The sequence below is a fragment of the Eurypyga helias genome, unplaced genomic scaffold, assembly GCF_000690775.1.
Source record: "Eurypyga helias isolate BGI_N326 unplaced genomic scaffold, ASM69077v1 scaffold14008, whole genome shotgun sequence".
Lineage (NCBI taxonomy): Eukaryota > Metazoa > Chordata > Aves > Eurypygiformes > Eurypygidae > Eurypyga > Eurypyga helias.
The window spans coordinates 1-57,607 of NW_010266359.1; the positions used below are offsets into that span (position 1 = coordinate 1).

Consider the following 57,607-nt stretch of genomic DNA (forward strand, 5'->3'; position numbering starts at 1 on the left):
GTTGTGTCACTTGCTACTTGGGAGATGATATCAATATTCATTAATAATGATTCATTAATATGAATCATTAATATGATTCAAGGAGAATCCTTAGCAATCTTTTAATCAAAGTCAGTTTGAAAGATGGATTTGCATCTGCTAACAGAATGAAAATGAACTATCCCCATAGCAGAGAATAATCCCTTCTCTCTGAAGTTGTAACAGGCCTGGATTTGTTTTGATAGCTGAGTCAAAAAGTTTATTCACTACATAAGTTAGATCTAGGAAGAAAGTACTTTTATTTATTAATAAGAATTTCTACTTAATGATATGGACCTTTGTTTTAATTTTGGTATTCATGAAGCTTGCAACAAATGGTGTAGATCTTGATGGGATCAATCCCGGGTTTAACAGCAGTTTTATTTTTAATTCACAGTGATGTACAGTTGTAAGACTGAGGAAGTATCAGCAATGCACACAATAATTCCCGATTCTAAAAGTAATCAGGTTTGGAACATGGAGTCTTTCTTTTTGCTTTGGTTTTAAGAGTTTCCCTTTCTTTAAGGAGCAATGTAGGTGTCTCAGGAAAGTGCAGGAAACTGAGGCAGACTAGCAGGAAGAAGTAACTGCAAAGGGCCTCATTCTTAGATAATCTGCTTCATTAATTAATTAACTAGTCTTACCTCTAGAGCATCTCCTTAAATCTCGCAGCAAGATCCGAGTAAGGGCTGCATGCTTTGAGAAACGGTAAAAGGTAGAATGATACAGTACTGTGGGCTAAGGATGAATGAGGGGGTCTCGCTGCTTCTTGCTGGATGAAGGAGTTTTTCCTTTTTCCTCCCTTTGATACTGCATGGGACTATTTTTTTTCTTTAAGCTAGACCTGTGCTTATCTTTCTAAAGGTTGAATTTTGTGTTTTGTACATTAATACATTTATTAAAATAATCTAATTTACTACAGCTATCAAATTACTGGTGTGTTCAGGTGACCACTTAGTTGCCAAATTAATCCCTGTTGGGTCAAAAGTTACAGCAAACTAATAAAATTCTCAGGGATTGTCACTGTAGGGTCATTTTTTCAGAACAAAACCATGGTTTTGAACATATTACCACTGAGTCTTTGCTCTCAAAGACTTCACTGACTCCTGTATTAGTGTTTACATGATCTGGAGGAAGAAGTTTTATCTTGCAGTTAATCTTGAAGAGACCAATTTCAGTATTTATGAATGCATTTTAGTATATATTAAACTCTACCTGATCATATTTGGATCTGTTTATGTGTAGAGAGTGCAGGTCAAAGTCAGTTGCTGTCTTCTTATAAAAATAATACTGTGAAGCCGACAGCAGTTTCAAAGAGTTTGTAATGAGCTATGGCTTCAATGTCTGCTAATGAAAATGAATGAGAAAATCAGCCTTTGCCTGATCATGACCCTAGTGCAGCTCATGGGTTGCAGGTGAATTGATTTGCTTTCTGTGTAGCACATCTCACCTGTGTAAAAAGGAAGACCAAAAAAATCCCTCATTCACCTATAATGACAGATCAGCTTTCTAGCACTGGTGCTTTAGTCTCTGTTTCAGCTATAATGCAAAACTCCAAGAAAAATAAAGCCATCATGGTACCGTTGGCATGTTGCCGTATGTGCTGTGCTCAGCAGTTCAGCTAGGTGACTACGAATGGGAACCTTCAGCATTTTCTTCAGGAAGGTTAAAAAGGAAGCTGCTGTCTTCATAGACAGTTTTTAGGTAGCATAACACAGTGCTGGAGAAGAGAGGATGTAAATCATAATTTAAAGTGGTCAGTTTGACAAAAATGTGTTTCTTCCCCAAAGATATTTGCACTATAGAGCACGTGCAGTTGGTTATTTAAAGCATCAGCAATTGATAAAGAAACTTGCTATATTTAAAGAAAGTTCAAGGTGAAATTCTCTTTCCAGTCCTCCGTTTTTTCCATTGATTGTACTAAATCCAGACTTTTAGATATTCTGGGTTATCCAATTCTCTTTTGCCTTATGCTGTGAAATAATGAAAGACAGTATGGAATGCCCCTCAATCAAAATCCTGGTGTTTTTTTCAGTGATGGCAGAAAGAGTAACTCAGTGGAAAGTGTCAGGGCAGAGAACTAGATTCTCCCAGCTGCTGAATTTACTTCTTGTCATGTCAACCAGCAGCAGAGCCCCGTTGCTCTGATGTCCAGTGGGAATCGATGTGCGAGTCACTGAGCCACCAGCTGGTTCCCTTTGTTGTCAGCTTGCACTCCTTGTGCAAAGAGGAACCCAAACACAGGCTTACAAGACTTTTCAAGACAGGTAGCGAATAGAAGCATTGATTGAGTGCTGTGAAGTAGCACTGCATTGCAAAATATTTTGCATATGCTGTGCGCTACAGCCCGCAGCACCTGTAGCATGTTCTTTGCTGGAATAAACTGACACAGCTCTTTGCAGGCAGCACTGTGGCACCAGTTTACAGCATCTGGGAATCTAAGATAATTTTGAAAACTTGTTATTGTCCATGAATTTTGAAGAATACAAATGAAAGGTGGAAAAATGTTATGTTTGAGTTGTTTACTCCTTAAAATAAAAAGGATGCTGGACAGTATTGTTAAATAATTTGGACCCATTTAGTGCAGGTAGTTATTCTAGACACTATATTTAGCATTTCCATGGACAAATGAAGATAGAAACATACACTTTATTTATACTGGGATTAAAATAGTATCATCCAATATGATTACCCAAGAGTAAAGAAAAAGGACTAAGTTACATTGAATGCTGTCCTAATGCCAATATGGTGTCGACTGAAGTAGGAAATGCATTACTGTTACTCTAAAGATAGTGTTATTTTAGTACTATTCTGAAGAGTCATAATTATTGAACATTTCAGTTTTAGTCTCTGTCACAATTCTAAGTAAAATTTTGGGATGGATTTTCAAGAGAAATCAGGACTGGCCTAACCAATTAAAAGTTTTCCCTTGGATTTATCATAGAATCACGGAATGGTTTGGGTTGGAAGGGACCTTAAAGATCATCTAGTTCCAACACCCTTGCCATGGGCAGGGACACCTTGCACTAGACTGTGGAATGAGTATTCGTAAGGGAAACATGCAAGGTAGGTGTTTGCAGGAGTACCACCACCTGCTACTCGGGCAAAGCAAGGACGATAGACTTTTTGGAGAGTGCAGGTGGGCCTGGGCTGATTTTTGCACCCTAGCCTTTTTGTGGTGTAACCTAAGCAGATCAGTAAGGTAATGGAAATTGCAAGATTTTCTCTATTTTGCCTGGACAGACGTTATTGGTACAATGATCCTATCCAGAGCCTTATATTGAACATGTAGCCTTTTAAGGTAGATTTGCATGCCTAGGTGCACGCTTTTTCCCAAAGGTCTTGGTTACTGGCTTCATTTTCTCAACCATCAGATCTTCAAGTAGAATCATAGAATCACTTAGGTTGGAGAAGAACCTTAAGGTCAATGAGTCTGCCGTTACCCTAACACTGCCAAGTCCACCTCTAAACCGTATCCCTAAGCGTAGTGTCTTTTAAATCCCTTCAGGGATGGTGACTCAACCACCTCCCTGGGCAGCCTGTTCCAGTACTTGGCACCCCTTTCAGTGAAGAAATTTTTTCCTAATATCCAATCTAAACCTCCCCTGGCGCAACTTGAAACAGTTTCCTGTTGTTGTGTCACTTGCTACTTGGGAGAAGAGTCCAACACCCATGTCTCTGCAACCTCCTTTTGGGTCGTTGTAGAGTACATGAACTCTGCTTCCTCTCGTTGTTTTGATGTCTCTGCCAGTGTAAGGCTACTTCATTGCTTTCTTCATAATCCCTCTTTTTATCTTACTTTTTCCTGCAGTGCCAGAGAGGTGAACTTCACCAGCACCTGGTATGGGGAGGCTGAGCCTGGTTATGTTGATAACTGCTGTGGTGGCTTGTCTTTGCAGTGGAGTTACTCTGGCAGGCCCAGAGACCTCAGCACCCCAGGAGAGTTATGTGTTCAGGGGTTCCCACTACCCTGGTGTGACTGGTTTTGTTTAGTACCAGTTTGCTTGTATGTAGTTCTCACTATTTCAGGCTATGTTCAGTGATTCTTCCTTAATAACCTGTGGTAGAGCGGATTCATTTTGGTATTGCTGGAAGAGGGGAGAATTACTCTAAGATTTTGAAGGGCTGCCAGTACTGAATTACTATTTTGCAAGTGTAGACATGCGCACTTAGACATGAAATTACTTAAGAAGTGGGGAAAAAAATGGATGAAGCCTAGATAAAAGCCAAACTTAGGTAAAGTAAGGGCATACCATTGCTTTCTAGTGCTGTTTAGTTACTTGTCTCAGAGGCTATTCTGCAAAGTAAAATAGTGTGCTGAAGGGGATGCCTGTCATGTTGTCATGACCTTACTCAAGTTTTAACAACCAACTCGGCTAAATGAGTATGGTGTTACAGGTTTTTTTTCTTCAAATGATTAGGGCTGCTGGAAAGTGTTCCTTCATAGTCAAAGTAATGTGCTGCCTTCAGAGGTGCAGCCTAGAAGTGGGGAAAAAAAAAAAAAAAAGAGGCTAAAAAATCACAATGAGTTTCATATTTATTCCTGTATATCAAGATACATCTTACACAGCAGTCAGCCTCCACAAGGAAGTCCCTTCTGGTTTTGTTTGTGTGGGAAAGTGAAGAAGGGAATTCACAGAGCCTTTCACTGGGCTTCAGCGTGTCCAGAAAACAAGAACGTAACGTGAACATTCAGCTTCCTATAGGCTCAGACCTCTTTGCTTTTGCTTCTTGAGGTGACTTTAAAATGGAAATGTAGGCTTGCTCCTATGCAGTGATGCTTCTCTAACCACTGTCCTGCCCATTTTATTTCTATTTTTTTTACTTTTTTTAATAATATATTAAAAATTCTTACACATTTTACTTTCCGTAATTATTTAGCTTACTGATTGTAAAATGCAGTCATTCAAATGCAGAAAAAATTTCCATCTATGTTATGTTAAACACCCATATTAGATTTTCCTTACGCATGCTGAAGTGATTTTGGAGGCATGGGTTGGTATGGAACGGCATAATAAAACAGTCTTTAATGGTGTTTGCTTTGCTGAAATTGGAGACAACCAACAAAATTCTACTTCAGAGTTTATATTGTTATGTCCTCATACCTTGGTAATAGTTGCTCTAATCAGAGGGAAGCAAGACTGGGAATTCAAAATAAAAAGTCTCTCACAGATACCTTAATTTTAATAAGTTCAGTCTGCTCCTGTATGCTTTTCATTAAAAATTGGGCTTTAGTATTTGTCACATTTATTAGTTCATTTTGTCAGACTATGCTTGTACTGATTTCATTATAATACAGCTTCCTTTTGAAAAACAGATTAGGTGTTAAACAAGTGTCCCAGCAAGAGTTATGTAGATAGCAAAGGAAATTAGTAGTTCAATTTGCAAATTAAGGTCTCATTATTTTTTTTAATAAAGAAAATAATGCACATGACCACTTCAGTATCTTGAGTAATTTGTAATTTATTTGTGGAGGATAACTTTACAAAAAGCAATTACTCCAATAAACACTAATGAGTAGTATGTTTATCTTAAAAGTTGTATGAACAGTTCCTGAGGGTACTAGGACCAGATTAAGGTCTAAGGGTTAATTTAAAACACAGTACGTTAAGACCTGGTTGCTGGTGTCAGGAGGGGTTCTTCAGTATTTATTGAACATTCTTTCATGCTTTCCATCCCATTTCATTGGCATTTCATTGCTTGCTGATGCAAACTATCTACAGTTAATAATCAAATGAAAGATTGGGTGAAACATATTGCTTAAAGCCTGAATATCTTTAGGGGTTGTATTTTCTAACACATTTGCCCATATTAGACCCACAGACCAGAAAGCTCCGTTTTCAAGCTCTGTTTAAACATTTTCAGATGATATCATTCAGTTGTAAGGAATTACTGTGTTTTGCTATAAGGACGAAAACAAATAATATATTTAATTTTCAGAAGTAGACTTCTGACCACGCATGCCAGTTTAGCAGTATCCTTCTAAGTAATTTAGCTGTGAGGTTGCTTTCTGCCTGTCACTACAGGAAGGAAAGATTAAAGGTTCGGCAGGTTGCTCCATCTAAATAGTAGTTATTCAGTCACAACCGCTGCTCCTCCCACCTGTGTTTGTATCTCTTTGTAGTGGATAAAGGAGGTGGGGCATAAAGTCCAAAACACCCGGCCCTATGTGTTGTTTGCACTTACAGTATTTGATGGAGATGCAGTGGACTTACCGTGACGCTGAGCTAGCTCTCCTAAACTATTTGGTTGGCCATACTTCATGCTTTGTGCCTTCCCTTTTCATGCGCTTTAATACAATCACTGTCCTTTCAGTATTTTCTCCTTCTTTCCTTTTCTTCCTCTTGAGAATTTCTTGTGATCCAACCCAAACCATTTTATGATTCTGTGATTCTATGTTACTGCATTTTCATGTTTATAAACTTGGTTTTTCTTCTCACTGTTAACACTAAGCAGTATGGTGATGTGTCACGCAGCTGATATTACGAGCATCTTTAGAGGAAGAGGTGAATCTTTTTCTGGTCCTTTGGTTCAGTCTCAAGGTATTTAACTTGTGCTTATCCTGTAAAAGGCCCAGGTCTGAAAATTGTTGACCAAGAGAGTTCATATTAGAGTTTGTCCTTAGATACCCTGATATCTAATTCCTTGAGTAAATTATCCAGGGAGGAGGAAGGTACAGTGCAGGTAGGGCTGTGGTTTTTAACCTCCCTTTCCTTCATGGCATATAATTGCAGTCACCTTTTCATACAAGCCCATACTTGTTCATGAGTAATGTGGAGGCCTTGTGTATTAGTGGATCCTGGGACAGACTTTAAAGTCACTCCATGACAAGTGTCCCTATGTACTCAGCTCAAATGTTCAGTCACCTGTTGTGATCAGGGTAGCCAGGAGTTTGGATGCACAAACATTCCCGTGTGAAATTAGGGAATTACAAGGCATACAGACATTATATGTACAGATTTGAGGGTAGTGTTGGAAAATCTGGCCTCCAGTATCTTTTCGAATCAACCCGTAAAAAGGAGTCTATGATTTTTTTGAGACTTTTCTATGAATCTCCAGTCTAAAGTCTGCTCATATAACTGATATGCCCTTTTTTCTGCCTCAGAATTTCCCTTGCATACGCAGCAGAAAAACAAACAAAAATTCTGTTATTTCCCTGAAAACCAAAGACTTCTTTCCTAGCGAGATTAACTTGTCGACTAATCTTAGAGCAAACACTTTATTTTCATCTATCATTGTTTTCTGACTGCGGGTTTAGTAGGGGTCAGAAAAAGAGATTCATTAAAGTGATTGCTCATTTGTTTTTCCGAAAGCCTGTCAGAAGATTAATTCTTTGCCAAAGAAAATAAAGAAATACAGTATTTCTTTTAATACACTACAGCTAAATAAAGTCTTAAAATTACATGTTTTGGCCCAGATGGGGCATTTGCAGCATAAGGTACAAGTCGTATAATTTCTACTATCTGAGAACCGCTTAAATGAGCTCTGGTTCAGCCAGGCCGTTTATTCTTCACCTGAGGTGAAGTAACTCTGGTCCCTTCTCTGATGTAGAGCCATCCGTGAGCCGACTGCCAGTGTGTTTGTGCAAGTCTGTTTGCTTATATAAAGAACCCATTTAAGCTTCTCCACCCAAGAAATTCATGTTGGTTTTGGATAATCCCTGGGTGATTTTATTCTGTAAAATAAATAAATAAATTGTTCAAACCTGTGACGTGGGCCAGCTCTCACATTTTGGGCTATTGGGAGCGTAGCATTTGCACTGGGGAAATGTGAACTGACATGGGTGATTTTATATTTCCCCACAAGTAAAATAGGATGTGTATTACAATACAGGTTTTACATGACAATGGAGTTTCACCTGACAAGAGTGCAGGGTTGGTCTGTGATGAGCAGTTCTGTGTGTGGATTGCCAGACCCCGCGCTGCATGTTCATCCTCCACCGTGGCTTCTCTAGGAGCAGTGCCAATGTGATTCGGTTTGGCAACAAACCAGTGTTTCAGAAGAAAAGGAAAAGTTGTATTAAACAGCTGAAATAAGTCTCTGGGGTCAGCACTGGCTGTCAGGGCTCTTTCAGTCTGAGAGAAAGGGTGTGTACACGTAACATGGGCCAGTAGATGTGGGAATCTGAGCACCCTTGCTCTGAGCAGTGCGGAGCAGGGCTGCGTGGAGGATGCTTTGTCCCAGTGCATTAGAATGGGTCTCTCTGATCATCATCAATCATAACTAACCCATCTGATTAAAAATGGCTTCTGCAAGCTCTTCTCTCCCCTGCTCCCTTAAGGAAACACTGGTGCACAGGCTTGCGTTGAGAATGCTCAAATCTGGGCATATGTGAGGAGGAAGCAGCCTGTATTTTTGCTCTATTCTTAATTCCCCCCTGTTACAGTGCATATCATTCCTCAGGGTTCTTGCTTTGGCAACAAAACTGGTTCTGAATAGGCACATCTTAGCTGAAATCAGTAATAGCTATGAATATGTTGCTATGAATCACTATGCTGCTACTTATTGGGTAACTAAATATTAAATTAGATATCTAATGTCTTCAGTGACTGAAATACTGGTTAACTGCATTTGTTTAACATAGTTACCTACCTTAACTTGGCAAACGTTGAGACTGGACAAGTCTGTATTTGCTATGTTGTTTAATTGTGGTTCAGCATCTCTTGTAGAAGATACTGAATTCATGTAGCAAAAAGCAGCTGAAAACCTGGGCAAGCCTGATTTTCGGTCATGTAGATTGATAATAGAATCGTAAGATTAGCTTCAAAACCCTGAGATTGTATGGACAATGCAAATAAAATTTTATGTCTTGTTTCCAACTGTGTTTCTGAGGTCTCATGAATCGTGAGAGGTTCTCTAGAAGATTTATGCACCTCCTTTTTCCTTGCTGTAACCTGAAATTAAATTGAAATTCTTGTAAAATCGTTTATTTTTGAGAATTAAAAACTGTGAATGGAATGTCAGACTTCAGAAGGCAGGCTGGTAAATCACTAGCGATTGGCAGTGCCTGAGAAAAACAGTATGAAAATTATAGCAAATGTGTACAAGGGAAAACTGGCCTGCTCAGTCCAACACATGGTAACATACGTGTAGTCGACATAACATACTTTTTCACTTGGTGCTGTATCCAGTGGGCCACCATAGTTTAGTATTCAGTGTTTTATGTGTGTTATACATACCCTTAATTAGACTTGCCATGTAGACAGCCTTCTCCTACATGAGGTTAAGCCTCTGTGTAAATAAATAAAAAGTAGGAAAGACAGCTTTTGCTAAAAATAGAAACTAAGTTTAAAAACAATGTTTTGGCCTTAGGCTTTTATTTAGGCTTTTGGAAAACAGAACAAGCTCTTGTTTTCCATTACTTGTAGAAAGCCTAGTAGGCAAAATATTACTTCTCATCTAATTTTGCATTCCTTGAATATGTTTTAGTAAACCTCTGTTTCATTTAAACTACTGTAACTTAGGATAGGATATGATCGTTAGGAGTTTTAGTAGAAATTAGGAGTTTTGGTAGTAAAGAGCTGATTTGTTGTGATCTCTGTGGTGATAGTTTAACCTCAGAAAAAAAAAAACCTCCAGAATACAACCTTTTGAAGAAAAATAATTGCTACAGCATATGTTTCATACAGATGATCAAAATGGCAATATAGTGCCAGCTGATTTGGGCTACCAGTTAACACTTTCATTGTCAACCCTCCAGTAACTTCATTTCAGTAGCATTGGTACTTTTTAGCATTTGTGGTTACTGACCAATTGCCGTGACATGTTAAAAACCAGTCAGCCTTTATAATTCGATGGACTATCGGAAAGGCTTCTCTATCACTTTCTCCAAGCAGGCACAGAACCAACAACATCTGAAATGGGTCTATGCTGCAAGCCAACTTTTTCTTAGAGTAGTTTTTCAGTGCCTTTTAGAATCTTTATTGTACGTATTTTTACAGTGTCTCTGCCTGATGGATACTTTCTTCTACATCCATTTTTCACATAAGGAACTGATGCAGAAGAGGACATCAAAAGAAACCCAGGGGGAAGTTAAACACCTAATACTTGGTGGGCTGGTTAGGGCTGTGTGTGTGCTACCTGTGTAGCTACTCCTGAATTGTTAGAGGTGGGTGGCTTTTGCCAGGAACTTGCTGCCTGTAGGAGCGTGGCTCAATACTGAGGCAGTCCCCATCGTGTGTCTGAACTGTGCTGCAAGGAGATTTGGCTTAGTCCAGACTAAAGCTGCTTTGCAAATGAACATGTATGGAGTGTAAAAGATCAGGGGTTTAAACTGGAGTATGAAATTGAGCCCTGAGATAATAGCAGGGATTTAAGAGATTAAGTGATATCACTACCAGTAAATCTCTGTCAGATAAGCTATAGGCATGTTTTTTGTATGTCCTGCCTCTTCTTTCATTCTTTCTTCCGGTATTTCTTCTTGCAGTCTTTTCCATTGAGTAGTCCAGCTTAAATTGGAGTGATGTATCCTTAATACAACTTGTCGTTTAGTGAGTAGGGCGCTTTTCTAGCAGATGAAAGAGCTGTGAACCCCCTTAGACTGAGGAGCTTGACAACAATGTCACCCACCTCACAAGCAAGAGTTACTGATGCCCAAATTGCTGCAAATTGTTAGAGGCACCAGATGATCCTTGTCCTGTTGACTGGCCAGGAAGCAGGTAGTGAAGTCCTCATAGTAAGCAATTGCCCAAGCTTCTCTGGGAGGTCCTTGGCAAAACAGGAAGGAAATTGCACAATAACCTAGAACCATGAAGCTCTGACTTGATCTTACTTTTTGTAGCCGGATTGACAGTGGTAAGAACCTGCCTAAACAGGGGTAGTTTGTGTAAGTGCTAGTTGCTAGTGTTTCATGTTGGCACATATCCATTTCATATTTTTTGTCATTCCGTGGGAATTCTTTGTGCATCTTTATTTTATGACAAGAGATTTTGGCTCTCTGAAGGGTCTTAGTGCATAATAACATAGATGATAGTTTGTCTTGAGTGAAGGGATTTATGTTTCTGGGCAGCGTGGCTATCGTAGTTCCTGATCTCTCAATCTGAAGTTGGATTGATTAAACTGATCCAGTGCTTCGAGTTTGGTCTTGTACTGAATGAAGGGAAACAGTGCTAGATGATGTGCTATCAAGTTCCATGTGTTTCTGTAATCTTCCCTGGTTCCCCAGCTACACATAAGGCTTCACATCCTGTACATGTGGTTCATCAGTCTATATTTACCAGTGGTGGAAAATTAAAATTAAGTTTTTAATTTTGGTTGTTGGGTTTTTGGTTTTGTGTTTTGTTTTGTTTTAAATTAAAGAGTTAATTTATTTCAGAGTTATGCAAAGAAGTGGAAAAAATGAGATCATTGGAATTTCTATTATTAAAACAAAGGACTTTTTTTCTTTTATGTTTCAGACACAGATATTAAGGAGCTAGAGGATGTTTTTGGACTTAACGGACAAGTAGAGCATAAGCTGAACTTCCTCAAAAAGAATGTATCAAAAGACATAAAGCTGGTACTGATTGCTCATTCTATTGGTTGCTACATCACACTGGAGATGATGAAGCGAGCATCAGAACTTCAGGTACATGAACCTTATAGAATGGGAGTTACATTATTAGCAGAGCACATGCTTAACCTATGGGTAATGCCATGTCTTTCTGTAAGTTATATTCCACTGTATAAGCTCTAACTTACAGCTAAAGTGAAATAAAAACATTAATGACATGTTAATAATATATGATAAAGTAGTTTGGTGGAAAATAAAGTTCCTCTCTGAATTTGGACCATTAAATGACCTTGTAATACAAATGATTAATAATGGTGATAAATACATTTAGGACTTTCTTCTTGTCTTCTCATGTTTAAATAATTTATAAACAGATCGGTAGATACCTGGCAATTACATTATGTTACTACACCAAAAATTAAGACTGGTTATGATTTTAATAGCAGCTTTTTATCTCAAGGCAAGCAGATTGCTGGCTATACATGGGGAAACGTATGGAAAAGAATAGTAATATAAACTGTGATGAGTACTGCTATGAAGGATGTAGTTTTTAAAATGTAATACATATGCGTATATAATTGCTTCTGCAACTCAGGCTTGGTCTGTGTAACTCAATGAGAATGGGTGGTGTTACCACATGTTCTTGTGTATCTGAACATTTTTCTTTGTCACTGTGAAGCAATAGGAATGCTGAGGTAGGACTGTGTCCTTGCAACTCTGGAAATGGCAAACTGTTAGAGCTGGGTAGTAACTCGCTCTATTAGCAGCTGATGAATGAAGAATACTGTGTTTTTATTCTTAAACATTCACTCTTGCAAAGTCATTGCCTCTTCTTTTACATTATAAAATCCTTGTGAAAGGAAGTGCAGTGGCAGTGTAAAGTCTGTGTTTAATATATGCATAAATAGGTTCCTCCACCTCCACATTTCCACTGCACATCTTTTTTTTTCCCCTTTAATGGAAACAGCAACTAAAACCGTGAAACATGTGGTTAACCTGATACATTTCCACCGGTGTATTTTACTTTGTGATTATAAATAAGGGCATTTTTTGAGGGAACTTTTATTTCTGTTTTATCTTTTCAAGAGGGAGTGTTCTAGAAAATGTCATATGCAGTAATTTGTCCAAAAATACCAACTTTTCTTTGGTCAACATCTGTACAGTCTTTATTACACAAATGATTTTATCTGGTTTCAATTAAGCTATGAATTGTTGAGTAATTTTTTTACACCTGGCTCACTGGACGCTGGCAGCATGCTATTCATCAGTGTTTTGAAATTTAGGTATCTTTGGGACAGCCTTAGACTGCATGGTGCACTGTGTGCATTAAGTTAATATATGACAAGCTACATTTAAGATGCATTTAACAATAGAAAATATTTGTGTAAGCCAGAGTGTTGTGCAACCTTTGTCCCTTTGCCAAAAATAAGTTAACTGTTAGGTTTTATAACATATGAAGTGTGATAATAAGAAACTTGTGTTTCCATCTCTCCCTTTATTTTTACTGGAATATTTGATTCCCACAAGATTTTGAGCACATATGTGTATTTTAGTAGCTAGATCATTTGATTTTATTTTTGTGTGGTTCTTATGTGATATTCTTTTATTACATGAGTTTTGGTTTTGGTCTTAAATTCTCTGTTTTAAGAGCCTTTGATTGGTTACAGTTTATTATTCTGAGCTAGAGATTAATGTGTTGTATTTATTGTTCAAATAATTCAGTAAAGGTTTGTATTTGGAGTGTATGTTTAGCAGATTTGATTTTTGTTACCCAGTTTAAAGCCCTTTCATAATCTAACCAAGTGTAGCCTAGATTATCCCACTCTTGTTGAGCTGGCTTTAGTTAAACCCACGACACTTGTGCAATGATGAGGGAACCTGATAAACTTAAGCTAGCCTGCATGAAAATGAGAAAGTTATCTCTCTCCTTATCTCCTTGGTTTTACTTTAGCTGTAGGCTTTGAATGCTGCTAATTTCTTGGGTCCTTGTGCTCTGCAGGTTAGTGTGGTATTGTGTCTTTTCCTTAAACTTCTGTGAAATAACGCTTTCTTATTTCATTAAAAGAGAAATCAAACAGGAATTGCCCATTTACACCAGGATAAATTCAGTTTTGGACCCCATCCCTATTTTCCTATTGACTCTCAGGGAGGCTCCTGTTAATGGTTTTTTCAGGAGACCCCCGAACACAAACTTCATGTTGCCTTTAACTAAGTCTGATCAGTAGAGAAGGGCCACACACTTATATCCATACTTGTAACTCAGGGCTACTGCATGGATGTGAGTACTCAGCCAACTATGCCGTGACATTTTTGGACTAGTCTTTGAGTCTTTTTGGCCCAAAGCAGCCAGCAACTCCCAGACAACATCCTGGCATGGTTCTGGGCTTGGCAGAGGCCCAGGACCATTCCCAGTAGTTAGTTGGGACGCAGACATCCTGTTTTGAGGCAGGAGGAAGTTCAGCTGTGTGAACACAGACCATGCCATGCCATCCAACACAATGGCAGGACCAGGAATAGTTCCTAGCTGGTCTGTTTGCTGGGATACATGTAACCATGAGCACTTCTGAGTTGTCATGGTGGGAATCAAGTCTTAACATGATTCACCTCTTCATTGGAAGTGGAACATCCAGAGTTTGCCAGTCTGCTAAAAACTTTTGACACTAGGAAGGTAAAATGTTAATCAGCCTTACTCTGTAGAGATGGAAGGATGCAATAATGTACAGCTTACTTGATACTTGGTCTTAACCTCATGATCTTCTTCACTCTTCATTCAGCCAGCAGAGCTGAAAAGTGAAGCTGAGTGACCGAATTATTTTCTCAGTTACTGGAGCTTGAGCCTAACTCACACTACATCTTCATGCATTTTCTTCTGAAATACAAAACCTTACTTGGAGGATTCCTTGTGTTTTGGTGCTGACACTACTGAGTGTTTCTCAAAACATGCTGTTTGATCATTAATTTTATCAAAAGATTGGCACATTTCCTTGCTTAATGAAATTCCATCTGTTACAGCATTAGTCTTTCATTTGCAGTGATGCTTTTGAGATGCCAGCACTTTTGTGGTAATAAACTAAAACTTACTAATGAGTGAAACTATCATATGATGTAAGCATTGCTCTTCCCGTAAAACTCATTGAGGAGGAAAAGTATGAAACCTCTGAGTCTGTATCAGTTTAAGCAAATAACATTTCTGTAATACATAATTCAATACCATCATTGCTACTAGGTCTCAGTGGTGCCAAAGGATAGTGGGTATTGCTGGAACTTGGTTGATTTCATAAATAATAGCTAACAAAACATAAGTTGGAATAGTTGTGTAAAAAACAAGTTCACACCTTAGAAATACTGTCACATCATTTCCGTGCACACATTCGTGTGCATCTGCCTCACTTTTTCTTCACTGTGTTTTCTTCCAAACAGAAATCTTCTGCTCTGTACTTTTTTTTTTTTTTTGGAGAAATCTGATGAGTGTGACAAAATAATATAGTTAGCATTTAAGAATTCCACAAATTCATACCGTAGCATAACCATATTTTCCTGTTTTTTCTTTTGTCTGTATACAAATTGCATTCAGGTCTTTCACTTGAGGAACTACAACTTACTCAGGATCTGGTACTACGTGTAGCTTGGGAGGTTTCTGCAACAGGTCTTATTCTTCATAAATTGGTACTGACTTTCACCCATCAGGAGGCTGTCCACTAAACAAGCTTTCTTGAATTAAGCAAACATTTCTTCATTGCTGGCTATTCTAAATCACTTCAGGATGTAGAAGATGTTGATGCTATTTATTCCTTTTTATAAATGAATTAAACACCCCTAACAGGAAGTACAGGGCATTTTTTGTTAACCTTTTGAGTTTTTGAAATAGGCTACATATCCCTGCTGTTGGTTTTCTTTCTGTTTAGCCAGTTTCTCATGCATATAGAAATGTTCATCTCACCCATTATTAGTATTATTATTGGTCACAGGGATTGAATGACCTCAACAGGAAGCATTTTACTGGGGCTTTTTGAAGATAGTTATATCTATCTATCTCTTGTATCTAGGATATAAGATGCTCCTATGTGTGCGTGGTAGCGCTATTCCTTTCCTCTTTTTTAAATTTTTCAAACTATTTAGTTTAAAAAACAAAAGATCTTTCATCTATAAAACGTTGTTACTTCTGATGTTAGAAGAAGACAGAAATATTCTTTTTCAAATTTAACTGATAATACATTAGTCTTCTGTTGTGTCATTCCAAAGTTTCTGTTACAGCAGTGTTAGTAATGAGGTCTTTTATTACCCTTGGTGCTCCCCTAAATCACACACACCTTTGAACCAAAAGGCCATGCTCCATCTGTTGAGAACAGCTTGCTTCAAAATGATGGCCTACAGGTACACAACAGAAAGACAGATGTCATGATTCTATTAGCGTTTTTTTTTCCTATTGTCTAGAAATCTGCTTCTTCCCAATTACCTGCAGTCCTTTGCAACACACCTTAGTGGGAAAAGACTTCTCCTCACTTGGCCCTTCTGACAAAGATGTTGACTGGGGTATGAAATTTCAGAAACACTCTTTTCTTTGTCATCTTTTGGCCAGGGAGGTGTTTTTTTATGTGTGTGAGGAATTACTTATTCATATATATATATATGTATGTAGTTTGTTTTAAAAGAAGCTTTACTGAAACAGTGAAAAATGGCAATAGTTTACATTGCAATGTATCTTTGTATGCAACATCAAATACAATAAATAATTATTCACTTACAGAAGAAATGAAAGAAATCTCTCAACAATTGATGAACATCTGTCCACAAATACTGTTTTGCAGTGAGACAGAATGTGGAGTTTTGCTATTCCTGAATAAGTCATGTTAAACATTCTGATTCTAAATCAAATGTCTTTTCTGGTATAGCTTAATCTATTTTCAGAATAGCTTAAGATAATATTTTTACATGTACTCTAGCTTCATTTGGAGAAGAGTGTTCACACATGAAGTTATTCAGGAATATTTCCACGTTTAGATATTCGTTGTTCAGGCTTTTTCAAATCTATTGGTCAGCATCAGTTCTCTAAGTTATCAAAGCTTTTCCGAAGTTTACTGACAGAGATAATCCTCTTTTTGAAATACAGTTTCCTAAAGACAGAAGCTTCAAGTAGGTGGTTTGGTGGTTTTATTTAAGTTTTTGCTTCTCCCAAGAGCTGAACTGGGCAAGGAGAGAATTTTATTTTGACACTGTTGACAAATGCTTAATTGGCCATCATAGCAAAAAGATGCTACCTGCTAAATGAGTTGGTTTTCACATCTTTTTGTGTGATGAGAATAGTTACTTAAGAACTTAGGAGGAGGGAGGAAGAAGTGTGTAAGGTTTTTGGTAATGGTTTAAAATCTCACTTGGACAAATACTAGAATCTCTCACTGCTGCCTTTCTGCCTGCAATCAAGTTGGTTATTTTCTCTATGGTTAACACTTAACTGCTTTCTTTTGAAGTACTTGTAAAGTACTAACTTCAGTGAAAGTAGAATTAGGCCGTAAGAGAGAGAAACATGTCATAAATCCTCTGATAAGTGATTTATTGTGATACAGAATTCAATGCAGTGACCCTTTACATTAGTAATTTAGTTTCGGTTGTTATTGAAACCTTAATCATAAATTTGGGAAGCACTTTTAGGGAGGAGAAAAATCACCATGTTTTTAAATATAGGTATTTCTACAAGAAAACAAAATTCTTTAGTATAGAATTACTGGAAATGCACCGGGACTACGAGATGATGAGATTAAAAGAGGGCGTAGAAAAGCCGCTAAACATGTCTGGCCTTTGAGATAATATGGGAATCTTTTCAGCAATATGAATGGATGAGGGAAAGACTGAAAATCTGTTCAGTTGCTTTTTTTCTGAGATTAGAGCATATATGTGTAATTCAAGGCTGGTGGTGTCATCATTACAGAAAACATATTCTGAAAGGTCACTAATTTAGCAGGTTCTGACAACCCTTGGAAGTTGTGGTGCATTTTGGAAGTAGAAAGGAAATGAAAATATAAACACACCTGAGATAAACAGGAATGTAATTTTTTTATTCCATTTTTGAAAATGTATTTAACATAATAGCATCTAGTTCAAATGTTGATTACCTAAATTAGATGTCACAGTACTTCGAACAAAGTCAGTTTACATAGTTGTTGTCTGAATGAATTAACTTCTGATGATCTCCCTAACAATTATACAGTTTAAAATATGCTTAGTGAACAAATATGTTTTATACCACGTTCTATGCTCTCTTACAAAAGGAAGCTTATCTCAGATCTTTTGAAGAGTACAGTGTGACTGCATAGAATAGAAAAATAACGAGAAGATTTGTGAAGAGAGATAATGTCTTCTGTCACGTAGAGGATTATACTTGGTAGACCTGTGTGCCAGGGTGCCATGTAACCAACAGCACAGAAGAGGCCTGAATAAATGTCCTTGGTTTGTTGTGCGGCCTTGTTTTGATTTGTACTGGAGAAACAGAATAGAGAAACACTAGCCTTGTTTTGATTTGTACTTGCTGAGAACTATTTGCTCTTGGATCTTTAAGGATCATGATCTGGAGAAACAGAATAGAGAAACACTTTTCGTATGAATTTCATGTCACTTGCAGGCCAAAATAATAAAGTTAAAAAAAACCCAAAAACCCATAAAAATTACAATGGGTAAAAGACTTACAGTAACAGAAACCCAGTGACAACATTTGCAAAATTATTATGCAGGAAAAAAATAGATGGCTATACTTACCAGACCTCACAAGGGAATTGGTACACATTTCCAATAAATGCATATCTTGTGAAGAGAGCTACAAATATGTAGATTGTGATACAAAACTAAACTGAGTCTGATGTATTTTTCTTCTCCTTCTGTCCATCAGACACCGAAATGAGCTACATACTTAAAAAAGCAAGGAAACAGCATTGGGCTGATACATATCCACCTTCATCCCCCTTTAAGTGCTGAGGGAGCAAAAAAAGGACTCACATTTTTGCACAGATAGAATCAAGAGTCTTAAGTTCAGCAGCTTTCAGTGAGATATGTGTGTTAATGTAACTTTATGGATGTTTTAGGTTGGTCACTGAATCGGACTATTTCTGTAACATATTTTGGCAGTTCTCTCAATTCTTGATAGATAGCAAGTCTTTGTTAGCTTATACAAGGAAGCACAGGTGGTCTGAGCCAGCAAGTAGATTAAAATTTGCTTTAGTTGACAACACACACATTGCAGAGTCTGCATAATCCACCTTGCAACAGATGACAAAGGCCTAAGGAGTACGTTCTCTCAATGACACCTCAGGCAGTATCAGTAAGTCTAGTGGAATCGCCAGTAAGGTAAGCAATACAAACCTGGTGCATATGCAAACATTGTGCAGCCCTCCTCTTTGGAAAACGCAAGAAGTAATGCAGATGATTTATTAAACCTGACAAATAAAATAAATAAGATAATGTATCTTTGAAGCATCAAGAGAGTTTCCACAAAGATTTATGGAAATATTTAAGAAAAGAAAATGGAAAAAAGGAAAACAACCCTCATATGAAAACCTAAGACAAACATAAAACCTTCTGTCTTTGGGGTGGGAGCCTGCAAAAAAAAAAAAAAAAAAGCAATGGAGGTTGAGTTCATGGCAAACAAAGATTTGTTAGAGATACTGCCTTTTGACTGAGGTACGTTAAAAAGGCCACTGGCCTGAATTTAAAAGCTCAACAAAGCTTCAGAGTGCTGTCGGTGGAAGGCTAATGGTGGAGTGGGGTTGAGAGTGTCAGCTCACCCAAGAGACCACTAGCAACCATTATTTTCACTGGCTTGATGACAGGCCCTCTAATCCTAACGGTCCCAGGCATATTCTTCTCTACCTCTCCATGCCAAAAAAAAGCTTTAAAAAATGTAAACTCTAAGAAAATGCAGCAACCAACAGGCAGATGGAATTGTTTTTATAATCCCCACTGGACACCACCTTTGTGAATCTAGACAGCCGCTGTCTAGATTGCCATAATCTGCGTAGGTCTGCCTGAATTTATTCTTCTCTTCACAGAAAACCCACCTTGTAATACAGAGGGCAAAAGAATGTGAGAAATCTCAAGGATACAGAAAATTTTAAGAAAGTTAAAATGTCATGAGAAATAAACTGTTGAAGGTGATACATCTCCATATGTAAAAATGCGTGACAGTAAATTAAATTAGGAATTTTTTTTTTTTGTCTTTTGCTTTCACCAGAGAGACACATGCATCATTCATCACATGAAGAATAAAATTTTAGTCACAAAAAAATTGGCTTCAAAGCCAAAGTGTTATAAACTGTCAATTATTGTCATATGATCAAATAACTAAAACTATCAGGAACTGAAAGATTATTAACAACATGGACAGGGACACCTTCCACTAGACCAGGTTGCTCAAAGCCTCATCCAGCCTGGCCTTGAAGACATCCAGGGATGGGCCATCCACAGCTTCTCTGGGCAACCTGTTCCAGTGCCTCACCACTCTCTCCGGGAAGAACTTCTTCCTGATATCTAATCTAAATCTCGCTGCTTTCAATTCAAACCTGTTACCCCTTGTCCTGTCACTACAGGCTCTTGTAAAAAGTCCCCCTCCAGCATTCTTGTAGACATTTCCTCTAAAATGAAATTATAAAATTTATACTTTAATGTTGTCCCCCCTCAAAAGGAGAGAAGGAGAGATAAAAAAGTAAAAGCAATTTCCAGAGGCCTCTACTTTATGTATCTATCCTGTCTGTAATCAGACTTGGTTCTTGCTTGTAACCATAGAAGTAGCAAGCAAGAAACAATGAGAGGTGAAAGTCAAGTTACCAGCGTATGATGATAAAATTCTATATTTTTTTGGCAACACAAAAGTTTTAGGATCAGAAACGTAGAATTTTTGAAGTTTCATGTTGGGAAGGATTACCTGTTGAAATGTGCCCCTTTTCAAGTTCTTCTTTGTGGTCTTAAACTTGTAAACCAAAACCTAGAGTACACCAAGGAAGCATGGATTAAAGGTTTGGCTCACGGTGCTTGTCAGCCTACTTGGCCAAAGCTCATGCCTGATTATCTGGTCCAAAGAAAGCTTGTTGAAATTAACCTTGACTTGAATTGCTTTGTATTATTCTGCTCACTAGTATTTTATGCCATGTTTCTGTTACATGATGTTAGTACACCATGGCTTGGCTCATGTTAGCCATGTGGAAGCTGTACTTCATTATACTGTCAGCACCTGAAAGGAGCTAGCTGACTTGTAGATTTGCCTAGCTGAGTTCAATATCTGACCGAAAAGTGTCAGTATAGAAATGAAAAAGCTTAAAGCTTGCAATGTGACAGTGTTAAGAATAGGAAAAAAAGAATATGCATTAAGCAAAACTCATTTTTAATTCCACTCTTTTTGTATCTACCAAATATAGACTCAAGACTGTACACTGTCACTTTGTCTTATCATTTGATTCCTGAATGTCTTTTCTGAAAATAGAAATAGAGATTTTGGAGGGATCAGTAAGCAATAAAGCTCTGTTTTGCCTTCTAGAGAAGACTTTTGAAATATATATATAAAATTCATTCTTACTACTGCCTTATGCGTATTTTGAAAACAAATAATGTGTTTCTGAACAGTGCTGCCATGTGTATACATAGTATACCTTGTGTGATTTTGGAAGTGGATTAAGCAGGTAGATATCACCTGCTCAGTCCTAGAACTTTATGGGAAATACTAGATTATGTATAGTTCAGTACTTTTCTGAGTCAGGAAATCTTGCAGTCCAGAAATGTTGACCAGAGGAGACCGGTAAATAGAAGAGTGATAATTAAAAGTACAAGTGTGGATTTAATGAAAATTGATGTGGGGTGCAATTAAAAGACAGACGACAAAATCAGTAGCAGTATGTCCATCAACGTAATTACCTAGCATATGAATACAAGTTCCTGGTTTTAACGTTGACCACATTTTTAAGAGTGAGGATTGAGAGCCAATAATACCATTGCCTTATGATTGGCTTGTTTAGATCATAAGCCTGTGATAAGCAGGCCTGAGGAAAAAGGGAAAAATGTATTCCCAAGACTTTCTGATGAAAATCATTTTGTTCCTAATGTTCACTGAAACTTCAACTTCTGTCACATTCTTTGACGTATTTGGTTTACTCAATTGAATATAGAAACAATATGAAAATCAAGATTTTGGTCTGTGATGATTGAAAGTAGGGAAACATAAGAACAGTAATTTTGATTTCAAGAGACTTGGATTTTTTTAATAATGTTGTGTTTATTTCACTACTAATGTAACATCTGATTTCAGATGTATGTTGTCAGAATTCAAACAAACCTATAAAAATTATTTTTTCTAGGAAGTTAAAACATATTAAAATAGCCAAATGTACAAACAGAAAACGAAGAAAAATAAACTGAAAAACGGAATCTGTGATCATTCATTAAGAATCCAAAGTAAAACATGAGAATGAAGAGGAAACGAAGGACTAAAAATAAAAAGATGGCTGGAATGGTAAATGGCAGAATAACAGGATTTATTAAGTACTGTGGATTTTTACAGTTTTCTTCATAAAATCTTGTTATTTTGAATTTCCAAAAATTTGGATTCACATTGTAATAACGAAGTGAAATGATTCCACAAAAATGAGGGAACCATCAACATAAACAAGAAGTGAATTTCAAAAACAATTAAGATTTATAGCACATGTTTTCAAAAGAGCTCAACACCCTTTTGAAAGCCAGATTTCCCAAAGAACTTTTTATGCTGGATGGTGAGATCTTCTGAAATTCTGGCTGCAGATGTGTATGCATAGTACTTGAAAATCAGAGTCCCGCTCCTTAGAGAGCTGAACCAAACAATCAAAATTCAGTATCAAGGTATGTCACACATCTTAAAATTGTTTTGGTTTGGGTTGGATTTTTTCTACTGCAATTAATATGATTTTACAGAAGACAATAAAGCTAGAAATCAGTAGTTTTCACGCTAACTTAAAATTGAGTAGACAAAAGGGGAAAGCAGTCAATTGTGGCATTAAAGAACTGTGCATGAAAAGAGCATGTGAAGGGACATTGGGGAGTTCTTGAACACAAGATTTTTTCAAACATGTAGTTAAACTTTGAGCTTGGCTATAACTCTAGTAAGCTAGAAGCTCTCTATTAAAATGTAATTTGCTGGCAATTCTGAGCCCTCAACAAAGAAGTTGAACTGCTCCATCAGCTCTTGCCTCTCACTGTATAGGATAGTTACTCCAGCAGCGAGGAAGGGCTTGGCTCTTCTGTGTAGAAGAGGTTACTTAGAATGGACAGTGTTGTAATTAAAAATTCCTACTCTTCCATATTGTTAATTTGTTCATTCCCCATGGTTTACAGTGAAGTCTAGGGATGCTTACTTTAGAGGCCAGAGTGGAAAAATGTATTCCTTGGCATTAGCTGCTCTACCTGAGAATGGTGCATTCTGTTTGGGGGAGTGAAGGCATCAGAAAAAGACGTAAACTTTATACAAGACAGTTGCAAGATCTCTGAGCTTAGATTGCACACTCACTGCGTTGCGGGCGTTTCTAATGCACTGTTGAATTAAGTTCAGATGAATACTGCAGAGTTTTTTCTCTGTCTTTTTAGGTTTTCTTTGATTAGTGATTATTTTAGGGGAATATTTGCTAATGACATAATGGATCTTTTCAGATACCTGAGGATGCATTGAGTGACTGTAAACTTATGTTTAGAGAACTAAATCAAGCCCTAGATTTCCTCTCAAGAATCGCCCTCTGTGCACTTATGGCTGAAGTTATCTTCAAAATTAAACGTTATAGAAGTCCACTTCCTTTTCCATTTATTTCAACATATAAATATTTGAAATGCTTGATCTTTGTTGTTTGGATACAAGTCTACTTAACTGTGACATTTTGAAAAAAAAATCATTTATGTGGAAGTCCAGGAACCACAAATGTATTTAATAAACTTGTTACCTTTGGAGTCCCGTAAGAAAGTTCAATTAATGTTAATGAAAATATGCTTCTAATAGCTTTGTTACATTTCTAGTCACTGGAAAATTGTAAGAACATTCTGCTCCATTTCAAATTCAAAATGAACCATAATTCTGTAAAAGGAGTAGAATTCACCGAGTCCTAATGGTTCTTGAAACATTTAATTTCTGCTTCTCTATTTTAAAACAGCAGTATGACTACTGTAAATGTATTTTACTGAAAAGAAAGGTACCAGACCCAGATCTCAATAAATACAATTTGAACTGTGACCTTTAGTGGCAGCTGGTAGAGTTCAGATTTTTTTATCTGCCACTGGCAGTTGAAGGTCTCCAAATTCTTGTTCTCAGTGGCACTAAACTCTTCCTACCCAATGACCGGTTTTATTTGCATGATAAATTATATATGATAATTCTGCTCTTTTAGCAGATTCCTGCCTATATTCCATTTGTCATAATAATTAAGGCTAGGAGCAGTCTATAGTATTGCAAACGAAGGAATTTTGTATTTTTCCTTTATTATTTAAAATGCTGTCAGTTCTGGGAAAGTCAGTACAAGGATGGAAAAACAAGATGACTGAGAGAATTCCTCACTCCCTCCTCTTCTCTCTTTCTCTTCTTTTGATACCCTGACAAGACTTTGGGATATAAGGTCCATCCTGAGCCTCAAATATTCCTTGTTTCTTTTCTTCCTTTTGCAAAAATACCAAGTTCAGCTTTGTATTGTATTTCCGACAGACTATGTCATTACATTACCTACCTCAAATGGGTGAAATGGTAAGGGACTGAACTTCTTCCAACATCAAATGTCAGCTCAGCTTTCCTTGTCTGTCTAGTAACTCTTCTAGCCAAGGAGGGCTATGGGCTTGGGTTGACTGGATGCCTGCTTGAGAGCTGACTTCGGTGAGTGGTGAAATATACCCCTTCCAAATGTCTGAAGTGGAATACTTAAAAATAGACGTTCAGGGATCTTGAGGCACTGATGGAAAATCATGGCCTTCCCTTTTCATCAGCAAAATGAGACTGTAAGGCTGGTTTTTCATTCGTCTTGTTCAGCCACTTTTCCTTAAACTGATTGGATTGTCATTGAGACTTACTGGTAGATATGGCTGTACATTGATGACTGTGAAAGCAGTTGGTTCAAGACAACAGAAAAACTGATTCTTAATACTTTCTTTTGGTTGAGCCATCTCTCCACTTGAAAGGCATATTACTGGTTCATCGTAAGTGCGAAGTGTCCCAGATCATAACTACAAGAATCACATTTACCAGTCCGTGTACCACAAAGGTACCTGCAGATGTAATGCGCTGATCTCCTGGGAGTGCTACACTAGAAAAAAAAAAAAAAATCCCACCCTGTACTTCCAAAATGAAAATGGAAAGAATTTCTCCTGGAAAGTGGCAGCTGCGTTCTGACATTCATGTAATGGGAGCAACTGAAAGCTTTATGGTGTGTAACTGTGACACTGCATTCCAACATAAGCTTCTCCCTGCCCTTCCTCCAACCAATAAACTGTTCTTCCTCTCTTTTCACTCACCCTTCCTAATCTTCTTCTGTTTATATGCTTTAATCATAATAGCAACAAATCCATCCCTGACAGTATTATCACACCGTTGCAAATTTTGGCTGTCTCCTTTGGCACTTCCCTTGTAGATGGAATGATATTGCCCACTTTGATGGGGCTTAATTCTCTATGTAAAATACTGCTCTGTCAATGAATATTTTCTCTGTTAAACTATTTTCAGTCCAACAATAAGATACAGATTTTTGGGAGAACAGTTTTCTCATTATTACCTTAATCCATAAAAAGGCTTTTTTTTCTTTCCCAATATTTTGGGCAAGTCTTCAGTTACCCAAATATTTGTAGTCCAGAGTAATTTGCATTTCAGTCCTGTGAGACTTGTAAATGTAATGAACAGTCTGTGTGTTTAATATTTTTTAATAATTCACAAATAGTTCGGTATGTGGAGCTGACCTGTCAAGAAATAGTTTGTAGTGTCTGTAGAGAACACTTGAGTTCTGGTCTTTTGTAGGCTTAGCAGAATTCTGAGCTTCATCTGAAAAAATTCTAGGAGTACTTCTTACTGGAAAATATTTCAAGTAATGTGAAAAAACAGATTATTTTTTCCTGTGCTGTGACCCACTTGTAAGGTGAGGTATGGATGCTTCTCCTCCTGTTGTCATTAAACAGGTTTCAGCATTGGATGTCATGTGTTATGGAAGATACTGACAACCTTTTGAAAGGTATGATTGAAGGTGTATTGATTTCAAAGGGAATTGTCAAAAATCTCAATTTATTTCTCAATCCAAGAAGTTACTCTGTGACTACCATGATAAGTGTTTTACAGTAGCCGTGGTCTTCATCTGTCTACCCAAGAATAGATAAGAGGTTCTTGGTCTCTAGAACTGGGAATATTGTGTCTTTGGTGAGATCTACCTTTACTGGTCTGTCATATTTAATAACTGAAAAATAGATAATCAGAATTGATTCATGGGGCAGAATTAAGGCCCATTACATTAGTGGAAAGTTTGCCACTAGTTTCAACAGGAGCAAGATCTCACACCCAACTGTACAGTAATTAGAATCACAGAGGACCAGAAGCATTCAGTAGGATATTGGACATGCTGCAGTCTCATTAGGGCTCTACCTTTTCAGTTACTCTACTCTGCTTGTGACCACTATTGGCAAAGGTAATTTCTTACTCTTAGCAGCTGAAGTTAGATACTACCAAGATTTCCATACCTCTCACTTTCTTGCTACTGAAAGATATATTCTGAGTTATTTTCATCCCATTTTAGTTCTTCTGTAACTAAATTCTGCAGAGCAAGTTTTCGTAGAATCATAGAATGGTTTGGGTCAGAAGGGACCTTAAAGATCATCTAGTTCCAACTCCCCTGCCATGGTCAGGGACACCTTCCACTAGACCAGGTTGCTCAAAGCCTCATCCAGCCTGGCCTTGAACACTTCCAGGGATGGGGCAGCCACAGCTTCTCTGGGCAACCTAGCATACTCCTAATAACATTACGCAGAGTTAATACTGTAGAAACCTGATTGTGATTCACATTTTCAAAGGACTCTTCATATGGCTGGGGCAATGAGTTTGGATGCAGGATTCCAACATACAAAGCTCAGAATTAAATTTACACTGTGACAGTGAAAAGTGGCCTTAAAGTAGACATAAATTTAGGCACACCTCACCTGGTGCAAATGACACTTAAGCCTTCCTGCCTAAGGATGTAATCATTGTACTCAACACTGTATTCATTGCTACACTGAAGACTACAGTTTGAAATACAAATACATTTAAAAAATGCTGGTCCCTGATTTTTTTTTCCATCCAAGTGGAACAGCCAGGAAGCACTGGAGGCTTGGGGCATTAAAGATGTACTTCAAATAAAATTGGATAATGTATGTTAAATAAAGAGGGTGCCAGGGCATGGGAAAACCTTGTGATCTCTGTAGAGCATTTTAAACAGATGAGAGTATTGCCTGCTATTTATATCATCAGGTAGAATCTGCAAGAAAATAGTAAAAAAATTAACCCAAGTTTTCATTAATTTGAAAAATGTGTGGTTTATATATATCTGAACATAGTGGGTCATATTAAGATGTTGAAGGAGGTGTAATTTATGAGATAATATTGGTTATATTGCATGTAAGAAACTGTAAGTTATTATGAGTGACAGACGGCCAGACTGGAAGAAAGTGTAATTTTTTTTAATGGTGTGGAACGAGTACATTAACTCTTATTTTCAAGTCATTCTATTAATTGCTTTTTCTGCTAAATTCTTCTCTTCTTCTTACCACATAGAGCAGAAGCAAAGCTGTGCTACAGATACACAGATGAGTGAAGGAGACTTTGCTGCTGAAAAAAATTGGTCATAGTTCTGGTTTTTTACACAAGGGAATCCTGACTTTTTCCATCAGCTGGGAAGTTGTTTTCTGTTTTCCTCACATTGAATAGCATCACCTAATGTACTTATATCTTTAACCTAACATGTACTTATATCTTAAACTATTCCTGCCTTCTTTTTCCAGGGTAGTCTGTAAAAATACAGCACAGGTTAACTGCCTATGAGGCGCTTCGGTGTATTCATTTTGCTTCTGCATTTCATGAGTAAGGAATAGCATGGCTGTTTGTAGGTAGTGCGTGTGCTACAGCTAAAAGAATGCCTTTGACTGACTTCTCCCAGAAATGGTGACGTACCTCAGGAAAAGAATATACCAGGGGCAGAATGTGAAAGCAGGACGTTCTCCTGAAGTCTTTTTCTAATAATATTTCTCTGAGTAAGTCATGAAAAGTAGGGAAAAGTTTTGGCATTGTGGGTGAAGATGTAGGGTGGGGAAGGATAAAAATTTCATTTCTTATGATCCATTGTATTACATTTGACTACTTCAAAAGGAATGTACAAGAAGACTGATAGTTCTGAAATTATGAACACAAGATAATTCTTAAATTTCCCTAGCTGTTGCTTGGCTCACATATATTTATCTGCCACAAATAGTGACTTTGTCGGACATCATTGTCCATGCAACTGTTTAATGTTCCCTTTAAAAAAATAATTAATACATCCCTATATTTTACAACTGTTAATTCCACAGTAGAATACTGTGAATTGTATTACACAGCTTCACAAGATGAATATCAATTTATCCTGTATTTTTCATTACCCTATATCTTGAAGAAAGTTAATGCTGTTGAAATGTTCAGAAACAATGCATTTCTGAAGTTTTCAGGAAGACTCGTATGTATGTTGTCTCTTAGAGAAACCTGTGGAATGTATGAGGAAGTATATATGTATGCATACTGTTTCCTAAGGAACTGATAGAGCTGATACTGATACTTTATGTTTAAACAGAAATAGCTAAAAACATTGGATATATGGTTGTTTGAATTTATGTTGCCCTGAATCCAGCATGTTGTAGTAATAGGTCCTCAGAACAAAATTCTGCAGAATTCTCTTTTTTGTAATTCAAAGTGATGGAGACATGTGATCTACGTTGACCAGCTCCCTTAAGGTCACTAATAGCAATGAAGGTTTATAGAGGTGAGAAGGGATCTGCATGGGTTGTAGCTGCGGTCACAGGGAAATGAGAGTGCTCTCTCACACGCTTTGATAATTCTCATTTTGCCTGTTTTGTTCAAATCCAGAATAGGGGTTGAACTGAATTGAATATCCCAATGTATTAGACTATGCTATAAGTAATTTTATCTATAAAAACTTGAAGTTAAGTATGAGCAAAGGAGAATACATCAGACGCCAAGAGGCAGAGACATCCCTGACATCAGATGAAGATAAACGGAAAAGAGCACGCTGAACAGGAAACAGCCCTTGTCACACAGCCAACCCGAGCTTAGGATGTGATGCAACGCAATATTAAGGCAATATTGTTTTGTTAAAAGTATGTTATGAATTTCTAGTTGCTTTCCTTTGCAGATCTCTAGAGGAGACATTGATTGGAGCTTGGCTACCGCTTCTCCCATGCCTCAGCTCTTGCTGACTGTGCTCTAGTTTGACCTTTGAGTGACAATCTGGCCAAGGAACAAAAGTGAGAAGGGTGAGAAGACGGCCATGTCAGCAGAGCACTTTAAGGACACAGCCTAGTCTGCTGTACACATATTGTAAGATTTAAAAGTCTGGGCGTGCAGGACAGGGACTTAAAAATGTTATCTTAATATTCTCTATACTTACTGGGTTTTATGCATCTCATGAGTCATATTTGCACAGATAAGGTTTAAGAAAAGCCAGTTTTTCTCACTGCATGATGGAGTAACAAAGTGTAGAGTAAAGGACTAGCAGTACCCATCAGTGCTCTTGTGAAGATGAATGACATATGTCATTTATATGAGATGAGAACTCACACACATTTTATTTCAGCATAACATGGTTTATATGGTTTATAGGACAGAGAAGTACTATTGTACAAGGTAATTTCTACCCAGCTGTGTTCAAGAAAGGAATTCAAACTGAAATAAGTAGAGGGAAAGCCTAGGAAGATCATAAAGAACCAAAATTATGGGAGGAGCTCAGGATATCTTGCCTCATTGAACATAATTAAACAGAGAATGTATGTATGAGTGCCTTCTATAAAGATTGTAAGGAGTAAATACAGAAAAAAATAGAGTTGTTAAGCAGTTATCTATTATGTTATATTAGAATGGAATTCTTACAGAGGATCACGTGGATATGAATAAATTCAGAAATTAAAAACTGGTTTCTAGACATGAAAACATGAAATCTGAAGTAATCATCCAAATAAGTAATGGCAAGAAAACTATATTGTTTTTAGTGAATGTGAGTGCTTAATTGAAAAGACTGTAAAAAAAGACTGAGAGATCGTAACCATTTGTTTCCACTGACTGGAAAAGGGGAAACATAATCCCCATCTTTGAAAAGGGTAAAAAGGAGGATCCGGGGAACTGTTCCCCTGGAACAAGTTGCCCAGAGAAGCTGTGGATGCCCCATCCCTGGAAGTGTTCAAGGCCAGGCTGGATGAGGCTTTGAGCAACCTGGTCTAGTGGAAGGTGTCCCTGCCCATGGCAGTGGGGTTGGAACTAGGTGGTCTTTAAGGTCCCTACCACTCCAAACTATTTTGTGATTCTATGATTCCATTATATAATACTGAAAACTTAATAGATGGCAACTGGTGTGTCTTGTTTAAATGCTCACAATAAAATTCATCAAAGATTTCAAATCACAAAGTAGTTGTCCATCAACGCTGACCTTTGCATTTTGTTTCAGTAGCATTTTCTGGTGGCTGAACAAAACTAGCCCTTTCCTGGGATTTATTTAATATTTTAATCAAATTAATTTGATACCAGAAAAGGGGGCACATGCTGGTGGTAGTGCTGTGAGTCTGCCATCTTCTCGTCCTGTGCTGGATCATCAGTTTTAGGGGTTTGGATCCTTTTCCAAAGCATCATAAAATATATGATGCTGGAGGATTTCCTATGGCTTGAAGGGAAGGAAATGCAGAATGGTTGTGGACTGGGTTTAATAATCAGTCTTGTGCTGGAGTGTTCAAAAGTTCATTTTATTATTTGAATTCTTTGAATTAGAGAGAAATATTTTTTCTGTTTTTTTGAAGGAGGGGTAAAAACTTTGTGAGTAATGTTTGATTGGTTTTCTCCTCCTGAAAGGGCATGGTTCTTTCATGGTCATAACCACTGCAGAGATTCTGCCAATTTGCTGTATAACTGAAACTTGCTGTTTGTTTGTTTGTTGTAACCATTTACACAAATGGAGGGATAGAAACTAAAAACTATGATTCTATGATCACAAAAACACCCCACATTTTAAGTCAACACATTTACTTTTCATTCTTCCTGGATTATGAATTGAGATATTAGAGTATACGGCTCAATTGATATTGATATTCATATTGAGTATACTCAATATCAGAAGGATATTGACCACTTGGAGCGAGTCCAGAGGAGGCCACGAAGATGATCAGAGGGCTGGAGTACCTCTGCTATGATGAAAGGCTGCAAGAAATTGGGCTTGTTCAGCCTGGAGAAGAGGAGGCTCCGCGGAGACCTCATTGCAGCTTTCCAGTATCTGAAGGGGGCCTACAAGGGTACTGGGAGAGGACTTTTTACAAGAACCTGTAGTGATAGGACAAGGGGTAATGGGTTTAAATTGAAAGCGGGGAGGTTTAGATTAGATATCAGGAAGAAATTCTTCACAGAGAGCGTGGTGAGGCACTGGAACAGGTTGCCCAGAGATGTTGTGGATGCCCCATCCCTGGATGTCTTCAAGGCCAGGCTGGATGTGGCTTTGAGCAACCTGGTCTAGTGAAAGGTGTCCCTGCCCATGGCAGGGGGGTTGGAACTAGATGGTCTTTAAGGTCCCTTCCAACCCAAACCATTCTATGATTCTATGATTCTATGATTAGTTTAGTCAGTGTATGTAATATGGTGTACTCCCAGGATGTGTGGTTGTAGGAGAGAAGCAAATGTATAAATAACATTATCGGTCCTTATGTTAACTTTTTTACAACTTCCTGACATCATGTTCTGGTTTTGGAAATCGAGAGTGTCTGTCACATCCATATAAATTGCCTTGAGCATCGTGAAGCAGTTAACCAGGTTGGATCTCACCGAGCTGGTTTGGTGTGTACTGGAGCACTACATTGGAAACTGCAATCTAGCTACAAAGGAGAAGTAGTGACAGTCACTATGAAATACCTCTAGCTTCTCTTCCACTGCCTATGTGTAATGTGAAGATCTGCAAACAGTGACCAAATACGTAATATGTTTCTGAATTCTAAGCAGACCAACGTCGAGGTTATTTGGTGCAAATGCAGACCTTGCTTGGCTAAAAAGTAATGCAGATGCAGTGCACAACTTTCTCCATGTATCAGTGAAAGTTATGGTATAGCTAATCTGCTTCAGTGCTAGAGGAAGCCTAGAACTGAGAGACTACACAGGAATGAAAATGCAATTGCTGACATGATATGCTGATTAATAGCACTGACCTGCATTTTGTGTCTTGGCACACACTTGGTAGACACCATGCATGTAGCATGAAGTGATGTTTAATTATTCCAAATCATTCAAGACCAGAACCTGTCAACTGCTGCGTATCTGCAGCTTTTGCAGAAGTAAATACTAAATTCTGGTCTATAAATATTGCATTAGTTAAGTAGCACCAGTATATTTACAGTGTTTTCCATGATGGAAACAATACACTGCTCTGAGCAGGCCTTTTTGGAAAACACGTACTCAAATACTGCTTTACAGTAGCATTTGCTCCCCCAGAAAGTACTTATCGAAAAGTATGTTCTGCTGCTTCTCTCATGGAGGGTTAACATTTTGTGCTATGTGATAAAGCTCCTAATTAGAAGCCTTAGATATTCTGTATAGTTTGTGGGATGCAGCAGACTAGAAAGTGTTTTCATCTGACATCTCAGCATCTGTCCACGAATGACTTCAGCTGGGAGTTTGGGGTGATTTTCCTCCTACCGTAGTCACCTCAGTTAAGGGCCACTAGTGAACCTGATGAAACTGAGCCAAAATGAACTCTGAAGAGGGCAAAGGTTTATTCTCATTCATTTTCCCACCATTTCATGGTGCAGTTTCAGCAGATGTCTTTAACACCTGTGCATATAAAGACGTACAGAGTTAGAGACTAGATGTTCTTTCCCTGCTGAGCATCCGATGAATGATCTCTTGATAACAGAAGGGAGAACCTGTATGTAATTGCCGGGGAGGACATACAGTGTGTTTAGAATCTCACTTCACAAAATCAATTATTAAATCCCTCTGAACAGTTTGAGATATTTCATAGAATCACAGAATGGTTGGGGTTGGAAGGGACCTTAAAGCCCATCTAGTCCCACCCCCCCTGCCATGGGCAGGGACACCTTCCACTAGACCAGGTTGCTCAAAACCTCATCCAGCCTGGCCTTGAAGACATCCAGGGATGGGGCATCCACAGCTTCTCTGGGCAACCTGTTCCAGTGCCTCACCACCCTCTCCGTGAAGAACTTTCTGAATGAATGAGGTGGTTATGCTAAAACTAATGTTTAAATTATTTTCCTGTATAAAACAAACCAGGGCAAAACATGGCTTATATTCAAATAGTGATGCCTTCTCCTTTCTCCCTATCCCCAAACATGCCTGCTTCATACACATCTAGTAAGAACAATTCCTGGCCTGCATTATTTTCTAACCTGTGCCCAGACATTGTCTAGGAATGTGCTAGCTGGCTTTGGCCAAAATCATGCCAGAGAACATACTAAAAAGTTTTGGTCCTGGAGCCTTAGTCCTAGCCCAGTTTATTTTACCAGTACTGAGGCTACAGTGCAAATTGGAAGCCACAAGCATAGATGATAGAAACTTTTCTACTAGTTTCGCCTCTTTTATTTACAGAAGGCATACAAGGGGAAAAAATCCTGTAGGATAGTCAATAATCAGTGCCTCTGCTGTGATAAAGCTTAGGTTATTTCTGGACTGATACTGTAAAGAAAACTGTCGTACTCCTGTTCTGGCCATAGTTCAGCCTTGTCCATATGAGCCCACTTTACCTTGTTTAATTATGAATTTGCCCTTTTAGTGTAAGATGTCATTAATATTCATGTAACCAGTGTACTGGATGGGGATCTCTAGGTTTTGCTATATTTACTCAGAAAGGGATTAGAAGCGTGTACCTGGGCGGTATGTGTACGTGTGTGCGTGCATGTGTTGGACTTGGCATGTGCCCAAGGCACTACCTAGACCTAACACCTTAGACGTAACCACACAGAAGCTGTCAAGCAAAAGTCAGTCCAAAGTTTGTTTATTTTGTATTTTTTAGTATATAGTATTTATTTAGTATTATTTAGTAAGTGGATTTTATGAACTGTTGGCATTCTTTTATGCTTGGTCCTTAAAAGTACATTTGGTGTTTAAACACTCGTGTTTTGTATCTTTGGCACTACTGTTTGTATTCATATATGTCTGTATAAAAGAAAAAAAAATCATGACACTTAAAATAATGTTCAGCCTTAAATACATTGCTCTGCACCGTTATCCTGTTGCATTTACGCTACTGTGTTCTCACATACGTAAATCTGTCTGGGTTATTGTGTGCTTAAAGATCTCTTCACAGCCTAGAGAAGAGAAGGCTCCGGGGAGACCTTATTGCAGCCTTCCAGTACCTGAAGGGGCTACGAGGAAGCTGGGGGGGGACTTTTTACAAGGGCCTGTAGTGACAGGACAAGGGGTAACGGGTTTAAATTGAAAGTGGGGAGGTTTAGATTAGATATCAGGAAGAAGTTCTTCCTGCAGAGGGTGGGGAGGCACTGGAACAGGTTGCCCAGAGAAGCTGTGGCTGCCCCATCCCTGGATGTCTTCAAGGCCAGGCTGGATGAGGCTTTGAGCAACCTGGTCTAGTGGAAGGGGTCCCTGCCCATGGCAGGGTGGTTGGAACTAGATGATCTTTAAGGTCCCTTCCCACCCAAACCATTCATAGAATCATAGAATCACTAGGTTGGAAAAGACCTTAGAGATCATCCAGTCCAACCGTATCTGTCCACCACTAAACCATATCTCTCAGCACCTCATCCACCCGTCTCTTAAACACATCCAGGGATGGTGACTCCACCACCTCCCTGGGCAGCCTGTTCCAGTGTGTGATAACCCTTTCGGTGAAGAACTTCTTCCTTACATCCAATCTAAACCTCCCCTGGCGCAGCTTGAGTCCATTCCCCCTCGTCCGATCATTCTATGATTCTATGATTCTGAGATGGCATTAAGTAGTTCTGCTTAACTGAACCATACTTCAGTATACTGTGAGAGGAATTCTGCCTGTGAACGGCTGTGTATCCTCCACGTGCCTTCACAGCCCTGCACATGCTGGTTCCCTTGACAAACCCAGTCCCTAGGTGGATCCTCAGTATGCCTATGAATACTCAGTCAGAATGTCCTGTGATCCAATCTGTTCTCAAACTAGGAAAACTCAAATACCTCTTAGTAAAGTCGAGCTGGCAGACATTGCCATGGTTTCGTTAGTGCCAGTCAAAAAGTTTGCTTCTCCAGGGGAGCAAAAATTCCTTCAGAGATGGGGAAAATGTTGAAGTGTATTATTTATAGTTTTGACAGCACATTCACAGAGTTGTGTACGCTCACTGTGCTTTTGTTTGGAAAACAAGTGAAGCTGTGTGGGGAGCAAACTATGCTACTCATATACAAAGGGTTTTCTTAGAAAATCCCAAAAATACTAAACATAATGAAAATTCTGGAATGAAAACAATGTAAAGAAATAAATTAGTCTAGTGTGAGGTGGAAAAATTGGGCTTTAATAAATAGGAAATATAGAAAATATAAATTGAAAGCGTGAAACCAAGTACATGTGCCCCTGCCTCCCAACAGTATGTTGGGAGGAGGCTTTAGAAAGTGCTGACAGAAGACTCTCTTGACCTAAGCAGCCACTGATAAATTAAGCCACCGTGACGTTGATGGTAAAAAAAAATGCACTCTCTTCTACAAGATGTTGGTTATTTATTTATTTACAGAAACAGGAAAAGTAAGCTTTGGCTAGAGCAGAGGATTGTGAATTACTGTACAGTTGTTTTAAATCTTTCTACTTTCACAATGTATATTTACATGTGAAGTCATTTAACTTCCTGAATTTCCATTTATTGTTCGTAAGTATGGTAAGACTTCTCTGTGTAACTTAATTCTTACAAAGCACACTGAGATATTCAGTGATACGATTTTCTATTAACTGTGTTTCAGATACTTGTTCTGTTGCTCATTTAATATGCCCAAACATTCATTTAGGATCACTGGAGAGCCACAGGATAAACAGAGGAAGGTACACACAGTATGTTCTTACTTCGCACCAGGAGTGAAATAATTTTTTGTCACGTGTGTGCATTCTTTACTTCTTTTGATGTCATGAAATCATGTGGGTTTGTTGATACTGAGCTGTGAGAGACAGGTTGCTGATACAGCAAACCAAATGACATCTTGAATAGCTGAAGAAGAAAATATTCAAGATTTTAAAATGTAACTCTATATCCCTTATTGCTCCCTCCAACTACCGAAAGGAGGTTGTAAGAGAGCTGGGGCTTGGTCTCTTCTCCCAAGTGACAAGCAATAGGACAAGAGGAAGCGGCCTCAAGCTGCACCAGGAGAAGCTTAGTTTGGATACTGGGAAAAATTTCTTCACTTACAGGGTTATCAGACATTGGAACTGGCTGCCCAGTCCCTATCCCTGGAGGTGTTCAAAGGACGTGTGGATGTGGTGCTTAGGGACATGGTTTAGGGGTGGTATTAGCAGTGTTAGGTTAATGGTTAGATTTGATGATCTTCAAGGTCTTTTCCAACATAAATGATTTTATGATTATATATATAATACTGTGCTAAATTATATTCTATGTAGTTCATGACTGAGCAAAGTGAATTGGCAAGCCCAGAAAGTCCCAGTCTGGTGAGAGGAAAGGCCTGGCCGACGCTGTATGGTTTGTCCTGTGCATTTTCTTGGAAATCTCCTCGGCACAGCTGTGGTAATAAAGCAGGGAATACTTCCCTGACCCTGGTTGTTTTGCCTGCAGGTTTTTGCATACTGAGTAAAAGAAATTGTGATTAATGTGGCACTCTGTGTCAGGGGTAGACTGTAGATTACCATTAAGTGCATCATTATGTTATCTTTGAAATATTTACTAGGTTTCACCTGACATAATAGCTTTTCCTCTGCCAACACAACAGAGGAATAATCACCTAATACATGGGATGAAACTAAAATATATCAAAAGAAGTGTTGCTTTTGACAAAGAAACAGCTTTTGCTGTTTATAGGGTTTTGAAGGAATTTTAAATAAGATTTCCTCGCTCGTTTTCTTTCCAGCCCTGTGATCTGAGGTCGGATGCTCGCACTGAGGGGCAGGGGTGTGTGGCCCCAGGGTCTGCGGGCAAACTGCAGAACTGCACTTGGTGGCTTTGGTATAGAGATCTGAATTTTGATTACCTTAGCCAAACGTCACTCTGTCACACGGTGCAACGCTCTCACCGGGCCCTCAGCTGGAGCGTCTGTGATCTCGGGAAGGCACGGCTGAGGTGCCTGGGTCTGTAACAGCATTCCTTGTCCGTAATCAGAACGACTTGCTTTCAGATGTATTGAACTACTCTCTTTGGCATCGCGGGAATTAACAGCTCTGAAAATCAAGTCACTTTTTTGAATGCTGTGTTTTAAGTGAATTCCAGTTTTTAAGTGTGGTGTTAAATAGCCAGCACTGTCATATACCAGTCCCTGTAACAAGTAGTTACACACTCCTGCTCAACTACTGCTCAGACTTCAAGTCATAGCTGATGAACGTCTTTCAACTCTTTCAGTAGATCTTAATGAAAACTATTAGTGTGGGGATTTTTTTGGCTTGATCTGATTTGCATACATTTAGTGTTTTTATAAAGAAACCACTTAAACATTTTACAAAAATCCTTTGCTGATGTGGTTGAGACTGTTAAATTGCGCAATGATAAATAACAACTTCTTGTAAATTTAATTGTTTGGCTTTTTGTACTCTGTTCTCATTTTAATCAAAACAAACAAAAAAAACCACCACCCCAACATTTTTGCAAATCCAAAAACATGTTGACATAACCATTGTCCAGTGAAGACTTGAAGATACTCAATTGTCACCTTATCCTCATCTTCTTTTAGATAGATTAAAGTTGGATGGAAAGCCCAGATGTATAGGAACAAATGTGTCCTTTATGTTGGTGATTTGGAGGAAGACACTGTTTATTCTTTAATATTTCTATGAAGCAGTGATCACATGAAGTGAATCATACTCATTTAGGGATGCTGCCTAAATAAAGCTCCCTGGTCAGTGCCATGCTTTCGGGGAAGGGACGTAAAATATTCTTTGCCTTGAGGGCTAACTTTTCCTGTGAAATAAATTTCTCTTCCTTCTGTGTTGTAAAATTTACAGGTCATGCATACCTGAAGTTGATGGACTCATAGCTCTAGACACTGAACTGTATCAACTGTGACAAAAGTGAAACTCCCAAAGTCCCCACACCTTCCTGCTGTGGTGTGTGTTGAAGGAATAGAGGGCAGAACATAATGAGGTTTTAGGTGGGTTTGTTCTCTGGACACGTGCTCAGGCCACACCCTGCTCATTTTTTTAGTGAAATATTTATACCACTTGACTAAGGAGTAGCAGCTGCCTTGGCACCCACATTGAATTATGTGAAAAACTTGCAGATAATGTTAGCTTTTTGTTGTTAACAAGATCTGAAACTTGTGACACTGCATTATATTACAGCCCCTTGAACCCAGGTCTTGAGCCCTATGTAATTTAAAGAGTTAAATGTTGATGATGAAAATAGAAGCAGCTGCCTGGTGTTTAACCCAAAGAGCAACTATGCCTTCACACATTGAACTTTACTGTATGTGTCATCCTGAGTGTTGAAATCTTGCTATTTAATAGCATGTTAAATAACTGTTAAATAAGTTAAATGACAGTTCTACAAATACTGTTTATTGTCACAGCAATCAACAGTGACAGTTCCAGTATAATGTAAGAATACCTGTACTGTTTTTATTGGGTTGACCAAAGCACAGCAAGGATAAGTGATATGACCCACCACTCGCAGCGACTCATGAGCACGGGGTGTATTTGCCTTCAGTAGATTCACTGCCAAACTCTCAGGAGTCCGCAGATCCGTTCAAGTCTCTGTGACTAATGTCTCTAGTTGCCCAGCTCTCTGACACACCATGTGCTTAACTGATAAAAATCACAGGACTTTGAATTGGGGGTAATTTAAACCAAGTGAATCTGAATATAATTCTGTGCCATCCACTTGATTTCAGGTAGTGTGAATTGCATATAGATGAGATCCTGGCATTTGACAAGACAAAAATCATTAACTGTTGCAAGGCATTTGAACTTCCTTCATTTTACCTGCATATTTCTAATTCACATATTTCAAGACACAGATATGGCATACTGATTTTAGAAACGTGTGTTATTATAATAAAGTATGTTAAATCTGTTGTATCCACAGTGGTGTTGCAGAGACATTGACCTCCATCCTCAAGCAGTTTTGCAGGCAAATGCGCATTTCAGAATCCTGGCTCATTAATCGAGCATTAAACTAGAAAATAGTTGATTAATATTTGAAAAATGCAAATTTTACATTTCTCTACTATTATCTGCAAAAGATTAAAAAAAGATAATCAATAAAATCATCTTCCATCTAACCGCCATCTTTTTAAAAAAATGGTGTGCTATTAAAAATGCAGGAATACCTTCTTGGTTTGTCCTTTCTCCTCCGAGGTTTAGCAACTTCCCCCAGTGGTTAGTACAGCACTCCAAGCAACTAATCCTGTATCTAAAACTGTAATGTCAAAGGATTAATGTGTGCCTGGGAACGCAGGTCAAATTTGCTTTAGATCACAACACTTTGAGTTCAGCTCCTAGCTGAAATATCACGAAACTACCATATAATTTGGTACAAGTCTTGCATTCCTATACTTCAGCTGCTGGTTGCCTTTAATAAAAAGAGGGCCAGGATTGATTTCCCTGAGAATGTATTTTTCTTTGTCTAAAACTAAAGTAGTATCAGCTGGAAAGTAGAAGCATTTCTTAAAATAGTTCTGCATTCAATATAAATAGCACTTTCAAAGTCTGCTTTTAAAATACTGAGAAAGTACAGCGTGGCAAGTTGCTGTTATTTCCTGAACGACCTCTGTTTGCTGTGTTAGTGTCCAGCTCCTGGGAGCATCTCTTGGTGGCATGCCCTGCCTTCCCCTGGATAGCTGCCGAGACCAGTGGGGCCGCACACAGGTGCAGTGGCATGCGTTAGCTGAGCCCCATTTGACATTGAAGACAACGACTGTTAATTATTTTTTACAAAACTATGTATCTAATTTGTGCAATATGTAGAATGATACTTGCAATAAGCATACATATATAACTACATCTGTTTTACTTACGTTGAGTCACCAACAGAGCACAGCAATTTATACCTAATTATCTGCAAGTGAAATGTCCAGAATCTCCCTTACTTTGCTCTCTTGGTATTTCTGTAGGTACTGTAGTGCCAGGACAAGGGGTAATGGGTTTAAATTGAAAGTGGGGAGGTTTAGATTAGATATCAGGAAGAAGTTCCTCACGGAGAGGGTGGTGAGGTACTGGAACAGGTTGTCCAGACAATCTGTAGATGCCCCATCCCTGGAAATGTGCAAGGCCAGGCTGGATGAGGCTTGGAGCAACCTGGTCTAGTGGAAGGTGTCCCTGCCCATGGCAGGGGGGGTGGAACTAGATCATCTTTAAGGCCTCTTGCAACCCAAACCATTCTGTGATTCTATATGTCTTTGAGGAGTTTCCCTATATGAATTCCTGTAATATGTTTTTACTTTCCAGGTAAAAATGGCAGGTATCCTTTTAGGGTGTTTGATCTTAACATTGAAATATAACTGAGAGTAGGTATATTAATTCACTTTAGGTCTACATGGGTGTTTTAATTAATTTCATTCTATTTTAAGGCTGCAGTGTATTCTGTTCTATCCTAACACAAAATATTTACCAGCATGCCTATTTCATTACAGCAGACAAAATGCAACATCATGCAGCACTGTACACACCTGAGTGAGTGGGCTGTGTGCTTAAACTCTTGTTCTGACCAAGTTTACCTCTACTGCACTGCAAATGGAAACCCTGTGTGTTGTCAGACTGTAAGGTCTGACATTTGTCAAGCTCAGTTGATTGGCTTACTTTGGTAAAATAGTTGCTTAGATGAAATAAAAAGCAGTGTAGTCCTGCTGACATGAAACATTGCCTGGACTGAAAGGGCGTATCCTTCCCTCCTGGAGCACATGGCTGTGCTCATGCTCCTGGGCCCTTGTTTCAAAACCAATGGAGCTGAGCATTTCATAATTATGTTCTCATTTGCTTCATCTCTTAAAAAATTTAACCTGGGCACGCAAACCCTGCCCATGCATCTGAGGTGCAGTGCACCTGGAAACCCAACTTTGCTTCAAGCGGAGACTCATTTAAAAATTCTGTCCCTCCGGCTGGGACACGGTACCCTAGGTCTTTGCTGACAGTCGTTTTCTCATGGTCTGACAGGTTCTTCGCTCTGTGCTGCTGTTTCCGACGATAGAGCGTATGGCTCAGTCCCCCCAAGGAAAGCTCATGACCCCTCTGCTGTGCAAACTCCGTTACGCCCTGTACATGCCCGTCTACCTGCTGTCCTTCCTGCCAGAGGGAGTCAAAGCCTCCCTGGTGCGCTTTGCTCTGCGGGGAATGAAGACCTGTGATGAGTCTTCCGTAACAACCTCCATAAATCTCTTCAGCGTGGACTGCATTGGTGAGCACGTTTTTTTGTTGCACCAACTTTCGTATCGTTCTCATTTAGTAAATGTTGATGTCGTTTTGTGGGCAAAAGCTTAATACCAGTGCATGTGTAAGTTTTGAAGGACAGGTCTGATGTTTCTCAAATTAAGACCAGGAGAGTACAGGAAAGTCTCAAATGAGTCAGTTTTGGAAAAAAAGCCTTACAGAGAAAATAACAAAGAAAATATTTCCCCAAAGAATATATATTTCTTAAGAAAACTCTGAACTATACTACTAATAGCATCTCACATTAGTAAGACGCTGTTTTACAATCTAGTTTATGGTACTTGTATCTGCTTACTTTTTGCATTTTATTCATATTGGATGGTGAAAATAAGTCAGTAATCACTTTCACAAAGGGCTCTTTGCATCTGTTTTTTTAAAGCTGTAAGTTAACCAGCTGTATCGATTTCGTCTTTTGAACTGGAATATTGAAAATTTCCAATAGCTATTGAAAATTTCCAAATTCAGAGAAGGGCCTTCAGTCTGCAAAGACAAATAGAAGTTACTTTCTGCCCAGAAGAAATTCAGGGCTTTTTTGGCCATACAGACAAAGGTACAAAATTAACATTCCTCCAGTGCATATCGTATGCATACTTTGCACATTCTAGCACAATATGCTTTAATAAAGGGAATAATTTCAGATAAATTATGTTAAGTTTAGAATGAAAACCAGAACGTGGATTGTGCTATACTCCAGGTATTTTGGTAAGTTAGCAGTTGAAAATAATTTGGAATAGAATTGGCATGCGAACGCAGTAATAATAGCAAGAAGGAAGTTTTGATTGCATTAATAGTAGTAAAAACACATTCCTACACTTCAGTTGTGCTCTGTCTTCTATCAGTTAAATTTTACCTACTAATCGTCCAAACAGATGTGCCAGAGTAACTGTGATTGCAGTGAGGTCCCATGCCTTTCGTGGATGTCTGTGCATGTGTGGGTCTGTAGTGGAGGCTCACCGTAGGGCTGTGCAGAGACTGAAAGCAGGCTGAGCAGCAGGAGTTCTGCCTGCCAAACCTAGTCATCCCCCTTTATGATGTACAAACCTGGCATAACGACAGCTGCTGCGTTGCAGTACCCTGCGTGTGACAAAATCCGGTGACTGGTTGCTAATGTAGATTTCTGGTAGGAGACCTACAGTTTGTTGCTTGAGTTCCTGTTAATTCCTGGCAGTTTTATGATGACAGGAGAAAGCAAGCATGCAGTCATACGTACACTCGGCTTTCAGGCTTCTTCCTTTGATAATTTGGTCTCGGAGAAAGGTATGTGAAGGTCTGTGGGGTCGCATCTCCACAAGCCAGGAATCCTTCTCTGGTCCCCACAGATAAACTTTTACCTCTCAAAACAGGTTCTCCACATCCAGGGTTGTGTTGGAAATGGTCCTTGGCCTGCATTAACCTCCAAAAAAGCGTGGCCAGCCATTGTTTGTCAGTGCTGTTCGGCCCAGACAACAGCAGTGGCAGGAATAATTTTAACAGGACAAATTTTGTGTGCTGCTGTTGGAGCCTGACTGTCCGAGCTCTTTAGTCCCCACATGAGCGAGCCTGGTTGATGTGTGCGTGTCAGCCCGTTGTAATTTTATGTGTGCACCGGTGTCTGATCTGTGTCCAAGATGTAAGGTAAATTGAGGCAGGAAACCAGGCTGAAGGCTCTTAACTCTTAGGATCTGATCTCTGCCTATGTTCCATTTTTTGACTGAATTCATTATACCAGGATGAAAACCCCTGTGAGCCAATGTCTTGTAAAACTTGCATAAATAGGCCTTATTGATGCAACTAGTTCCTTTGGGCTTGTGATATCATCTCTCTCAAGCAGAATTCCCCTTTGGTTTCATCTTTGGAAACTGATGATGTTTTACAGCCCGGTGACTCAGGACCACGTGTGTAGATTAATAATCTTAGGGCTTTCCAGTTATTGCTTGTTAACCTTCTCTTGTATTGTCTGTGAACAATAGAAAATGTTACCAGTCAGCAAAAATTTGCTAAACGTAGCACAGCCACCAAGTCTCTGTTATGGGACTGCTCATCTGTGAGTTACCGAAGCCTGTGAATTTGTGATGAATGTTTTTCTGATTGACTCCTTGTCCCTTAATAAACTGCTAGATATGGTTCAGAAACGTTCAGCAAATGAAGTTGTTTCTCTTCTCCAGGAAGGTTGCATGTCAACTCATTAAAAATACACATATTGCCTTTGGCATGTACATCTGTTGCATTACTGTAATTGTAATAAAAGCTGTGATTAAGGGCAGAAAAGATGGTAAAAGTTTCCTTAAAACTAATACGTCCGTTAAAACAAACCAACCTGCCAGGGATTTGTTACCACATCCAAAGCTTAGTCACAACAATGTTTTCTCTCTTCTGGAAGGAAATGAGATTTGAAAATTTAATTATAGCGTAACTCTGAGACCGAGTGCCGCTCCCATTGACATCGAGAGTGAAAAGCTCCATTCAGTGGCAGCAGAATCAGGCCCTTGGTTGAAAGGATCAGTGAAGGAAGAATTATACTACCTGTCTGTTCCACTGTTCATATTACGTTTGTTCCTGCTTCTTGTCCAAACTCATCTTGTCGTTGTCCTGACTGGTTAGTTGATGTGTACAAGCCCCAGTCACGCAGCAGAAGGCATTGCCATTACACTGTGGAGAAAGGTAACATAACGTCTTGTCCCAAAGGGGAAGTAGTGCAGAAAGAGGAGAGATGGCAGGAACTGTAAAGAAAATGGATTGTAAGGAAGGGTGGGAAGGCATAGTATAAAAATACTCAAGGACCTAATGGAAATAAGCAAAGGGGTCTGAAGACAGTTTGCCTGCCTGGATTAAACTTCTAGCACAGATATCTTAGAGCAGAAAAAGCATTACAATGAACAAACTGGCATTTGGGTACTGGTATTCATGAACCGAGGAGATGGAGAGGCAGAAAAATTGCACATTAGTGACCTTGAGTTATCTGAAACATTGTCACTCTGTTTATTCAGGCGGGCAAAACAAGGCTGCCCCTATCTAGCACCGTGGTGGTTGTTCTACAAATCATGTGCGGTCCTGCAACGCTGGAATACTTTGGCACTGCACCACGTTGAAATTTGTAAACATCTCTCCAGTGACAGATGCCAGTAGCAGACTTAGAGTGACAGTAAAGCCTTCTATCTACACGGGACAGGATTTATTGTCCAGCCGTTTGACTGGCAAACTTCCTCCATTTGTTTCTGTAAAATTTCCACAAAAGCACAGACGTTACATAATGGGTAAACACCGCAAGGCTTTTTCGGGAGGCGGGCTCGCAGGTCAGAGGTTAACGTCTGGATGTCAGCGAAGATAGAGATAAGCACAATAGCAAGCAAGACCTCCAACTGGCCCAAACGCAGTGTGTCCTTTGTGATCTTGAACCTGTGACTTCCCTGGAGGAATCTCCCTATTTGTTTGACCTATCTGGGGAGCAGGGGAGCGCTGCGATCCGGAGCAGGGGGAGGTCTGCTTTGTGCAGTTCAGGCAGGATGGGAAGGAGGGGACTTAAAAACCTGAGATGAGGGTGTCAGGTGGGTTTAGGCTGTCACACAAATGCCTACTGGAGACAGTATATTTCTGGTTTATTTTAAGCATCCAAGAGAAGCTGTAAGAGGACAAGCAACTAAGATTAAACTTATGAGTTTGATTTCAAATCTTGTCTTGTTCCAGATGTGGAGACACTCAGATTTCATGTGCAGTGTTTGCATTTCCCTCATTTTACAGAGAAAAACAGGCTAAGACAGTTTCAGGCACTCCACTGTTATGCCCACAAGACTGTATAGGAAGCAAGAGTCCAGACTGAGGCATCTAGGCTTGTCTCCCAGCAGTAGCTACTTCCCTCTCTTGGCTGTGCGGGATGGCACGATTACATCCCTTAAGTGCCATAGTGGAAAAAGCTTTCTCATAGGATAAATGTTCAGAACTGTCAAATAGCATCTGGGAGATAAATCTGTATCAAAAGGCAGTGAAACATATGCTTACAGTTGTTATGAAAATGAAACATCTTATTTTAAATTGACTAAGTTATTTAAAATTTCATCTGCAGGGAGCCAACTGGAAAATTGCATTCTGGGTTTGAATTATCCCAACCTTGGGAGTTGTCATGTCTTGAGCTCTGTTTCTGTTCTAATTGTCTGTTCTTAATCAGAGAGATTTTAAATATGATATTATGGGTGGTCTTCATCTGAATACTACGGACATCACGCTGTCCAAATAGTTGGTATCTAATGCAGGAGAGGTGAATCACACCCTGCAGATGACTGTTTCTCTTTACTGACTGCAAAAGGACCCCCTGTCTCTACTAGATACCTAAAAGCAGAGGAGATAAATCCCACTCTGTATCTTCTGGCTGTTTATTTTGCTGCAGACATCAGAAAACAATGTGATCTGAATTGTCCATGCAGCCTTTACCCTCGCTGCCAGGACAGTCGGATGTCCCGTGCTTTGGCTGCATTGGACTTTACACCTGCTCGCTTCTAGTGAGATTCCTGTTGGTTGTTTCCTACCTTCTTGGAAAATTCATTTTACATCGCCACCATCATTTCCTGACAAGTAAGATGGGAAATGTTTGGAGAATTCTTTTTCTGAGACTAAAATGCTGTAGAAATACCCATTTAACTGAAATACTTTGGTAAGCACAGTGCATGGTGTTATATTTGTGGCACTCAGTAGCCCTTCCGCCTATTCTGTTCATGTTTTTCAGAGTTGTAAAACAGCGTTTAAAGTGGTAGGTAAGCACTTGATAAACAAATCCACGTGAAATGGTGAAATGAGTGCTTTGCCCCCTAAAGAGTATTTTTAAAAGCTGTATAACCACATACTTAAAATTTATTTTACTTTTCTGTTATTGTTTTTAAGTTAAAACAGTATATTTTTCTTGCGCAGAAATTAAAATTTAACTCCCAAAAGTAACAAGATATGATGAGCACCTCTAAATTCAGCATGGAAGGCAGAGCTCTTCTGATTTTGTTCTATGGAAAAAGCCGAGAGTTCTGCCTTTTGTGCTGAATGGCACTAAACCCCTCCACTGCAGCGTGCAAGGCCAAGGGTTGTTGTGCATTATCTTCTCACCCAAGTTTTATTATTCCAAACACCATACTGGCACATTTGAAAAAGAACCTGATGTTCACGACAAGTGATGAGCTTTGCCCAGCATCACATAGCTGATGAGCAGCAGAACTGTACGTAGACCTACATCCCAGATCAACTGAACCTGCTTAACCGTTAGTTTAACTTCATATATACATGTTAAGTCATGAGCAGCTTCCACAAGCCACATTGGCTAGACAGACTGACATGCATGCAGCGCATTGTAAAAGAGAGACAGAAACTGATACTATAAAGGATTTCAGATTTGTAGTCTCACACCTACATTTTTCATAGCAAGCGGAAGAACAAAAGCTTTTCCTCCCCCCACGCCACTGGACAACTGTGTGGGTCTTTGAAGTTACACGAGTACATTTTCAAGCTGGTTTTCCATGCTGACTGAAATCAAAACCTGGGTAGTAGAAAGTGATTGCTTTCTTTCTATTTAGGTAACTTCTGTCTATAATGTGGAAATTGTTTCAGGGATATTTGTACACATTTATGATTAAATCTTTCTAGAATTTCAGGCATGGTGTATAGCTAGACAAAATTTCATGGAGAAAATAAATTACTGACACGGTATGTAAATTACACCTACATAAACCAAATAGTGTTAAATCTGTACAGTGGAGTGGAGTATGTCACACGTGGGCAAATGGATGAAGCGCAGCAGGTCTCCTCCCTTCTTCCCACGTGCATTCTTTGATACTCGATGGGGCAGAAAGAGGTCAGAATGATGGAGCAGATAATCTCCCTCCCTCTCACTATCTTCTTACTAACTGGGATTCAAGAGAAGCTGTCTGTCCTGAAATCAGGTAACTCTACAGCTGTCTTTACAAAGTCTTTTTGCCTGTGTCTGAATTTGCCACTGCTAGATATTGCCAAGGGTCAGAAGGCTGCTTTAGGTCGCCCAGCAGTCTGGCCCGGCGTGCTAAATCCTCTGCTTCTGCAGAGTTTCTCGGCAGGCTCCTGTTTGCTGTCACAGTTGAGTCCTGTCCACTTCCGACGTTTTAAGTGATGATCGTAATATGTATTTCTGCGAAGTGTTTAAGAGCGTGTTTCCTTACCTGTGGAAACACAGTAATATTTTATCACCTGCCTTGCAGGAAAAGGGGCCAAAGAATAACAGGCTTTAATATTTTCATGTTTCCTCTGCTACTGTTTATTTTCCTGTGTGATGCCTGACTAAAATGTTTGTTTAATGTAGTCGGACAACTCACCTTACCAAGGCAGCACTTAAGCTGACGGAAAAAACTCACATCTGCTTTATTCTTTCTGAGAGTGAACTAAACTTTTCCTTATTTCAGAGTAGGATGCTCATATTAAATTACTGGAGGAAGGCAATGACTTTTATGTATTTATAGTCCTATTTATTTTTTGAAGTCAACCTGCTTCATAATTTACCCCATTTCCAAAAGAAAGAAAGAAAGATGTTTAACAAGGACTTTTATTATTTGCAAAAGCTTTTACTTTCCAGTGAAAGCCTTGTGAAAATAGTAATATGTGGAAATTTCTCATTTGGTTTATTTCTGTTAATTATTCCTCTTTTTCATCTTGAGGGGAAAACCCAATGTAAAAAACTCCCATCATAAATATTACTCATAAGGCATGAATGTTTTCATAGTGGAACTGCTGATCATTTCCATGAAATGTGAAGCACGGTTGGGATTTTGTTGGGGAAGGGGAGATTGTTTATTCACCCCTGGTGGGGTTTCATCCCCAGGGATACAATTTACTCCCACAGATTTGCAGCAAGCCTAATGATGTGTTGCGAATGGCATGAAAAAGGAAGGGGTAACGTCAACAAAGCAGAAAGGATGTTGAAAATAAGTATATGCCAGTTAAGTGCTAGCATCTACAGTTGCTTTGTGTTAGCCAGCACTAGACAGTCAGCTGCAAATTGGCACTTTGTTTTCCCTGGGCCCAGTACAAAGCCCCTTGAATTCAGGAGAAGGATTCCCTTCTGCAGTAGGCTCATGCCTTTTGTCTGAGACGTGTCTGTCTAAACTCCCCTGAGGAATATCTGAAGTACAGCTTGTGGCTCTGTCATAACTTGTGTTTACTGGTTGGGAATTTAGCTTGATTCATCAACCTCCTTCGTCAAGCTAGCAGTTGTTCCATACAGTCCCAACAAAACACTTAAACACTCACTAAATCCATACCCATAGGTAAACTAACATTTAAAAACTAAACATTTGTGTCTTGGAATAAGGGGTGTTTTTTGGGGGATTTACATTTACAAAGCTGCTAACTATTGTCCATGTCATTCCATGTGACCAAAGGGGACACTGGTCTGGATGTAATTCCTACAGTCAGCTAAAACAATATTACATTCTGCTTTGCTGCTACATTTTGTGCATCTCCCTTTTCTCACTCTTTATGTGACAGTATCACCCAGGAGGAAATTTCTACAGAGTCTTCATAGATCTGGAGGAAATGTTGGCTTATTTTGAGCAAGCACAGGGGTGCAGGAGACTGCTTACTGGTTAATGCAGTGGTCAAATGTATTAAAAATGAGCTTTAAAAACAGTGGGTTTGTGTTTAATGAAGTGTGGTGTACCAATCAAAGCTACTCCACCTGAGAGGAAGTTCACCTCATTCAAAGGAGGGATGATCCAGTTGCTGAATTCCATCCAGGTCCTCAAGAAAGAGTCAGCATCAGGCCCTAATCCAGAAAAGTACTTAAACTGACCACCATAGAACTACTCACATGCATAAACCCTTGTCTGGAAGAGCATTTTAATTCCTGGTAGAGCTCAGGCAGCTCCACAGTTTGGAGATGCTAAACTGCTGCAGCGTCCATCCTGGCCACTCCTGTGGGACTGAGCACCACCTGCACCCGGCCCTTCTATGCCACTCTTGCAGGGTAAGAGAACAGACCCTTTCCATGACCAAAATCCTGGACCCCAGCAGAAATCCTGTCATCACAGCGATCTGCCAGGGTATGTGAGAGCTTAAACTGGAGATTAATTTCTCCAGCTAAGGGATAGTTTTGTCATTTGAAGATGATGGGAGCTGTTCCAAAGTAACTTAGGGCAGGATTAAGTCCATAGATATTTCAGTTTCCATCACACACCCCACTTCACCTGCACATGCTTCATCACACAAAGTAAATGAGTGTTTTTCGCACTCCTCAACAAAGCTTCTATTGTTTGTAAAGCACCTGGGTATAATTGTTGAATCGCTTTTTATTTTTGCCTTCAGCCTCTACTATGCTTTCTCAAGCACAGCTGACTAGATTTTCTTGCATAGTCTGATCTTCCTGCAACTGTGATACCAAGGGGATTGGCACACTCCATCATAACAATTTCAGCTATTTCTGTCTATTTGTGTCGATCGTGGTTATATACTAACTGGAATGTTTTCATTCTAAATTCAAGTGTAAACTTAGTCAGAACCCAAAGTCAATATTTACATCTTGTAAACCTCTAAACACCAACACTTTATCTAATGTGTGTGTGCATGTGTGGAGGCACATGTTCCTGCATTAGTCATCCTTGATACTAAGCAGTTCCTTCTGTTTGATGTTTTAAACAATAAGTTACATGATATTTCCAAGATTGCTGTTGGCAATAATTACCAGTAGAAAATATGTTTTCCCCATAGGAAATTACTCTGCTGCTTGGTATTATTAGTTCTTACCACTGTTTTCTGACTCTTTCTGAGGAATGACAGATGTGGCTTCCTCAAGAGCAAAGAATAAACTGGAATGGAAACTAGTGTTACACACCTCTGAAGAACTTTACAATAAGAGGGGCAAAATGTGCAAAAGAGGGGCAAAAAAAAAATGTGATCAAATAGTAGTACATCCCATGAGGAAAACTTACTTTTGAAAGTTCAGTCTACTTTTTGCAGAGCATATTGATGTAGTGTGGGAAACCAACCTAGAATTGATCCATTACTTCACAATTTAAGAATTAGTCCTCTAAGTCTAGAGGACTACTGAAAGAGTCCCACTACAGCATATCAAAGTACAGATGAGCTCTGTTGCACAGGAAAATAGTAGTCTTTGGCAATAATTGTCCCATTGAAGTCAAATTACTTTCTCTTTCTACCTTCTGCTTGTAGTGCCTCAGAAGGATGAGCAAAACTCTGCATGCATGTTTGCAACTCGATGTTGAAGTCATGGATTTAGAAATAGAATGTAGAATCTGTGGAGCAGAAATTTTGTCTTTCCTGACAGTTTGAATAGCCTCTGACACACTGAACCCAGTCCCTGACAGGGACCTTTAGCACTCCCACACAGTATAACCGTTTCTTAGTTACAATAAACATCCAGTCAGTCACTCACTCAGGACTCTTCCCTTTTGCTACAATTACCAGCAAATTGACAATTTACTTGTATATTGTCCAGTTTACCTTTACAGATGCCAGGAATGGGAATTCAAACTTGCCAATGTTTTGCTTATTTTAAAGTATTTCTCAAGCATTTTGTAATAGCAGACCATTGTGAAATTACCCTGCTGCCAGGCAGATTTACTACGGGAGGTGTCAGTGAAGCCTTCTGGGAGAAAGAGACTTGTGAAGGTTCTGTGGGACTCCCTTGTGTGACAGAAGAAAGCATCATTTCAGGCTTTCTGATGTGCGGTACTGCCAGTCCCTGACAAAATGTGTCCCCAGTCCCTACTCTGGTCCTTAGCCAACACAAACAAGAGTCTAAAGTAATAGCAGTAATAGCAATTAAATGGCAAATGGTGAAATAGCAGATGAGTTCTGTGAATGATTTGACAGCAAATGATAGTTTTGCAAGGCAGAGCATCAGAACTGTCCGGGGAAACTGCAGTGTCAATGCGGGAAAGAAAGATGTATGGCAACAAGCTAGAGAGTGAGAGACTAATGACAGTGTAATGAGTTTGCTTGTTTCTCACAGGGCAGAAGACGTGGTTAGTAGAACCACTGTGCTTCCTCAAAAGAATATTTGCAAGTATGCACGGGTGTAGAGAGGTTGGAGCACTTTCAGTCAGACCAGTGCCATGGGAGTTCAGGCTACCTTAACCATGAAAAGGTGATTAATGTTGAAACATTTAGTGAAGAAAGCTTGAGGGTGAGTTTAAGGGGAAAGATAAAAAAATCTTCTATATCATTATGAGCAAAAGTGCACTTGTGAAGGATCTAAAATTATGGTAGACAACTTCTTAAGAGATCAAAGGAGTGCAGGCAGGAAGATGGCAGATGAGCTAAGTGATGTGCAGGTAATGTAAATTCCAAAAATATGGAAAATAAAGTAGTGCTGCAAGCCTTTAAAACTCACAAAACTCTTAGTTAATTGGCTTAACAGACATAGGTAAGAGAACTGACAGAACTAGACTATCATTATGAAGGGACATAACTTGCTTGGGAAAGAAGGGCAAGGAGGAAGGAGGAGGATGGATGGGCTTGTCTTTACATCCAGATATTAAAGACAGGGAGACCCACTGAATATTATGTTGACGAAACCATGACAGATGGATTCATGAGACTGAGAAAATTCCAAGCCATCCAAAGTGCAGTGGAGAAAGCGGTTGGCAGAAAATATATGTCAGTTTGATACAGAGAATTTGAAGGTGAGAGGCAGATTGGCTGAATATATTCACAAAAGGGTAACATTTGTGCTAGGACAGAAATACTTAACATGCCTGTAACACAAAGCTATATTTATCCACTAATCCCCATAAAAACCTGTCATAGTAACAAGTAACACTTGTCTAATCTATCCAGGAGACTACTTTAGGATGAGATTAATTGTTTTCTTTCAATTGATAGTGAAAGGAGAAAAATTAAGCTTTAGATACCCACAATTAATCAAGTGAATTCTATGCCAGATGCCAATAAATTATGATCTTCAGGGAAAAAAATAAATAATTTGGAGTTGTTTAGAGTAAACAAGGGACAACTGAAGGACATATTAAGAGTTTTTAAGTAAAGGGGAATAATTTAATCCACGTGTCCATGATAGACGAGGTAATGTGTAATGGAGTAGATCCCAACAAAGGTCATTCAGATTAGATTTTAGATAATCATAAGAATGGAATGCTAGACTGAATTTCCTAGCAAGATAATGAAACTTTCATCATCTGTGTTTCCTAAGGACAGGATGGATAGATATCTGCTGAAAATGACACAATATCTTTGATTCTTCTTAAGACAAAAAGGCCGATGGAGATCCCTTCCAGCCCTGTGATTTCATATGCAGTAATTGAAGATGAAAGAGTAGCATCCAGAATTTCAGCACTCTAATGAGGGACAATTTACCATACTAAGAACCAAGCAAAACACATGAACAGATGCTACACAGAATGTTTGTGGAAACCAAAATATTGGCAAAAAATGTCAGGCATTAGTTAAAAGCATTTCTGAATGTTCAGAAAATGTCTGATTGAATGTCTGAATGAATCTGCGTTCTGCTGGTTGAATGCAGGATGCAGAAATGTTAGAGAAGGACTTGCCAAAGGGGAGGTGTGTTGCCTCTAGCAATAAGCTAAATGAATGCAAGACTTGTGATAGCACTGGAGTACGATTGGCTGTACTGTTTAGCTATTAATGAATTTTCTGATATAGTTTTAGCCTCTTCCAACTGGCATTCTCCTAGTATTCAGGCATGGTTCAGGAGTTAGCACTGCCATGCTCTCTTCCCGATAAGCAGTTTGGGTAAAGGAAATACTTAGTTCTGTGAAAACAAGCCGTTCTATTTCAGTTGGCCTCAGGGCCACAAAATAGTTCCTGGCTCCGTTTAATATAATGGTGCAGATATAGCCCATATTTGTACCTGTAAAAGCAGCCAACGCTTTGATTATTGGAAAGCAGTTGTGAGAAAACAGACTGTGGAAATTTGACAATTGTCAAAGCAGACGCTGAGAAACTGCTAAGTCAAAGCAAAGATAGTGAATTTAATGTTTGGAAGGGGGCAAGGTAGATTAGGAAAGACATTTTACAAAGGTGTTGATCAGTGAAAATAGGAAATACTATTAAAAGCAAGCCAGCATGGAAATATGTTCTTTAGAGAGTGGTGTTTATGGAACAACAGAGCAGATTGTTCTATAATAAATTAGTACTTGATGATGATACAATTAAAGGCAGACAGTACATCATCATTGTCCAGACCATCAAGCCGTGTCTGGAAGAACTATGCTATGCCCTGAGTGTAAGAGTATGCCTGTAAGTCTCCAGCATCAGAGAAGGCAAACTAATAAAGAGCTTTCCTCAGACTTCTATCTAAGAAATATGGACTAAGTAAGCAAGTTGTAACCACTCTTCAGTTGTTTCCTGCATCTAGCAGAATTTAAGCTAGCAGGATATGTTCTTAGAGGTGGTGACAAATATTGCAGTTCAAAATTGAATGAATCTAAGCTTTATCATACTAACTGAAATATACTATTGAGTAACATAGGAATTAGTATCTGGAAGTGAGATCCAAAATCCATCCTGTCCAGTTTCTCATTTCCAGCAAGTCAGAATAGAATACTTCCAAGTATGGGTAAAAACCCTTCAGCACAACAGTCTGCCAATTTATACAGGCATCATTCTTAGAGGTAGAGGCCTAAAGACCTGAGGCTTGTGTAGTAGTATATAGCTCTACATTTTGGTTGTAGTTCATTAAGAAAGTTCTAAATATTTGTTGTCTTCCACTGTCTTTGTTGTCATTTGCTAATTTCTTGGCCCTGAGAGATTCTTATTGTAACGGCTGTATCTTATGTACTGTAAAATGGATTTCCTTATACAGGTTATGATATTTCTACCTCTTAAAATGGGTTGCAAAAGATTTTGGAAGAACTGAAGAGTTTTCTTCTGGGCCTGGTTGCACTTCAGATTTGTGGGTTTTAATTATAATAACCTGTCTTTTATTAAATTCCTCAAACACAAGGGAGGACAGAGACCAGCTGGAAAGTGTTATTTGACTGAAAAATACATTAATTAACTAAATTACATTCAACCTGGAAAAATAAAGCTACTATAATGCATACAAAGGAACAACAACAAAAAAAAAAGTGTCTAAGGCATAGGTTCTCTCTTGGTGAGGAACAGAATCAAGAGAGCCAGAAGTAGCAGATGGGTGAGGGAGACCTGGAGAGGGTTGGTAAAAACTCGCAGTGCTGCAGGGTCTCAGAGTACCCTAGGGAAGTACAGAGGATACCTACAGCCTGCACCACGGTCACGAGAGGATCGCTGGTCTCTTACTAACTCCTCCAGTGCTAGTAAAGGAAATTTATTTATTCCTTGGTGAAAAAAGGCAATAGCTTAGCATATGGTAGCCTTAGTAAGACAACATAAGAAGTCTTTCTCCCCACTCCATTCATCTGCTCAGGGGTCAGTTGGTCAAAATGTAGCAAGAGTAGTGGCATCAGAATTGCATTTGGAAAGCATGATGAAGGTAGGGCTGTGGTCTCCTTTTCCTCTGAATTTGTCCACTCTGGAAAATCATATAGTATGTTCTTCCAAGGTTAATGCTGTTGAAATTGTGCTGTCTGGACCTTGAAGTAAAAATTTGGCTTCATGTTTCTTCCTGTACCCATTCCAGAGCATAGCTCCTACTAACTTACAAAATAGAGCAATATTTTGATGTGTAGGACTTAATAAATTTACACCTACAGCCACAATCTTGTTGATAGAATCAACATAATCTGAAGCCAACAGCAGTAGGGAAATGAAGTGAGCTCGCGTAACCCTTTGTAGTCTTATGTTTATTTTAGTCTGATGAACAAGCTATTAAAGAATGTGTGTTTGCATCCATTAAAGTGTCAAGATTGGGCCTATCTTCACAACCACTCATTTTTGTTGGAAAAGGAACTATTTTGATTATTTCCTGAAATTCATTAGCCAATGAAGTTGAAAAGGGTTGTTTTTTTTTCCCTTTGTTATTGTCTCTGTTTCATTAGTATGGTATCTCCTTCTGTCTATTCTTTCTGACACAATAAATTCATCCTCTTAGGCCAGCAAAGAATGCAATATTGTTTTTACGTAATTAGGATACCGACTACAGAGCAAAACCACACAGAAGGAGATCTAGTCATGGCACCACAACACAGAGCTGTTTTTTTAAATTGTTCAGGGGCATGTATATCTCTCAAAATTTATCAGGGTTAACGGAAATGCTTAACCCTCTTTTATATTTTACGGATATGTGCACCACATGCAAGTCATTCTTTTTAAGATTTCTTTCCATACAGACATAGTTCCAACTCATCCTGAATTTCCACAGACAACATAAAGTAACCTCTCAGCTTCCAGTGTGAGTTTACAATTAATCCAGCCCTAACCTAATCTTTTTCTTGCAAATATGCAAGCAAATGATCTTTGGATATTCAGTAACCAAGCAAGAAGTTGAAAGACTTCAGGAAAACCATGTATTTCAGTCTAAGTATATGAGATTTCTTTCTTGCTTAAAGAATCAAGTATATAAAGAGAAAGTTTATGTGTCCCAAACTAGAATCTTTTCTTCCCTGAAATGAGCACAGCTTTCCAAGTTCCAGCCCGGATCTGTTGATACCTATAGAGACAACTGCCAACATATCAGTTCAGGATTTAGTTCTGAAATCTTTAGAGAGTAATAATAATGCTGCTAGACATGTGTTTCTTCAAAGTCAGGAAATCTTTTATTTTGTATGTTATTTGCTTGACTGCATTGTGGATACATCAGTGTGTTTGAAATTCAGCTCGATAGATACAGGTATTCATCTAACAACTGGCTAGCTGACTTGGAGGTTAAATAACCCTAAGCACTGAAAAGCTTGATTGATTTCAGTCATTGTTGTTTGTGAAAACTAATAATTTAGCTGAAGGATATTAAGTTCTTGCTGTGACACTTTGGGTTAAAGAGCTACCAATGATATAAAGCACTCTTTTCTTTTTCTGGATCCTTGATTTGAGCCCAATCAGGGTTCCTCTATCACAAAACCACCACAAATAAATCAAACACATTTTGGCACAGTTTGTCGTCTCTGCTAAGCAGATGTATGAGACTAAACTGACACTGATCCTTAATCACCTTTAATCTATGAAGAGGGAATGATCCTACCGGGGCAGGAAAAAGGTCATTGGCAGGACCATGGGGAGAAACTTAGTTGGCAGTTAATTTCATAAGCCTGACTTGGGAATAAATGAAGGGCTTCCATTTACAGGGTAATCTGTGCATATAAAAGATCTTCAAATAAAAGGTTTAGGATACTTTAAGAAGGTATTTATGTGTTTATATATAAAACTATATATGAACTATATATCACTAAAAAAGTGAGATAAACATGGTATTTGTTAAAATTTTGATTTCCTTTTTAAGCTCTAAGGCCTTATTGTTTATGATAATTATATAATTAACAATAGGGGGTTTTTTCCTTATTAAACTCTGGTGACCTGGTTATGAATTACGAGGGATATCAGCAACTTGCGATGGAATAGAATGTAATAAAAATGCTTTGGGGTTCTACAGCTGTTGCCAGGTATGTTGGCCAGTTTCTCCAGGTTTGCAATCACATTTTCTGGTTTGGGTTTTTCTTTTTGGGAAGTGCTTTTCCTTTCCTAGTTGCTGTGTGAAAAACACGCATGAAGGAATGTTTAGAGGCCATGAAACTGCAAAGATTCATGTTATATGCTTCACTTCCTGTGCTTTGGATTATCCCACTGACCCAGGCCAATTTATAATGTATCACTCCAGCACACGCATAAGTACAGATTGGAAGGAATGGGATTAAACCATGAAAATTGAGGGGTGGAAAAAAAAAAACAAAACCAACACTGAAATTGGCTTTAGACTGTTAAACCAGATAAACAAATTGAATAACCAAAAATACATTGGCAGGAAAAGCTAAAGTGCTTCTATACATTCTTTTCCTAGAAATCCTAGGCTGAGTCAAGACCAGATCTTTAGGAGTCTTCTTTTCTAGATGGGAATCGAGAGCACAGAGGTACTGGGCTTTTGCCATGCAGGCACAGGATGAGTAAACATAAACTTTGCTCCTTTCTTCCAAAGTCTTATGAGTAAGTCTTATAAGTTTACGTATCCTTGGTGGATGGAGATGGCTTCTTGAGTCAAACCTCTGTGAGCCAGTTTGGGATTCAAATCCAGCCCTGATATTGCAAACCATCCATGCCAAGTAAAGTGCTCTCAAGTCATTGTGTGGGGGTCTCTGAGCAGAGTTCTGAAGCGCTCAGATTCATTTCCATGAGAACTCTTGGGGTCCGAATATCCCAAAGGAACCCATGTATTTGTTATGTATCTCATCGTAGCTGTGCTATTGTGGGGTTAGAATCATAGAATGGT

At 38.9% G+C, this 57,607-nt stretch overlaps 1 protein-coding gene across 1 annotated transcript; it reads left to right on the forward strand.

Annotated features, from left to right (window-relative positions):
- Positions 1-11,414: 11,414 nt before the first annotated feature.
- LOC104513632 (UPF0554 protein C2orf43 homolog) lies at positions 11,415-41,266 on the forward strand (the record flags this gene model as incomplete). The annotated part of the gene is made up of 2 exons (XM_010157058.1): positions 11,415-11,584; positions 41,026-41,266. Coding segments are annotated over 2 exons (411 nt in total), but the record flags the coding sequence as incomplete, so codon positions are not given.
- Between the last annotated feature and the right edge of the window lie 16,341 nt (positions 41,267-57,607).